Raw genomic sequence first — 72,089 nt, forward strand, 5'->3', positions numbered from 1 at the left:
CCCGGAGGGAGTGGCCCCAACGTGCGTTCTATTGTCTTAACAGTTAATGATCTGATACATGGAATACAGCAACATCCGCATAACACCATACTAGCGGCAAACACAGCGATAGAAATCAGTACTGATGCAATCAGGCTTTTATATTTACCAAAGATGTTTAACCAGTCAGAATACCAACTGGTGTCCACACCTGAGTGCTCCTTCATTTTGTTACTTAGCGTGCGCAGACCCTCCAATGCCTTGGTAAGGCGACCGTCAGGAGATGTATTGTTGGGAATCAGAGTACAACACTGATCCCCAAAAATACCACACACCCCTCCTCTTTCGGCTAACAACATATCTAAGCTTATTCTGTTCTGGAATGCCATAAGAGACGTAGCAGCCAATTGCTCATGCACTGCCTGGAGTGCTGAGGTGGTAAAATTCGCCAATCGTTGGACATTATAGTGGACATAATTAATCCGGTCCACATTTTTGTTTACTGTAACGAACAGGAAAAGGCTCTCCCATCCTGCCGCAATTTGATCCACCAATTTATACTCGTCAGGGATCCCTCTTGGAACTCCAATTGCATCTATATACGTGGGATCTCCTGCATTCAACCATTCTTGCATGTCCCTTCTCTTCCTGTTAAGGAAGGGGATTCTTCCCCATTGTCCAACACCTTCCCACTCCATTTTGGCCAGATCTAAGGCTGTCACACTAACTGGCATGATCAGCGTTACCAGGGCGCACTTACCTGAGGCATTGGTGGGACGCCTATCGTACAGCACTTTCTCTCCACACCACAGCCAAACATCATCACGAGCGAGAGGGATTCCTACTGGCAAAGACACATTTTCATTACACCATGACTCCTGGAGATCTCCAATCCCAGGACCCGTCCCATTTAACTTTTAGGCAGGTGAACTTTTGTTTTGCAACTTGGGTGTCAAAAATAGGCTCTTTCTTTTTTATTCCCACATCATTCCATGGGTGTGTCCAATTAAAATTGTCACCCAAGTGTTCACCTGTGTCGGTTGTTTACATTTCAGATTTAGCAGTAGTTGTTGTGTTTGTGTCAGCGTCTTACCATCATCTCGCTCTGCTCCATACCATACCATTCCATTACATGCTCCTTTCGCTCCATCACTTCTGTCATCCCGCATCCTATGTTCAAACGCAAACATCGTCCACACAAAGCACACGCCAGCAGGTAAAATAGTCAATAAGTTAAACATTTGCATCGTCATCGTCTTTGTTCAGACTCGAAAGTGTCTGACTTTGATCCAATTCATGCCATCTACACATTCCCTCTCTTGACCTGCCCGTCCGGGCGGTCAACCTCTAAGCTCAACCATGGCGGGCACAAATACTGGGGCCGGGCGCAACTGTGAGCTATGGTACCACTTTTGTCCTGTAGTTCCCAATTGGATGGCGTGTCAGGTTCTAGCCAGAACTCTAAACTGTCCTTATCAGCGAGATTGAGTCCACCTCCGGGAAAGCACCCGGAGGTTGATGTACGGAGCGATGTCCGACTCCAGTGATGCTGAGTTCACTGAGTTCAAATATCTAACTGTGTTCCGAGATTACAAATTAAGCCTCGAGCTAACGCTCCAATTTTGACTGTTAATTGACAAATTTTAAAGCAACACAAATGAAATAGTAACCATTTATGCTTAAAATAAAAAATCCCAAAACTATAATAACGCAGATACCGAATTAAACCTCTATTTTTTATTTTATTATTATTTTTTTTTTTTTATGGGAAGAAAAGGTGCTCTACAAGACATAGACAGCTCCAAGACCGCCGCAGTCTTCACCTCCTATTGTCTCATGATTGACTCAATCCACCTACAGGCTGTGCCCACACTGATTCTGTCAACTGGGGGAGGGGGTAGAGACAGTAAAAACATCGCGGAGCTGTGGAGCCGAGCCCCAACTCAGTCGGGCCCTGGGTCCACAACACCTCTAGCAGAGACACACACAGAACTACCATTTCCGAGCGACCCTTCCCTGGAAATTTTGAAATTTAGTAATGTTCCCAAAACCAAAGAATTTGTAGTCGGTGCTGATATATGATCTCCCGATTGTGCAACAACTATGGGGCTAGACCTCTAGTATGATGACGCTCATCAATATTCAATGCGATTTGTGGCTCGGCGAAAGTAAACAATTCATACCATTTCCGCTGCTCAGGGACAAGGCACGCGTGCGAGGCAACGCCAGTAGACATAACAAATATATAATTCTAACGCAAGATGCACTCATGACTAAATTTGGATGAGTGCATTTTTGATAAACCAAATCATGTTTGTGATCACATGTACAATGTGATATGTCAATTGGTGAATTGAAAGGGTGGCGGTTGCTAAACCACTCAGACCAGAGCAAGAACAGGGCATACCCACCGCGGGAGGATGGGAACCAGGTTTCAGAGCTGCCCTCAAATGTTTCAGTTCAGTTTAGCCACTGGGAAGGAAGAGAGCACGACATATGCTCCCTCCGACGGATGTGCAGAGTCAAGTTCAGTCCCATCCGGGAATGCCACTCGAATTCCAGTGTTCGTTCAGTCAATGGCAGTGACTCAGGCACTCTTGAGAGTCCACATGGCTCAGTGGGGGTTGCGGAAGGAGCTCATAGCTCGCCCCAATATCCAGCACCATCGAAAACTTGTCCATCCACCGTCCCCGGACTGCTAGGACCTGCTAGTCCTCGAATGCTGAAGCTCCGCTGCCCCCTGTCATGGAATGGGGTACGAGCGGGTTTGTGTCAAGTGCGTTGGGAGTGGGTAACGGTGGCGCCCCCTGCGCTGGTGGAGCTCTTTGTGACAGATATGGCACCGGAGGATGGCACATTCCAGAAAGTGGCTCGGCATGGACAGCTCATCACCCAGTGACCCCACACCCCGCAGCAAGAGCACACCCCACTCACAACCCCCGTCTGTAACCACCCATACCTCTGTTCCCGCGGTCCCGACCTCGTTGACCGGCCTGCTATGGACAGCAGCCAGTCTGCTGTGGCGCTGCGTCACCCGAACCTTGCCCAGAAGCAGCAGAAGTGGAAGGAGCAGCTGCCTCCTTTTTTCTTATCTCTCTTGGCCTTCTAAACCTGCAAGTACAACAATTTTAGTCACACTCCTTAATCCAATCCCATATTTTCCTTTTCTGATGTTGTGCAAAATTAGGTACAAAATGTGTTCTACTTAGGCCGATTGGCATTTTTTCATTCATGGACTATTTCGCCTGATGTCTGCCACTGGAAGGTGCACGCCCTTGTGGACGGCCAACTGGAACAGCTGTGTAGTAATGTCGACATTATTGGATGGGTCACTGCCGGAAGTCTCACTCCATTCATGTCTCGCCCTGGCCACATAGACCAGGCCTGTCTCCCCCTTCCCCACCTGAAAGACACAGCAACATCGACCCCAACGGGCCAGAAATATCTGATACACGGCACGGCCAATCTCACCTGAGGTGTCCCCATTTAGCTGGTGACCATCATGCTGGTCAGCAGATCTGGCCTCGGCCTCAAGTGAGGACAGTTCCTCTTAAATAAATTTTGTCCCGCTTGTAACTCTGTATAAACCTCTTAGTCTGGTGTCTCCTTTGTAGGAGATTTCAACCAACGTGACCTCTTTACAACGTGTGACCTCTTTACAACGTGTCGAATAAACCAATGTTGACCTTTCTGCTATCTTTACAGCTGTGAGAGCTGTTACTAACCCCTCCTTCCCCCTTGGGTAATTACAAATGTCTTATCTTCAAACTTCATACAAGCACCCAGTATCCTGGCTTTACTAGATTACTGCCCCTGCTGGGAGACAGAAAGATCCTTGTCACTCTAAATTTGCGCCTGTCTTTTGTTTTCCTAACACTTCTCACATATGGTCAGCTAAAGTTGCCTTAACAACTATTTCCCATTTGTTCTTAAATTTGAGGTATTCTATAAGTTCTTCCAAACAGTGTTTTACAATGTCTTAGTCCTAAATACAATGAAATACGTTACAATGGAAAATATCAGAATAAAATTTCATACATCCAACATGAGACACGTGCTTGTGACCACTTCAGGGTCATTTTTGTCTGAAATATCTCCTCTACAACAACTTACCCTTGCGTTAAGTGAGTAATTTTCCATAAAAACAGTGCCACTAATTCGACATTAATTTCAAGTATCACTGCTGAGGTGCTGTATTATATGGAAAGGTCTAAACAATCCAAGAAAATTTTGCCCTATCCTGGACTGGGTGTGTGTTATCTAGTCGCGCATCCAATGTGAATAATAATAACTCCTGTGGAGCACATGAGCAGGCTAAAGCAACAACTATATCTTAATCTGTACCGTGGACCCTAAATTAGAATATCTTATTTCTCCCTCCTTGTTGAGGAGAACCTCCGGGATGGGCGTGGTGAGGCGCTATTTGAAGCGTTCTCCGGCCTTCTGGTCACACTGGTCACATGTCACCTCAAACCTGTGGACAGAACTGGACGAGTGGCACTTGCCAGTGAGAATGAGAAGGGGTAAATTATCTTCCTTCCAAAACTTTCAGTTTTGCATAAATTTTGTGTAATAACGTCAATCAACCATTCACTTGATGTTTGAATTTAATTACTCCAATCTTTCTCCAATAACACTTTGAAAATCAATACTTGGGAGTGCAATAGGGATTCAGGGTGATCAGGCCTGTCCACCCATCGCATCCTAAGTACTGTAAGGGCTTGCCGGTGACCTCAAACAATTTTCTGTCCTGAGGCCCGTCCCTTAAACATTCACTCAAACCACAAATGCATCCAAACACTTTTTCTTTCACACTTTCATTCACCAAACGATACTTTCCAATTCCACACAGAGACCCCTCCCTTGGCGCGTCCGCCTTGGTTCCACTGTGATTTGTGCTGGCAGTTCCTTAATTTTGCCTCAATTTAGCCAGCGTATGCCAAAATTTACAACTGTGGGTCTCTGGATTTTCCCATTCACTCCCCGTGAAGTTGTTTCTCCTCTCCTGGACGCAGCTGACGAAACTGCACCTGTGACATCAAACAGCTCATAGATGCGAATGTTAGCAGTCTGGTATTTATGGAATGATGTCATGTCCTCTAAAATTGTCATGTCAGCGTTCGCGTCGTACAGTCAAAAAAACATCTGTCTTCCACCTTTGTCACATTTAATACACATCAGTTAATAAATCATCTACAAAACTATTTAGTCCAACTTTATATTTGGTAAACCAATCTCCAATGGCTAGATATTCCCCTTTCCAAAGATTTTCTTTCAACATGTTCATAGAATACTTCACTTAAAACTTATCCCAAAACCATAATCCCTTTGCTTAAAAATGTAAATTTTAATAAGATTGTCGCCGCCCTGCTGTTCCTCAGGTGTCCTCTGCATGTTTCAGTGTTCAACTTGCGTTCTAATTCCCTGCTAATTTATATTTATTGTTCAGTTGAATATATACTTTATCCCGTACCTTACTACACTAGCACTGCAAAAAATTGCTCCACAGTGCGACCCATGCTCGACCACATGAGAACACCTCAAGGAGAGGCAGATGCCTGAAGATTAGATCGTCTGCAACATCGAGGGGGGTGCCGAGACACACCTCTGAAACAAAAGGACTGTGACCTTCTTTCGAGAGCACCAAAAGGCATATCTTCCTTTTCAATCAGTTAACGACTGCCATTGATGCCTGTTTTTCCTCTTGTGTCTGAAATGTTTACATGTTCCTGCTGGTGCTTCCCCCCCGGGGCCAGCACGGGCGTCTCCACACTCCCCTGCTGTTCTCCGCGCACCCTCTCTCTCATTATTCACAGCCTGTTCGATCAATTGTATGGTCGCTGGTGCCATCCGTGAATCGTTATCTTTTGCATCTCAAACCATTCTGCCCCCCCAAGGTGACTACGGGGCCATTAATTGCGCCGTCGGAACGGGCGGCGGCTCAAACACATACTGTTGCGAGTCTGGCAACTGTGGATAAATGCCTCTCAGACATTCCGTCTTTTCTTCCACTTTTTCAATCACTTCCTCCCCCTACTTGGGAACGAGCATCTAACTTCAAAGAGCTGTTAACTCTTTGTTAGAGCACACTCATGATTTTACGATTACACCTATACTCATTGCCTTCTGTAAAATCTTTCTCACTCTTATTTTTTAACACCAATCTCTTCTTTTTCCTCGTGTCATTTCCATCTGTACATTTCATTCCAGTTGCTAATTACAGTTACCTTAATATAAAGACCATCAACTCGAGTATGAAACATAAAATATTTATTTCTTCAATTCCTCCTTACAGCAGACCCTAATTCTTATCCTTTTCATTTGTTCAAGTCACCCCTTCTTCAATACTGCCTGTTTCATCATCCTCCTTTCAATGGAACATTAATTGTTCCTTTCTCTTTTCTTATTGAACTTCCAATCTCTACACTGACACAATTTCTTCTCTTTACTCTAGCTTTCTTTCTTTCTCTTTTCTTATTTCATCCCTACTTCATGTTTTTCTTCTCTTTTTTATGTTTAATTTTTTTGAATTTATCCTTAATCTCCGTGCCACACCCGGGACCCGAGACCACTATCACCCTTGCAACTCTCCTTCGCCATCTTGAAATCAAAATCCACTCGTGTGTGTCCCAACCACTTCTTACGCAGAACAATTTTAGCCTTCATATTCACACAGCTTCCACACAGACACGTAAATCCCAGATTTTAAACCGTGTCCCGATACGTAAATCCCAGATTTTATACCGTATCTTAACCATGAATAGTTCCAAACTATTCTAGTAGGTAAATCCCAGATTTCAGACCCTACTAACGTCCACACTGTTACACTTTTTATTTTTTTTTAACTATACTACTTTACTTTTGCGCCATTAATTATGCTAGAAGGTAAATCCCAGATTTTACACCCTAATAGCGTCCAACACTTTTACGCTTACTACGTTCCGCTCCTCCTTCCTCTTATAATTTAGCGTTGCCAATGTACAGAATTTGAAAGGGTTCTGCTTACATTGTTTCACTGTGGGCCCAAGAGGAAAGATGGTCGGATGTGTGGCTCTTTTATACGTTATCCTTTCTCAGGTCGTCACCTGGTGTGGACGTGCGAGACCCAGTCTCATGTGGTTTTACTCGAAGTTCCAAACTTCTTTTACCTCTCATGCATCGCGTCGGCGTCACCATAAATTGTTGGAATTTATCTTTATATCAATGTTAGAATTTAACTTTAACCCAATGTAAACTCAAATAAGTAATCTGACTCCAATTTGCGACCTTACCCAACTCCCACACATCCAACAATATGCGCGCTCGTTCTGCAATAGAAAGGTATCAGGAAGCCGGCATTTTCACACACGAGTGGATTTATTCCTAACACACAAATCTACAACTTGAGTTTGGGTCCCTCTCAATACAGCTCTCTCTGTCTTCGCTGTTCAGCATTAATTTATAGACACAATATGCAAATGACACAGAGACAAAGGCATCCTGGCATGATTCTATTGGCTATGTGTATTGCAGTTAACTTTAGCTCGCTCTCATTGGTCTTTCTCCTCCCGCCGAATCCCGTGGCTCCTCCTGCGTGCGATCCCCCGATGGCCGCTCCTTCAGCCAATGCTCCCGGAGTCATCTCGTCTCGCTCAGCACCATCTGCTTCTAAAACATTCCATTCATGCACAACCCCCGCAACCAGTTTTGCGCCACCAGTCACACTCTCAGCATTTTACAATATCACATTTTCATACATTGGATGCACCAACATCTAATGAACTATGTTAAGCTCAAACTCTTATATTCCTTTAATAGTCAAAAGTATGAAATCCTTTAAGTGTAACCGAAGTTTAGACCATGCTAATGACCAGACACTCAGGAGAGGAATGCAGGAAGATTGGATCACAGCTGCACCACAGGAGGTGTGAACGAGACCCCTCTGAAACAATGGACTTCCATGCCAGGATCACAAAAGTGACTCCTAGCAGTCTACCCCTTGTTCTGTTTCAGGTTGACTGCCATTTACATTATCCTTTAGTATTTATTTAAATACTTTGACTTTTACCTGCTGGTACGCCGTCCGGTGTGCCCTGTGAATGTTATGATCCTCCAGCTCACGGGAAAAAAGGTGGTGATACAAAGATATTTATTATAATCACAATATAGTCAGTATCCATTTACAATCTAGGACTATGAGGCTATGATATATATAATACCAATCTATCGGCGGAAAGAACGTAAAGCGCTGGTGGAACACTCGCACCAGGAAAAGGGAATAACTGTAGAACGAAAAACGCTTGCAAAAGGCAAGGAATGACTGACGAAGATTGCTTACCACGGAAGGATAAGAGGAGACCAATCATCGACAGAAAAAGAGAACAGAAAACGAGCCGAGCTGTAGCTGATAACGAAATGAAAGAAAAACGCGACAACAAGAAACACTTGAACAAGATAACGATCGAAGTACGGGAGCATGAGCAAGTAGGATAACAATCCGACGCCAGGTAGTCAGTGTAGGTGGATTATATAGTGAGTGTAATCAGTGAGTGAATGGGAATCCGGTGCGGGGCTGGTGGGCGCGTCTCGCAGCAGCTGACGGCATGGCTCGGGACGATCGCTGCAGGAACGCCCACACAGCTGAAAAAACAAAAACACACGCTGCACGGATCATGACAGTGAAATGAAAGGTGGCATTCTTCATTTATTTATTTATTCATTCATAACTGACAGCCTCGCGCTCCGCTCGTGCCCGGGCGGAAGAGGTGCTCCTCTTCGGCTTAATTGTCACGCACGCCGGACCTGCTCCCCTGAAGCGTGTCTCCGTTCGGTTGAACTCGGTTTCATTTCGCCCCGCTCGTGCCCCGGGCGGAAGGTGCTCCTCTTCGGCGTAATTGCCACGCACGCCGGCCGGCCTCCTCCGGAGCTCTCGGAGCTCTCGTACGGTCCCGAACGGAGCGAAATGTCGCCCCGCTCGTGCCCAGGCGGAAGGTGCTCCTATTCGGCTTAACTGTGACGCACGCCCGCCCTCCTCCTCCGGAGCTTCCATTCGGTTAAACTTAGGGGCCGCTTGGCACCGCCCGTGCTCGGGGAAGGTGCTCCTCTACGGCTTAACTGCCACGCACGCCGGCCGGAGCTCTGGTACGGTCCGAACCTCGCGAAACGTCGCCCCAAATCGTGCCCGGGGGAACTTGCTCTTCTTCGTCCACTCTCTTCTTCGTCCACTCTCCTCTTCTGCGCACGCCGGCCGTCTAACCGCTCCAGCGCCCCCTCGTGCCGCTCGGCGAAACTACAATGCCCCCGAATATTTTTTAGACCCGCGAAGCACTGAACCCGCGAAAGGTGAACCGCAAAGTAGCGGGGTATTACTGTATTTGACAAAATGATAGTTTTTCCAAAGTGAGATTCTGCTTAGCAACAAACCCCAAACACTTGATAGAGCTCAACCTAGAAAGTGTTTTTAGCAAGTCAGAAATTTATTCAGAAAGTGAAATATTAAATGTATGTGAGGGGATATTTGAAGAGTTTGAGTTTTGTTCAATGGACCATACATATACGAGCCAGCCAAACACAGCGAGAAAATCAGCGCTGACTCCAGTCGCCAACTCCTGACATACCAAAACCTTTGAGAGAAACTGAGACTGCTTGCGTTTCTCTTTCTGGTTCTTTTTCGAGTTCATTTTCGAGTTCAGTTTTTCACCTTTTCACAGCGTAATGAAGGCCAGTTGAGCAAGTGGAACAAGTGATTTTATTGATGATTGTGGAAGGCACCGATTTCATAAGCACCGTTTCTTCTCACACCTTTTCCATTAAGTACGATTAAAAAGACAACTGAAAAGCATAACGTTAACAAATGTTGTTCTAGGCAAAGGCAATTAATTTAATTTATAATGTTTGATGTTGACGCACAAAAAAAACTCATCCTCACTCAGACACAATGGTTCTTCTGGCACTGATCACATTGGCTTTGTGTCAATAAAAGATCTTTGCAAAATTCAATTTTATCATATTTTATTGAATATCACATTCACATCTTACCACAAAGAGTCGGTTCCTTCAGTTTTTTTTGTCATTTTTTAAGCTTCAAGCATCGCTGCTTTTGTCACCAACACAATTGTGTCTCTCAGCACTATGTTTAGTGGAGAATGTTTTAGCACAAACGCTGCAACTGAATGGCTTGTCTCGACTGTGTGTTCTTGTATGGCTTGTTAAATTCGACTTTTGAGAGAAACTCTTGCCACAAACTGAGCATGAAAAAGGTTTTTCTCCACTGTGTGTTCTTGTGTGCATTTGTAAATGTGACTTTACAGAGAAGCGTCTACCACAAACTGAGCAGGAAAAAGGTTTTTCTCCAGTGTGCTTTCTTGTGTGGCTTATTAAACTTGCCTTTATAGAAAAGCTTTCACCACAAACCAAGCAGGAAAAGGGTTTTTCTCCAGTATGTGTTGTTGTGTGTTTTGTTAAACTTGACTTATCAGAGAAACTTTTGCCACAAACTGAGCACGAAAAGGGTTTTTCTCCACTGTGTGTTTTTGTGTGGCTTGTTAACGTTGACTTGACAGAGAAGCATTGTCCACAAACTGAGCAGGAAAAAGGTTTTTCTCCACTGTGTGTTCTTGTGTGGCTTGTTAACGTTGAGTTTTGAGAGAAGCTTTTACCACAAACTGAGCAGGAAAAAGGTTTTTCTCCACTGTGAGTTCTTGTGTGGCTTGTTAACGTTGACTTTACAGAGAAGCATTTTCCACAAACTGAGCAGGAAAAAGGTTTTTCTCCACTGTGTATTCTTCTATGTTTTGTTAAAGTTGATTTTAGAGAGAATCCTTTGCCACAAACTGAGCAGGCGAAGGTTTTTTCTCCACAGTGCGTTCTTATATGTTCTTTTAAACTTGACTTTTGAGAGAAACTCTTGCCACAAACTGAGCATGAAAAAGGTTTTTCTCCAGTGTGTGTTTTTATGTGACTTGTTAAATTTGACTTTAAAGAAAATCTTTTGCCACAAACTGAGCAGGAAACGTTTTTTTCTCCAGTGTGTGTTTTTATGTGACTTGTTAAATTTGACTTTAAAGAAAAGCTTTTGCCACAAACTGAGCAGGAAAAGTTTTTTTCTCCACTGTGTGTTTTTATGTGACTTGTAACATTTGACTTTCCAGAAAAGCTTTTGCCACAAACTGAGCAGGAGAAAGGTTTTTCGCCACTGTGTGTTCTTGTGTGTTCTGTTAAACTTGCCTTTTGAGAGAAGCATTTTCCACAAACTGAGCATGAAAAAGGTTTTTCTCCAGTGTGTAATCGTGTATGTGTTTTTAAATTTGACTTTAAAGAAAAGCTTTTGCCACAAACTGAGCAGCAAAAAGATGTTTCTCCACTGTGTGTTCTTGTGTGAATTGTCAAATGAAACTTTCGAGAGAAAATTTTGCAACAAATTGAGCAAAAAATAGTTTTTTCTTGACCGTGGTTTCTTGTGTGTCGTTTTAAAGACAACTTTGAGGTTAATGAGTCAGTGTGACATGCCCTTTCAGTTTTGGCTTGCCCATCATCATCATCATCATCATCGTCATGAGCATCTGATAATGTGTCCTCATTTTGTGCTTGTGATGGCCCCCAGTGGTCTTCATCACCTTCTGTTGTCACGTGATGTCTTGAGCTGCTGCTTGGAGGCTCCGCCCCTCTGTTGTCCTCACTCTCATCCTTGTTTTCATCTTCAGTCTTGATAGGGACAACGTTCACTGGTGACTTGTTGATCTCCTCCTCCTCCTCCTCCTTTTTGATATGAGTCAAGTCTGGCTCCTCTTTCACAGAACGGAGATCGTTTTCACTGACGTCTGTAGGACACAAAAAGACAAATTTGGTTTGGTCAAGTCAAAGCTCAGGCAACGACTTTGTCTTATTTTCTACCGTGCTACCTTGACTTGTGCCTGCCGCATACGGAGCAATGTGTGGACCCCAACTTGGACTGGACCATGGGGGCATTTCACAGAATTACGTCCTACGATGTAAACCTCCCTTTAGCAGCACAACAGTGATAAACGAGCATCTAAAAAGGAAGCACGTTGCGGCTGATGCTCGATTTCATTCCGGACAAAGTCACAGGCGTTTCTGGAAGCGATCTGAAGGCTATTGTGTGCGTCTGATGGAACACCTGTTGTGGTACCTTAACATATTGATGCAGACCACTGGGGGCCATCGCAACATAATGTCATTGATAAAATAGGAATCCTTCAAGCGAAATATGTTTTCAAGTATTTCATTTTGCATTTATAGATAATTTCATCGTGGGTACTTTTTGCTTCCATTATAATCTGGATCCCTAAAAGAATTAAAGGGGCCCTGGAATCAGAGTGGCTATTTATTGCATGATTTACGTTTGTTTTGTTTTTTTACCCAAAATGACATTTAGCCTGCTAGTACGTTCCGACATTCCCCTTTTTATATTTATAAAATTTCTGTTTCTAAATAAATTTTAAAACAAGATTATGTTTGAAGAGTAAAAGTTCTTACACATAATCATTAAGCAAAAACACTTTCACTCTGACTTTCGTGTTGACATATTTGAATAATGACTGTATATTTTAAAGTTATCCAATATGTATTCAAATTCGACGAAGATACACCAAAATATTTTAAAGGTTCACTGAATTATTTTGGAACTGCAATGATGCTTAACAGCCAAAGGGTGTCAGTAATGAGTAACAAAGTAACACCTCCCATTGTTCCGTCATCATTGTCATTTGCAAAAATTACCAGGAACTATGAGATGCAAACCACCTGGGCCACAGGAACTTTATTACCAGGAACTAAATGTTCCTGGACTTGTAGGTAGAAAAGGGGGTTGTGACGTTCTCCCTTTTTAAGCCCATAGTAAGCCAAAGATGCAGATGCATTCCTTGCAGCATGCGCTTGATCACTGATGAGATCCATGCAACCCTGGATGGATGCATTCAATGTATTTTAAATGTTTGGATGAGGTGAAACTATGCACACGTGCACAAAACTGTGCAGGGCCACCCGAGGTTCATTGACCGAGGCAGTACAAAGTTAATAAATAAGACCAATACGTACTTGATTTAAAAAAAAAAAAAAACAACTTTGTGTTTTATCGACTAAAATTCATCAACCGCCATTGATATTTTTGCCGCAGTGTGCAGTTTTTAGATTCAGGTTGAATCATTCCATAAGGAATTGCTTGAACTAGTTATGTCAGATAAGTTATAGTAAAAAACGAGACAAGCCTTCATAAATGAATCACCCAGCCAAGATTGTCTTTGTCACTTGCGAGGAGTCTGCCAAAGAGAAAAGCTTTCCCGCTCCTGTGCGGCGTTTTATTGAAGCACAGCAAAGCAATTTGAATATGCAAACTCATAAAGAATGGAAAAACACGAACACTTTGACTTTATCACACCCGTCCACACGCTTCCTGTTGTTCGAACGGTTTCAGCTTACAAGACATGTTAGGGTCACACTTCTGTTCAATGCGAGCTAAACGGTTTCCTGTCAAACACAGTTCAAGACGTGCATCTGTTTTTGTGGCTTCCTGCTAAACTGCCAGCATAGACACAACTCTGTTACCACTGAACTCACGTTTTCCTGTTTAAGAGGTCCATGTTTTTGTGACCTTCTATTAACCTGTAAGCATAGTTTTGAAACATGATGACATGACAAACTTAATTTCTTTCACAATAAAATAAAAACTTTCGCAGATATAGCAAAAACAAATTGGAGAAGCTGTGGAGCAGAGCACAACATCAGTCAGACCCCGGGTCCACGACCTCTCTGACAGAGACGCAAACAGAGCTTTCGCTTCAGAGTGACCCATTCACTGTCTACCATAGTGTCGAAATTCGGAAAATGTTCCAGAACAGAGGAATTCGTAATGGGTGATGAAACACCACACCCTTCTTGTGACGGAGTATTCGACATCTGAAATTTACTCTGCCAACCGTCTTCACCAATGGGCCGAAATCTTTAGTATGATGATGCGCACCGATAGTTAATGTGATTTGTGGCTCCGCGAACAGAGACAATTCATACCGTTTCCTCTGCTCTGGGGCAAGGCACACATGCGAGGCAGCACCGGTAGACATCACAAATACATAATCCTAATGCAAGATGCACTTCTGACCCTCGGAATTGGGTGAATGCATCCTGACAAACCAAATCATCATAACTCAGTGTTCAATGCAAAGGACCAATTGGTGGTTTGAATGGGTGGAGGCGGCTACACCGCGCAGACCAGAGCAGGAACAGGACGTACCAGCTGCGGGAAGATGGAGACCCTGGTCTCAGAGCTGCCCAGTCTACCGGAACGGAGGACAACATATGCTTCCCCCGGCGGAAGCGCACAGTCATATTCAGTCCCTTCTGGAAATTCAGTCCCACTCGAATTCCAGTGTTTGTTTCACAGGTGCGGGTTCTGTCCACGGCAGTGACTCGGCCAATCTCAAGTGTCCCACAAGGGTGACAGTGTTGTTGCTCACTGGGATATGCAGAAGGAGCTTGCAAAGCGTGGAATATCTTGTTCCACCATCAAAAACTGTTGTCCATCAATCATCACCGGAATGCCAAGACCTGCCGGTCCTTGAATGCTGAGGCTCCACGGGCACCCCTATCGTGGAATGGGGTCCCAATCGGGTTGAGGCATCAACTGTGCGTTTGGAAGCCATAGAAGCGTTGTCAGAGGAGGGGGTAGCGATGGCGCCCCGTGCTAGTGGAGCTCTTTGTGACTGGCAAGGCGCTGGACCACAGGATGGCACATTTCAGGAAGTGGCTCGGTTTGGACCGCTCATCACCCAGTGACCCCACAACCCACAGCAAGAGCACGTCCCACTCACAACCCATGTCTATAACCACCCCTACTTCTGTTACGTGACCTTGTTGACCGGCAGGTGCGGACAACAAGCCTGCTGTGGGCACTGCGTCACCAGAACCTGGCCCAGGAGCAGCGGAAACGGAAAGAGCAGACGCAATGGGAGCTGCATGCGTCGGCTGCTGCATTAGCTGCTTCCCCCCGGTTTTATTTGATTTTTTTTCCCCAAAATCATTTTTCCTTTCCCGGTGAATTAGCACTCTTGGCCCCCTGAACCCGCAACTGTAACAATTCTTTTTCTACATCCAATACAATATTTTCTTTCATCGATGCAAAAACGGGGGTTCTACTCATTCTGATTAGCAGTTTCTCATGGACGGACTGTTTCGCTTGATGTCAGTAACTGGGAGGCGCACGCCCTTGAGGACGGCCACCCGGCACAGCTGAGTGGTGGTGACACTATTGGACGGGTCACTGGCGGAAGCTTCAATCCATTCGTGTCTCGCCCCGTCTCCCATAAGAGCTCACCAACTTAATCCCTCATCATATTTTACAAATGCCAATGCCAATTGGTTTTGTCTTCTGTTTATGATTCATTTTCAATCCCCATGAACACGTCAATTATAATTTAGCTATTCTTTTTTAACTAACTAATATAACCCCGTTTTCCTCAACCCATGAGTCAGTATTCTTTGAAGTGGATTATCCGCAGACTAAAAATTTCTAATTTAATTTATATCAATTAACTGTAAATCAAAAGTCCCCTCATAACATGATAATTCATGACATTCCTGTCATTTCCATCTCAAAATGTCGTTCCATTAATTGAATTACCGTAGTACATCGGTCGCAAAACTGAAGTATGGAACATTAGATGGGGTTTTTTTTGTTTTGCATGACCTTTAACCTTGCATGTTCTGTTTCAACAAAATTGTATCTCTTATCTGTGTTAACGATTTCATCACTCAGGGCTTTTCCGTGTTGACAAATCCCATTCCACGGAACATGCATTCATTCTTTTATGATCTTATATTTCTGTATTTAATTCACCGCTTCTTGCAATGAAGATTAATTTCACCCCAATGATTATGTAGCCAATTATCTTTCTCATTCTAATTTTGCTTTAGTTATAATCCAAAATTTTAAACATTTTTTATGCTGCATCTTTCAATGCACACTAGGACGCACACGCGTTCGTTGAACTGATAAAACGGAATATTAATGCAATCACATACGGCTTTTAGAAGGGGCAATTCGGCACTGGTTTATAACTATCACCCCTTATCTCCTGCGTGGGGGCTGCCTGACTTCTTGGTCCCACAGTAGATGGTAGCCAGGTTTTTGATTTTGCGTGGCCTTGACCAGAACACGAGTAATCACAGGGTACATATCTGAACAGCGGAGTCGAACCGGCCCAGACTTAATGCATTATTCTTGCTACGTACCAGCGAAACTGTCGGCTCAGCCCCAGGCTCTCCACACAACGGTACGTCTCGATCCTTACTGTGTTCCATGCCACAAAGTGCCCAATACGATACGTGGAAGCACGCTTCTCTTCATTATTTCTATTTTCAGCTCATAATTTTCCTGCTAAAATTTACACCCTGGCCAGGGTCTGTGCTCAAACTGAGCTTATTCACGACTATGTTGTCTATAGCTATAGTTTTACACTTATTTCTCATCTCTTTAAGCACTAGACCTTTCTTTTCTTTATCTTCTGCACATTTCTCCCGCACTAGTCCCCATTTACTTAGTTCCTATTATATTTTTTTCATTTATTTATTTTTTCTAAATACTTTTTCTAATGTTCTTTCATAGTGTGGTTACTTTGACACAGTTTAATGTCTTAATCAATCATTATAGAGGCCTCTTGTTTAACAAGGACATTTTCCATGACCAATCAGCCAGCAGACCCACACGCACAAGCTCTCTTTCACGACCCCAAAAGCCCCGACCGCTTGGACACAGGCGCACAACACCCATTGTGAGTAAAAGCATCTCACCGAAAGTTCAGCCGGCCGGCTGTTGAACGCCTGCGCCCCAGCACCCTGAGACCCTCAATGGAGCAAAATGCCAAAACGGTGGTATATTTTGTTGTTGATGTGTGGGTCTGTCTCAGCTTCCCTCTGAATAGGTGGCGGAGCATGGCAGAATTGGTGATGGAAAAAAATTCTCTGACACAGCCAATTTGGTTAGAAAGAGATTTTATTCTCGTCACATGCTGATGTCAAAAGAAGTCTCCCCAAAAAGAAAAAAGGGAAAGGTGTCCCCTCTCTCCGGCCTTCCCTTCTTATAGGGAGTGGCCACACCGGACATGAATATTGAAGGTTTGTACAGTGAAACCCCGCTACTTCGCGGTTCACCTTTCGCGGGTTCAGTGCTTCGCGGGTCTAAAAATATTCGGGGGCATTGTAGTTTCACCGAGCGGCACGACGGGGCGCTGGAGCGGTTAGACGGCCGGCGTGCGCCGAAGAAGAGCGTGGGAGAAGAAGAGAGTGGACAGAGAAGAGCGACATTTCGCCTCGCTCGGGGCCTTGCGAGAGTTCCGGAGGAGACCGGCCGGCGTGCGTGCGTGGCAGTCAAGCCGTAGAGGAACAACCTCCGCCCGTTTCGTTCGGGACCGGTGTCGTGCCAAAGTACTTATTACCCCTGCCAAAATCTGCATCCCCTGTCGCGGGAGCGCGCACGCATTGACTGAAGGCGGCGCGATGTTACTACGTTTGTTTTCATTGAAAGGCACGAAGAATGTATGAGTTTGTGTTTTTGATTTGCTTTCATTTAAACTAGGGTTTCCATCAGTGGTAGTCTTAGTCGGTGCGGTTTTCAGCACACCATTCGCTACAATTCAACACGTCAAGTAAGCGTTAGACTGCGCCAAAATCGGGTGGGGGGGGGGGATTCCCTCCATTTGCATTCGTTAGACCAAAGAAATTTCGCAATCAATGAAGCTACCATACGGGAATTTCAGTGATTAAAACACGATGAAAAGGGGAGAGGATTAGTGACGTGGGCTATATCGTGATTCCAGCGAGATCAAATTAAGTGTCAACATACACATAGGTGGTATCCTGTTAGAGAACACGTAATTGTATTCCAATTGACTGATTTGTTTATTTTTTATAACCACCGATAGCTGCGTCAAGAGTAGCAAAAGAATAAAAAAATAAAGTCACTCGCGTTCTGCGTCGGACTCGAGGTGCATTCACTGACCACTTACGCAGTAGGAAAGTTACCAGGGGTGACTGATTCTGGCACCCCCCCCCCCCCCTGATAACTTTGCCTAGAAAAGAGGGATCCTGCTCAAATTTGCCACACATACTCAAAATGACCCAATAGGTACACAGAATAAGTCACTTGATGGTTGGGGTCAATTTTTGTGATTAGAGGGGGGGTACTTATTGTGGCAGAGGCTGCCAGAATCAGTCCCCCCCGGTAACTTTCCTACTGCGTAAGTGGTCAATGAATGCACCTCGAGTCCGACGCAGAACGCGAGTGACTTTATTTATTTTTTTATTCTTTTGCTACTCTTGACGCGGCTATCGGTGGTTATAAAAAATAAACAAATCAGTCAATTGAAATACAATTACATGTTCTCTAACAGGATACCACCTATGTGTATGTTGACACTTAATTTGATCTCGCTGGAAACACGATCGCCCACTTAACTCATCCTCTCCCCTATTCATCGTGTTTTGATCACTGAAATTCCTTTATGGTAGCTTCATTGATTGCGAAATTTCTTTGGATTAACTAATGCAAATGCAGGTAATTCCCCCCGAGCCAAACGCTTACTCTACGTGTTGAATTGTAGCGAATGGTGTGCTGAAAACCGCACCGACTAAGACTACCACTGATGGAAACCCTAGTTTAAATGACAGCAAATCAAAAACACAAACTCATACATTCTTCGTGCCTTTCAATGAAAACAAACGTAGTAACATCGCGCCGCCTTCAGTCAATGCGTGCGCGCTCCCGCGACAGGGGATACAGATTTTGGCAGGGGGTAAGTACTTTGGCACGACACCGGCGTGCGTGAGCGGAGCGCGAGGCTGTCAGTTATGAATGAATAAATGAATAAATAAATAAATGAAAAATGCCACCTTTCATTTCACAGGGCACACCGGACTGCGTACCAGCAGGTAAAAGTCGAAGTAATTAAATAAATACAAAAAGAAGTAATTGAATAAATACAAAAATAATGGCTGGGGAATAAAAAAATAATACGTTTTAATAATATTTTTTTGTTATAACATGAATTTCACTCTCTCTCTCTTTCTCTCTACCCGTGTATATGTATGTATATATATATATATATATATATATATATATATATATATATATATATATAACCGGGGGTTCACTGTATTTCGATTGCTGGCATTATTTTAAACACTTACGGGACAGAAGGTCAATTATTTAATTTAGCAGGTTCATATTTACTGAATATGTTCAACATTGATTAAACAAAAAGCATTTATCAAATGAAAGTAGAAGTACAGTGCATCGATAAGATTGACTGGGATTGTAGTCATGGTGTTTACTGATGCATTCATATGCTAAATTTATATGACTAAGTTTAAATGTAAGACCTCAAACTTGCACACATAGTATTTTCACGACCCACACTCTCATTCAGAACAAACAGATTCAGTCTGCTCAGGTCAAACTGATGACAAACCAGATAGCACTTCATGGACAAATACGACAAAACACATTCTCCACATAGGCCATAGAAGATACAAACATATCAAGTTGGGCCGGGGAGGACGTCACAGGGATGCTATCAAGAAGACCCAAAAATATAATCTGATCTGGGAAAACATACACCACACAATCTGTACACTGACGAGATTACAGGGGAATGTGAGCAGGAGAGACGGAGAGACTGCCGCCTGCCCGAGAAGGTCAGCCTTGGACGTGGACCGGGGGAGGGAGCAAGGACGACCGATTCAACCTACATGACCCTTGACATAGAAAACCTATAAAATGTGAGGCTGGGCTGAGATCAGCGCAACATTTTTCGATTGGGCTCGTCCGAGTACAGTTTCTCGTCAGATTAAGAAAAAAACGCCCAGATATCTGTATTTGTACGATTCCCTGAACTCCAGAAATCGAAGAAACTAAAATATCGCAACCCTAATCAGCTGTTGTTGAGTCTTTATTTGGCCCTTTTCTTCTTGAGTACAAAAAACGAACACGCATTGGAGTAAGTTTGGCTTTGAAGATTCATTTTCTAAATGTTTCTCATTTTCTCGGTGGCTCAACTCCAACAGTGGATATAAAATTACATTACATCTGTCAGCATAGTTTTGAAACATAATGACATGACAAACTTAATTTCTTTAGCAACATATAAATACCGGAATATGTAAAATGTTAAATAATCAGTTCGAATTTTAAAATGGGGAAAAACATGGAGTTTACCCCCCACAAATGGTTATTCTTTGGCATATATTTTTGGCACTGATTTCATTTGGCAGAAACAAATGTTAAGCAGACCTGCAAGTAAACGGCAATATTCAAAAATAAAACGGCAATAACCTTGAACGATTTCCCCAAACAACTTAATGTTGTGATGCATATTTTTAACGATCGAAAGTCGTTCTTTACAAAGCAAATGAGAGTAAAACGTGTACAAACCTGCTTCGTTCTCTTCTTTTATTCCACAAAGTTCCACTTTGTACTTGGGTGTCGTTCTTTCACACATTTTCAAACGTCAATCTCAACAAATCCGCACTTAGTCTCTGCTTGGCGGTAACTCGTGTGCTTCTCTTCGTTCGATGAGATGAAAGAAAGATGGCATCGTTTTTCAAAGTCCCACTGAAAGGATTTCCTGTTCGTCACGAAAGTGGAAGAACAGGACACACCCCGCTGTGATATGATTGGCTGCTGGCTGTGTGGAGCACTGTCACCAACTCACCGACAGATGTCGCCATTTGCGATGCAAATCATTGTTATCTTCTTCTAAACATAGAGAAAAACCTAAGATGCACATGAACAAACATTTTAGTTCCCAAATATGAACTTGCGAGATGTATTGAATTTTACTTTTGTTGCTGGTTTTGTTTTCACATCTGACACCATGTTGTTGGTTGGATAGTATTCCAAATGCATTTCTCTATTATTAACAGTTGACATGATAAAGTGAAACTTTATGTCAACATATTTGCCTTTTTACAGGGTTTTTCGCCAGCGACGTGGTTGCGAATTTTAAATTAAAATACATCACTGTTTTATTCTCGAAATGTTAGAGTCTTAAAAAATGGTTTCAGTGTTTATAACTTAACTAACTTAAATATTTCATTATTCGTTTCAGTATTCATTAAACTACGGTGATTCATTATTTATTTCAAGATTCATTAAACTGTTTTAGTAATAATTTAGTATTCAATGTTTACTCGTTACTGTAGTTACTTTTTCAATATTTGTGTCACTATTTTGTTCAATCTTAATATTAATATTAATAAGGCTTTGGCCTTACAGCAAGCAAACCAACTTGGTGTAAGGCCTCAACCGCAGAGAGAAGAAAAATGGTCGTGGGGGAGGTGCGCCGCCAGGAAGAGGCTGAAAGGTCTGCAAAGGCTGTCTCGCTTGCCAAGCAGGGACAGTGGATGAGGTGGGAAGGCCTGGAGAAAAGAAAGCTTGGCTGGAGGGATCTCTGGGAGATGGAAGCTAGCAACATCAGCTTCATCATCAGAGCTACCAATGACGTGCTCCCATCCCCAAAAAACCTCCACCAGTGGTATGGCGAAGATCCAACCTGTGCCCTCTGCCCAACACCAGCAACTCTCAAACACATCCTGACTGGTTGTAAGACCAGCCTCACACAAGGCCGCTATACCTGGAGGCACAACCAGGTTCTCAAGAGCTTGGCAGCAGTGCTTGAAAGCAAGAGAATTACCATCAACTCCTTGCCCTTAAGAGCCACCACTACCATTACAGCACCAAAATTTGTCAGAGAGGGACAGAAAAAGCCCCACCATCCTTTTCTCAAGCCAGAAGTTGGTCAGCTAACCAAAGGCCCGGGATTGGAAGATGCTGGTCGACATAGGTCAGCAACTAATCTTCCCAGCAGAGATTGCAGCCACCACCCTAAGGCCAGACTTAGTGCCGTGGTCCCCTTCACTGAAGGCTGTCTACATTGCAGAGCTGACAGTCCCGTGGGAAAATGCAGTTGAAGAGGCCTATGAGCGTAAGAAGTTGCGCTACACTGAACTGGCGGCGGACGCACAACAACGAGGGTGGAAAGCCAAGGTCTATCCCGTCGAAGTTGGATGCAGAGGGTTTGTGGCCTCATCAACCATCAAGCTGCTGAAAGACCTGGGCATCCATGGACAGGCTCTGCGGCACACAGTCAGATCACTCTCGAAAGCGGCTGAAAGAGGCAGCCAGTGGATCTGGATGAAGAGGAAGGACCCCTCATGGGCTCATAGATCAGCAAAATAAACAATAAACAAAGTAGTCCTATGACGTAGCACTGACGCTTGCGAGACCGGAAAAAAAACATCAAGCATGCGAAATTTAGGACACGCCTGCATGGGCTTGCTGTGGGGATTTTTCGCCGGTTTATAGAACTAAAAGCATCATGGCGATTGGTAAAAATGACGCAAATTCAATTCTGAACGGCAATTTTTTTTTTAACTTACCTCATGGTGTCATTGATAAGAGCAAAGTCATTTGTGTGTATTGCCATCGTGAACTGAACTCCTATCGCAGCACGTCCAGTTTAAAATACCATTTGATTGCCGAGTACACCGCTGATGCCAATTCTCCAGCCCCTTGTCAAACCCAGGCATCCATGGATAATTTGCAACTGAAACCGATGGATGGATCAACTAAATTGAGACTCACCAAAGCCATAGCGAAGTCGGTGGCCACTGCGTGTAAGCATCGTGGAGGACGAAGGTCTGGCTGAAATACTTGGCATTGCGTCTATAGATATCTTCATTGTAACCCTCATTCAAGATTTGCAGGAAGCGGGGAAGGCGGAAGCGGTCGCGCTCATCGTCAGGAGAACGTGATGATGTGACCTCATTATGTGCTTGTGATGACCCCCAGTGGTCTTCATCACCCTGTGATAACTTCAGCTGCTGCTTGGAGGCTCCGCCCCTTTGTTGTCCTCACTCTCACCCTTGTTTTCATCTTCAGTCTTTATAGGGACACAATTCAGTGGTGACTTGTTGATCTCCTCCTCCTCCTTTTTTATGTGAGTCAAGTCTGGCTCCTCTTTCACAGAACAGAGATAGTAGGATAGTAGGACACAAAAAGACAAAACACACATTTGGTTTGGTCAAGTCAAACCTCAGGCGGTGACTTAATTGTTTCTACACTGCTACCTTGACTTGTGCCTGCCTCACATAGAGCAATGCGTGCCACCCGGATTTGGACCGGTCCATGGGGTAGGGGGGAATTTCACCAAATTTAACCTCCCTTTCATAGCAGCACGGCAGTGATAATCGAGCATTTAAATACATAAACACCCAAAAAAGGCCAAAAAATGGACAAAGCTGCATAAGGGTGATTTTATTTTATTTTTTTACATATGCTTTAGGAATGTTTGTATTTGAGAACGCTGTTTTTTTTGTGTCCACTGTGTGAAGGTTCATTTGTTCTGACATACCTTATGATCCTAGGATCTGGTTTTTAGGAGATGTTGATATGATTCATGTGGATTGTCACAAATATAATTTGTTAGCCAGCACTGTTGGGAAAAAAATAGTACTCGTCAATTGGAAGTGTGAGAAGTCACCATCACAGAGTCACAGGTTGAATGAACTTTCTTCTTATTGTACGGCAGAAAATATTTTGTTTGGAGTTCGGAGGAAGCCCACAATCTTTGAAAAAATCTGGGGAAATTTCCTTTACATTATGCCAATGTTGTCTCCTACCGGGTAGCATTTCTGTACTTGACAGGGGTTGTTCAAATATTTTTGGTTTAGCGGTAATGTAGCATAATATTTATTTATTTATATTTTTCATCTTGACCCTTAGTTGGATTTTTATACTTGCAAAAAAGATGTTTGATTGGTTTGTGTGTATGCTGTTTTGATGTTAATAAAAGCGAAAGAAAAAAAAGGCAAAAACCTTGAACGCATTTTCCTCTAACAAATGGATGTGTTGATGCATATAGTTAACAATAGAAAGTTGTTCTTTACAAGCAACCAAACCTTGACCCAGAGAGTCTCAACAACTATAGCCCGGTTTCAAATCTTCCGTTTATTGCAAAAATTCTTGAAAAGGTCATAGCGCAACAACTTAATGAATATATGACTGCTAATAATCAATTTGAACCTTTCCAATCGGGTTTTAGAGCCGACCACTCTACTGAGACGGCCCTTGCTAAAGTTACTAATGATCTTCTCATAGCTATGGACGCCGACACCTCATCAATATTACTCTTACTCGATCTTAGTGCCGCTTTTGATACCGTTGATCATAACATATTATTAAAACGCCTTGAAACGTGTGTTGGCATTTCAGGTTCAGCGCTTTCTTGGTTTAATTCGTATCTGTCGGAGAGGACGCACCGTGTAATTCATGGCAATACGACTTTGGATCTTTGTAAGATCACATGTGGAGTTCCGCAGGGATCGGTACTTGGACCTCTATTGTTTAGCATCTATATGCTACCGCTTGGTGATATTATACGGAAATATAACATTAGTTTTCATTGTTATGCTGATGATACGCAATTATCCATGCCGTTGGATATAACGAATCCGCGTGATTGCGATAAATTAGAGGAATGTCTTTCCGAAATTAAACAATGGATGTCTCTCAATTTTTTTGCGTCTTAACTCAGATAAAACCGAGATGCTTATCAATGGACCAGCGCGTCATCTGTACCTTTTCAAAGACACCACTCTGAGTATCGATAAATATAATATTGCCCAAAAGGATTCAACAAAAAATCTTGGTGTTATATTTGACGCAACTATGTCGTTTCAAATGCACAGAAAAAATATTACTCGAACTGTGTTTTTTCATCTGCGTAACATTGCTAAAATTCGCCCAATTCTATCAACTTGTGATGCAGAAATCTTAATCCATGCGTTTGTTACGTCTCGCCTCGACTATTGTAACATTTTGCTCTCGGGTCTCCCCATGTCTAGAAATAGAATAGAATAGAATAGAAATCCCTTTATTGTCATTGTACTCAAGTGTGCCACGAGATTAGAGGGCTCCCCTCTCCAGTGCAATACAACAATAATACAGACAAATATATAAATTAGATAAATAAATAAGACAGTGCACTGGAATTCAGTACTGAATCGGGCATATAGAAACACATCACAATGCTGTTTTGCAAGGTTAGGGTGGTCTCGTGTATTAAAAGACTAGGACGAGAAAGTTTGATCATATTACCCCGATACTAGCCAATTTGCATTGGCTTCCGGTCCACTTGAGAGGTGATTTTAAAGTTCTGCTAAACCTTCGCTCACAAAATGCTGGTCTTTTAGTGATCCCGCGAGCCAAAAAGAAGTCTGCAGGTTCTCGAGCGTTCTCTATTCGGGCACCAATGCTTTGGAATGCACTACCCTCAGATATTAGAGGCGCCACCTCAGTAGAAATGTTCAAAACACTATTAAAGACGCATTTATACTCTTGTGCATTTAGCTGAAATATTTGTTGGCCTGTTTACTGCCGCCTTTTTCTCTTTTCTGCCCCCTTTTCCCGCGGCTGGGGGATGAGGTGAAGGTGACCCACTATGAAATTTAAAGCATTGACTAACTGGGCATGCACCTGTTCCAGTGATGTCGTCTTCCTGCAGCACATCATTTGATCAATTTATTTATATACTTTAGCATCTCATTTAATTATTTGTTGGCCTGTTTACTGCCGCTTCTTCTCTTTTCTGCCCCCTCTTCCCCTGCTTGGGAATTAGGTGATGGGGACATGCTTTGAAGATTACGGCACTGACGAACCGGGAAGGGACCTGCTCTGCCGAAGTCGTCTTCATGCAGCGCCTCTTCTGATTTCCTTATATTTCAGCACTTCGTTGAACTACTTGTTGGCCTGTTTACTACTTCTGTTCTTTCTTTATGTTCCCAATTCCCCGACTTGGGAATTAGATGATGGTGATTCACTTGGAAGTGGCTGTTCTGAATTTACACCAACTGACCGGTACAAGATCGAAGGCTCATCCTCGGATATGCTGCCATGGAGATTACAGCCCTGGATGAGGACCCAGTCCACTGAAGTCATCTTCCTGCAGCACTTCTTTTGATTGACTCTCACATTATCTCATCTAACATTGAATAGCATCATTTTATGTGTCAAATGTTGCCCAGTTGGCATCCATTGCAGCCTGGAAGGGGGATTCCCCCATCTGTGGTCCCTTCTCAAGGTTTCTCACCTTTCCCCTAATGGGGTTTTGAGTTTTTCCTTGCCCTTCTGGGGGTTAAGATCGGGGATGTCGATTGTGGTTATGTAAAGCCCTTTGAGACTGTCTGTGATTAAGAGCTATGCAAATAAAATTGACTTGACTTGACTTGTTGCATATGCATTCCCATCACGCTAGTCTTCGGGATTTCCCTCCAAAAGTCCCCCAGAGGGAGAGCAGACGCGTCTCCCCTTTGATACGACCAGTCTACTCGTGAACACCTTAAATTACTTCCATACCCTGGAAGGTCACTGACCTGGCGAGAGAATTGCCCCCACCATAAACAATGCTCAGGCCTATTTTCTCTCAGGGCAGTATCTGGTTACATCGGAACTTCAGAACCAAGACTGGTCACTTCTGTGAGCTCCAGTCCCTTCATAGTTTCATAAAGAGAATTACTTCCTATATCTATATTAGGCCATTTAAAAATACACTACTTTTTAAAAAAAATATATTTCAATGTATATTTAAGCTTGCTTATGTAATAATACAATATTTATTCAATTATTTTAATATGAAATTATATCAATATTAATTTAAACCTTTTTATTTCACACTTGAATATTTCTTAACATATTTGTTCATTTGAATATGTATGTAATTTAAATTATTTTCTGCCGCTCATCCGGGGTCGGGTTATTGAAATAATTTAAAACATTAGTCATTTTTATATTTCAATATTTATTTCAAGATTAGGACTCTTCTCAATGATCTCAATATTTATAAAATGTTTCCACATTTCTTATTAATTGAATTAGGTCTGTATGTGGTTGCCAATTTTAATATTTCCCTATATAAATAATCCAACGTATAAAAAATTTAATTGGGTATATTTGACAAAATGATAGTTTTTCTCAAGTGAGATTCTGCTTAGCAACAAACCCCAAACGCTTGATAGAGCTCAACCTAGAAAGTGTATTTAGCCAGTCAGAAATTTATTCAGAAAGTGAAATATTAAATGTATGAGAGGGGATATTTGAAGAGTTTGAGTTTTGTTCAATGGACCATACATATACGAGCCAGCCAAACACAGCGAGAAAACCAGCGCTGACTCCAGTCGCCATCCGATTGCCAAGTCCTGACATTCCAAAACCTTTGAGAGAAACTGAGACTGCTTGCGTTTCTTTCTTGTTCTTTTTATAGTTCAACTTCTAGTTACGTTTTTCACCTTTTCACACAGCGTAATGAAAGCCAGTTGAGCAAGTGGAACGAGTGATTTAATTGATGATTGTGGAAGGCAACGATTTCATAAGCACAGTTTCTTCTCACACCTTTTCCATTAAGTACGTTTAAAAAGACAACTGAAAAGCATAATGTTACAAATGTTGTTCTAGGCAAAGGCAATTAATTTCATTTACATGTTTGATGTCAACACAAAAAAAAAATCATCACTCAGACACAATGGTTCTTCTGGCAATGATCACATTGGCTTAGTGTCAATAAAAAAGCTTTGCAAAATTCAATACATCATATTTTATTCATAATAACATTTACATCTTACCACAAAGTGTCAGTTCCTTCAGTTTTTTGTTTTCTTTTTTTTAAGCTTCAAGGATCGCTGCTCTTCTCACCATCACAATCGTGTCTCTCAGCACTACGTTTAGTGAAGAATTTTTTAGCACAAACGCTGCAACTGAATGGCTTGTCTCCATTGTGTGTTCTTGTGTGGCTTTGTAAACTTGACTTTACAGAGAAGCTTTTGCCACAAACTGAGCAGGAAAAAGGTTTTTCTCCACTGTGCGTTCTTGTGTGATATGTTAAACTTGAATTTTGAGAGAAGCTTTTACCACAAACTGAGCAAGAAAAAGGGTTTTCTCCAGTGTGTGTTCTTGTGTGACAAGTTAAATTTGACTTTACAGAGAAGCGTCTACCACACACTGAGCAGGAAAAAGGTTTTTCTCCACTGTGCGTTCTTGTGTGATATGTTAAATCAAACTTTTGAGAGAAGCATTTTCCACAAACTGAGCATGAATAAGGTTTTTCACCACTGTGTGTTCTTGCGTGTTCTGTTATATGTGCCTTTTGAGAGAAGCATTTTCCACAAACTGAGCATGAATAAGGTTTTTCTCCACTGTGCGTTCTTGTGTGGATCGTTAAATCAAACTTTCGAGAGAAGCTTTTGCCACAAACCGAGCAAGAAAAAGGTTTTTCTCCACTGTGGGTTCTTGTGTGCCTTACTAAATGAGACTTTCGAGAGAAGCATTTGCCACAAACTGAGCATGAAAAGGGTTTTTCTCCACTGTGTGTTCTTGTGTGCCTTACTAAATGAGTCTTTTGAGAGAAGCATTTACCACAAACTGAGCAGGAAAAAGGTTTTTCTCCACTGTGTGTTCTTGTGTGGATTTGTAAATGTGACTTTTCAGAGAAGCATTTTCCACAAACTGAGCATGAAAAAGGTTTTACTCCGTGTGTTCTTGTGTGCCGTTTCAAAGACAACTTTGAAGTTGTTGATTTCCCACACTGAGAACATACCCAACTGTCAGTGTGACATGCCCTTTCACCTTTGGCTTGCCCATCATCATCATCATCATCATCATCGTTGTCATGAGCGTCTGATAATGTGTCCTCATTTTGTGCTTGTGATGGCCCCCAGTGGTCTTCATCACCTTCTGTTGTCACGTGATGACTTGAGTTGCTGCTTGTAGGCTCCGCCCCTCTGTTGTCCTCACGCTCACCCATGTTTTCATCTTCAGTCTTTATAGGGACAACGTTCAGTGGTGACTTGTTGATCTCCTCCTCCTCCTCCTCCTTTTTGATGTGAGTCAAGGCTGGCTCCTCTTTCACAGAACGGAGATCATTTTGTCTGACGTCTGCAGGACACAAAAAGACAAATTTGGTTTGGTCAAGTCAAAGCTCAGGCGGCGACTTCGACTTATATTGTTTCTACCATGCTACCTTGACTTGTGCTCGCCGCACACGGAGCAATGCGTGCAACCCCGATTTGGACCGGACCATGGGGGCATTTCACAAAATTACGTCCTACGATGTAAACCTCCCTTTTGATGCCCGATTTCATTCCTGACATGGTCACAGACGTTTCTGGAGTATGTATTCAAATTCAACTAAGATGCACCATAATTTTTTTTTTTTAAATTTATTTCAATGTATATTTAAGATTGCTTATTTAAGACAACAATATTTATACAATTACTTTAATATGTAAAATTCTATCAATATTAATTTAAACCTTTTTATTTCACTCTTGAATATTTCTTAACATATTTGTTCATTTGAATTTGGATGCAATTTAAATTATTCCATCCATCCAGCCATTTTCTGCCGCTCATCCGGGGTCGGCTTATTGGATTAATTTAATATGTAGGTATTTTTATATTTCAATACTTATTTCAAGATCAGGACTCTTCTCAATTAGTTCAATATTTATAAAATGTTTCTATATTTATCATTAATTGAATTAAGTCTGTAAGTGGTTGCCAATTTTAATATTACCCTATACAGTGGAACCTCGGTTCTCGACCATAATCCGTTCCTGAACCCTGTTCGAAAAGCGAATTGTTCAAACACCGAAACCATTCCTTTGCTGCTTGCACTGACTTTCTTTGGAGGCATGATTAGGGGCTAAAACACTTCGTACACCTATATAAAATGCGAGAGCAAAACGCAGCACGTCCGCACGCGACAACAGTTTGTCATAAAGAGAGCAAGAGAGCGATCTTCACCCATACGCCGCTCAGCCCCCACCCTCGCGTGCGCACTCACGCGTCGTACCGGCGTTCGAACTCCGATGTTTGTTCGAACTGCGAAGCAAGAATTTCTCTTTTTTTTTGCACGAACTCCGATTTGTTCGACCTCAGAGTCGTTCGAGAACCGAGGTTCCACTGTATCATTATAAAAATAACCCAATATATAAAAAATATAATATAGCATGAACAAAAATATTTGGTATATTTGACATAATGATAGTTTTTTCGAAGTGAGATTCTGCTTAGCAACAAACCCCAAACACTTGATAGAGCTCAACCTAGAAAGTGGTTTTAGCCAGTCAGAAATTTATTCAGAAAGCGAAATATTAAATGTATGTGAGGGGATATTTGAAGAGTTTGAGTTTTGTTCAATGGACCATACATATACGAGCCAGCCTAACACAGCGAGAAAACCAGCGCTGACTCCAGTCGCTATCAGGTTGCCAACTCCTGACATACCAAAACCTTTGAGAGAAACTTTTTCCGTAAACAGAGCTGGAAAAAAAATTTTCTCCACTGTGTATTGTTGTGTGTTTTATTAAGTATGACTTTACAGAAAAGCTTTTGTCACAAACTGAGCAGGAAATTTCCCTTTTCAGAGAAGCATTTTCCACAAACCGAGCAAGAAAATGTTTTTTCTCCACTGTGTGTTCTTGTGTGCGGTTTTAAAGACAACTTTGAAGTTAATGAGTCAGTGTGACATGCCCTTTCACCTTTAGCTTGCCCATCATCATCATCATCATCATCATGAGCGTCTGATGTGTCCTCATTATGTACTTGTGATGGCGCCCAGTGGTCTTCGTCACCTTCTGTTGTCATGTGATTACTTGAGCGGCTGCTTGGAGGCTCCGCCCCTCTGTTGTCCTCACTCTCATCCTTGTTTTCATTTTCAGTCTTTATAGGGACAACGTTCAGTGGTGACTTGTTGATCTCCTCCTCCTCCTCCTCCTTTTTGATGTGAGTCAAGTCTGGCTCCTCTTTCACAGAACGGAGATCGTTTTCACTGACGTCTGTAGGACACAAAAAGACAAACACACATTTGGTTTGGTCAAGTCAAAGCTCAGGCGGCGACTTTGTCTTATATTGTTTCTACCGTGCTACCTTGACTTGTGCCTGCCGCACACGGAGCAATGCGTGCGACCCCAAGTTGGACCGGACCATGGGGACACTTCACAAAATTCCGTCCTACGATGTAAACCTCCCTTTCGCAGCACAACGGTGATAAACGAGCATTTAAAAAGGAAGCACGTTGCGGCTGATGCCCGATTTCATTCCGGACATAGTCACAGACGTTTTTGGAAGCGAGCTGAAGTTAGCACACACAGGCTATTGTGTGCGTCTGATGGAAGACCTGTTGTGGGACCCTAACTTATTGATGCAGACCACTGGGGGCCATCGCAACAAAATGACATTGATAAAATAGGAATCCTTCAAGTGAAATATGTTTACAATTATTTCATTTGCATTTAGAGATAGTTTCATCGTGGGTACTTTTTGCTTCCATTATAATCTGGATCCCTAAAAGAATTAAAGGGGCCCTGGAATCAGAGTGGCTATTTATTGCATGATTTACGTTTGTTTTTGTTTTTTTTTACCCAAAATGACATTTATCCTGCTCGTACATTCCGACATTCCCCTTTTTTTAAATAAAATTTCTGTTTCTAAATCAAATTTAAAACAAAATTATGTTTGAAGAGACAAAATCCCTACACATAAGCATTAAGCAACAACACTTTCACTCTGACTTTTATGTTGACATATTTGAATAATGACTGTATATTTTAAAGTTATCCAATATGTATTCAAATTTGACTAAGATACACCAAAATATTTTAAGAGTTCACTGAATTATTTTGGAACTGCAATGATGCTTAACAGCCATAGGGTGTCAGTAATGAGTAACAAAGTAACACAACACCTCCCATTGTTATGTCATCAGTCATTTGCAAAAATTACCAGGAACTATGAGTTGTGGGGGTGATGCAAACCACCTGGGCCACAGGAACTTTATTACCAGGAACTAAATGTTCCTGGGCTTGTTGGTAGAAAAGGGGGTTGTGACGTTCTCCCCTTTTAAGCCCATAGTAAGCCAAAAATGCAGATGCATTCCTTGCAGCATGCGCTTTTTCACTGATGAGATCCGTGCAACCTTGGATGGATGCATTCAATGTATTTTAAATGTTTGGATGAGGTGAAACTATGCACATGTGCACAAAACAGTGCAGAGCCACCGGAGGTTCATTGACCGAGCCAGTAAAAATTTCATAAATAAGACCAATACGTACTTGATTTAAAAAAAAACGTAATCATTTGTGTTTTATTCACGAACATTGATCAACCTCCATTGATCTTATTGCCGCAGTGTGCACAGTTTTTAGAGTCAGGTTGAATCATTCCATAAGGAATTGCTTGAACTAGATATGTCAGAGAGGTTGTCAAAAACGAGACAAGCCTGCACAAATGAATAACCCAGCCAAGATTGTCTTTGTCACTTGCAAGGAGCAGTCCGCCAAAGAGAAAAGCTTTCCCGCTCCTGTGCGACGTTTTATTGAAGCACAGCAAAGCAATTTGAAGATGCAAACTCATAAAGAATGGAAAAAGATGAACACTTTGACTTTATCACACCCGTCCACACTCTTCCTGTTGTTCAAACGGTTTCAGCTTACAAGACATGTTTGGGTCACACTTCTGTTAAATGCGAGCTAAACGGTTTCCTGTCAAACACGGTTCAAGACGTGCATCGGTTTTTGTGCCTTCCTGCTAAACTGCCAGCATAGACACAACTCTGTTACCACTGAACTCACGTTTTCCTGTTTAAGAAGTCCATGTTTTTGTGACCTTCTATTAACCCGTAAGCATAGTTTTGAAACATGATGACATGACAAACTTAATTTCTTTCACAATAATATAAAAACATTTGCAGATATAGCAAAAACAAATTGTAGAAGCTGTGGAACAGAGCACAACATCAGTCAGACCCCGGGTCCACAAGCCCTCTGGCAGAGACGCAAACAGAGCTTTCGCTTCAGAGTGACCCATTCACTGTCTACCATACTGTCGAGAAATTCGGAAAATGTTTCATAACAGAGGAATTCGGATTGGGTGCTGAAACACCACACCCTGCTAGTGACATGGAGTATTCTGAAATTAACTCTGCCAAAAGTCTTCACCAATGGGCCTAAATCTTTAGTATGATGATGCGCACCGATAGTTAATGTGATTTGTGGCTCAGCAAACAGAGACAATTCCTACCGTTTCCTCTGCTCTGGGGCAAGGCACACATGCGAGGCAGCACCGGTAGACATCACAAATACATAATCCTAATGCAAGATGCACTTCTGACCCTCGAAATTGGGTGAATGCATCCTGACAAACCAAATCATCAGAACTCAGTGTTCAATGCAAAGGACCAATTGGTGGTTTGAATGGGTGGAGGCGGCTTCACCGGGCAAACCAGAGCAGGAACAAGACGTACCAGCAGCGGGAGGATGGAGACCCTGGTCTCAGAGCTGCCCAGTCTACTGGAACGGAGGACAACATATGCTTCCCCCGGCGGATGTGCACAGTCAAATTCAGTCCCTTCTTGAAATTCAGTCCCACTCGAATTCCAGTGTTTGTTTCACAGGTGCGGGTTCGGTCCATGGCAGTGACTCGGCCAATCTCAAGAGTCCTACAAGCGTAACAGTGTTGTTGCTCACTGGGATATGCAGAAGGAACTTGCAAAGCGTGGAATATCTTGTTCCACCATCTAAAACTGTTGTCCATCAATCGTCACCGGAATGCCAAGACTTGCCGGTCCTTGAATGCTGAGGCTCCGTGGGCACCCCTATCGTGGAATGTGGTCCCAATCGGGTTGAGGCGTCAACTGTGCGTTTGGAAGCCATAGAAGCATTGTCGGAGGAGGGGGTAGCGATGGCGCCCCCGTGCTAGTGGAGCTCTTTGTGACTGGCGTGGCGCTGGACCACAGGATGGCACATTTCAGGAAGTGGCTCGGTTTGGACCGCTCATCACCCAGTGACCCAACACCCCACAGCAAGAGCACGTCCCACTCACAACCCATGTCTATAACCACCCCTACTTCTGTTATGTGACCTTGTTGACTGGCCGGTGCGGACAACAAGTCTGCTGTGGCGCTGCGTCACTAGAACCTGGCCAAGGAGCAGCGGAAACGGAAAGAGCAGACGCAATGGGAGCTGCATGCGTCGGCTGCTGCATGAGCTGCTTCCGCCCCGTTTTATTTAATTTTTTCCCCCCCATATTCTTTTTTCCTTTCCCGGTGAATTAGCACTCTTGGCCCTCTGAACCCGCGAGTGTAACAATTCGTTTTCTACATCCAATACAATATTTTCTTTCATCGATGCAAAAACGGGGGTTCTACTCATACTGATTCGCAGTTTCTCATTGACGGACTGTTCTGCATGATGTCAGTAACTGGGAGGCGCACGCCCTCGAGGACGGCCACCCGACACAGCTGAGTGGTGGTGACACTATTGGATGGGTCACTGGCGGAAGCTTCAATCCATTCGCGTCTCGCCCCGTCTCCCAGAGAGCTCACGAACTTAATCCCTCATCATATTTTACAAATGCCAATGCCAATTGGTTTTGTCTTCTGTTTATGATTCATATTCAATCCCCATGAACACGTCAATTATAATTTAGCTATTTTTTAACTAACTAATATAACCCCGTTTTCCTCAACCCATGAGTCAGTATTCTTTGAAGTGGATTATCCGCAGACTAAAAAATTCTAATTTAATTTAAATCAATTTACTGTATCTCAAAAGTCCGCTCATAACATGATAATTCATCATATTACTGTCATTTCCATCTCAAAATGTCGTTCCATTAATTGAATTACCGTAGTACATCGGTCGCAAAACTGAAGTATGGAACATTAGATGGGGTTTTTTTTGTTTTGCATGACCTTTAACCTTGCATGTTCTGTTTCAACAAAATTGTATCTCTTATCAGTTTCCCTGTTTCATGAGTTCCTGCCGAGCCAAAAAGGAGGGGTTCAGAGAGGAATTTCACCCTCAGGGGCAATCCCAAACTTTTGTTTCCAGGACATTGTAACACTCTGGGCTGGTTTATTGTTCTTCTTATTGCAATTTTACTGCATTCAGTCTTCCTCGAGACTGAATACGTTCTAGTGTTTGCCAAATAGTTAATCCTAGTTTCTCACTTTAGCTTTTCACAGTCAAGATATGAACTTTTTCAACTGCACAATCACTTCATTGAGGTCTAATTATCAATTGTTTACCGTAGTCAGACTTTTGCCGTCAAAGAGACCTGTTCCTTAACCATATGTTCACGTTTTCATCACTCAGGGCTTTTCCGTGTTGACAAATCACATTCCACGGAACATAAATTCATCCTTTTATGATCTTGGATTTCTCTATTTAAATCACCGCTTCTTGCAATGAAGATTAATTTCACCCCAATTATTATGTAGCCAATTAACTTTCTCATTCTAATTTTGCTTTAGTTATTATGCAAATATTTTAACATTTTTTATGCTGCATCTTTCAATGCACACTAGGACGCACACGCGTTAGTTGAACTGATAAAACTGAATATTAATGCAATCACATATGGCTTTTAGAAGGGGCATTTCTTTCTACAAAGGAGGGACTGGCACTGGTTTATAACTATCCTATGCAAAAAACAATTATGAAAACAAAATACTGCACCTATCTCCCCCCTTTGACACATGCCCCACATGTGTCAACACAAATAACAATAAAAACAAACGAAGCAGCAACCCCCCTAATTAGGCCGAACTTCCACGTACTTTCATCTCATCTCTTCACAAACCCCTGCGTACATCCTGTGCCAATACGGGGCGGACCGCAGCCAGGTTTTTGATTTTTGCGTGGCCTTGACCAGAACACGAGTAATCACAGGGTACGTATCTGAACAGCGGAGTCGAACCGGCCCAGACTTAATGCATTATTCTTGCTACGTAGCAGCGAAACCGTCGGGCCCTCCACACAACGGTACGCCTCGATCCTTACTGTGTTCCATGCCACAAAGTGCCCAATACGATACGTGGAAGCGCGCTTCTCTTCATTATTTCTATTTTCAGCTCATAGTTTTCCTGCTAAAATTTACACCCTGGCCAGGGTCTGTGCTCAAACTGAGCTTATTCACGACTATGTTGTCTATAGCTATAGTTTTAAACTTCTTATTTCTCATCTCTTTAACCACTAGACCTTTCTTTTCTTTATCTTCTGCACATTTCTCTCGCACTAGTCCCCATTTACTTAGTTCCTATCATCATTTTTTTTCATTTATTTATTTATTTTTTTATACTTTTTCTAATGTTCTTTTATAGTGCAGTTACTTTGACATCTTTTAATGTCTTAATCATTTATAGAGGCCTCTTGTTTAAACAATAATTGAAACTAACACAGGGACATTTTCCATGACCAATCAGCCAGCAGACCCACACGCACAAGCTCTCTTTAACGACCCCAAAAGCCCCGACCGCTTGGACACAGGCGCACAACACCCATTGTGAGTAAAAGCATCTCACCTAAAGTTCAGCCGGCCGGCTGTTGAACGCCTGCGCCCCAGCACCCTGAGACCCTCAATGGAGCAAGAATCCTGTTTGTGACGCCAAAAATGTGGTATATTTTGTTGTTGATGTGTGGGTCTGGCTCTGCTTCCCTCCGGACAGGTCGCGGAGCATGACAGAATTGGTGATGGAAAAAAATTCTCTGACACAGCCATTTTGGTTCGAAAGAGATTTTATTCTCGTCACATGTTGATGTCAAAAGAAGTCTCCCCAAAATGCAAAAAGGGAAAGGTGTCCCCTCTCTCCGGCCTTCCCTTCTTATAGGGAATGGCCACACCGGACATGAATATTGAAGGTATTGTATTACGGTTGCTGGCATTATTTTAAACACTTCCGGGACAGAAGGTCAATTATTTAATTTAGCAGGTTCATATTTACTGAATATGTTAAACATTGATTAAACAAAAAGCATTTATCAAATGAATGTAGAAGTACAGTGCATCGATAAGATTGACTGGGATTGTAGTCATGGTGTTTACTGATGCATTCATATGCTACATTTATACGACTTAGTTTAAATGTAAGACCTCAAAATTGCACACATAGTATTTTCATGACCCACACTCTCATTCAGAACAAACAGATTCAGTCTGCTCAGGTCAAACTGATGACAAACCAGATAGCACTTCATGGACAAATACAACAAAACACATTCTCCACATAGGCCATGGAAGATACAAACATATCAAGTTGGGCCGGGGAGGACGTCACCGGGACGCTATCAAGAACACCAAAAATACATAATTTGATCTGTGAAAACATACACCACACAATCTGTACACTGACGAGATGACAGGGGAATGTGAGCAGGAGAGACGGAGAGATTGCCGCCTGCCTGAGAAGGTCAGCCTTGGACGTGGAACGTGGACCGGGCCGGGGGAAGAAGAAAGGACGACCGATTCAACCTACATGACCCTTGACATAGAAAACCTCCAAGAAAATGTGAGGCTGGGCTGAGATCAGCGCGACATTTTTCGATTGTACTCGTCTGAGTACAGTTTCTCCTCAGATTAAGAAAAAGCCGCCCAGATATCTGTATTTGTACTATTTCCTGAACTCCAGAAATCGAAGAAACTAAAATATCGGAACTCTAATCAGTTGTTGTTGAGTGTTTATTTGACCCTTTTCTTCTTGAGTACAAAAAACAAACACGCATTGGAGTAAGTTTGGCTTTGAAGATTCATTTACTAAATGTTTTTCATTTTCTCATTTTTGGCTCAACTCCAACAGTGGATTTAAATATATATATACAGTGAACCCCCGCTACTTCGCGGTTCACCTTTCGCGGGTTCAGTGCTTCGCGGGTCTAAAAAATATTCGGGGGCATTGTAGTTTCGCCGAGAGGCACAAGGGGGCGCTGAAGCGGTTAGACGGCCGGCGTGCGCCAAAGAGGAGAGTGGACGAAGAAAAGAGTGGACGAAGAAGAGCAGGTTCCCCCGGACACGATTGGTGGCGACGGACACGATCGGGGGCGACGTTTCGGACCGTACCCGAGCTGCGGCCGGCGTGCGTGGCAGTTAAGCCGAAGAGAAACAACTTCCGCCCGGGCACTCGCGCGGCGACATTTTGCTTCGTTCGGGACCGTGCGTGAGCTCCGAAGGAGACCGGCCGGCGTGTGTGGTAGTTAAGCCGAAGAGAAACAACTTCCGCCCGGGCACCGGCGGAGGGCGAGGCTGTCAGTTATGAATGAATAAATGAATAAATAAATAAATGAAGAATGCCACCTTTCATTTCACTGTCATGCCGCGTGTGTTTTTGTTTTTTCAGCTGTGTGGGCGTTCCTCCAGCGATCGTCTCGCGCCATGCCGTCAGCTGCTGTGAGACGCGCTGATTACACTGACTATATTGTGATTATAATAAATATCTTTGTATCACCACCTTTTTTCCCGGGTCTGCGTTTGGAGAGTCCTGTTCAATCCTCCAGTTCTGCTGGAGGATCATAACATTCACAGGGCACAACGGACGGCGCAGGTAAAAGTCGAAGTAATTAAATAAATACAAAAAGAAGTAATTGAATAAATACAAAAATAATGGCTGGGGAATAAAAAAATAATAAGTTTTAATTATAATTTGTTTTTTTGTTATAACATGAATTTCACTCTCTCTCTCTACCAGTATATATATATATATATATATATATATATATATATAATTTTTTTAAGCATTTTTGAAGGTGTGCCGCTACTTTGCACACATATACATATATATATATATATATATATATATATATATATATACATACGGTGTTTTTTTGTTTTTTTTTTAAGGTGCGACGCTACTTCGCGGATTTTCAGTTTTCGCGGGTGGTCTCGGTCCCCATTAACCGCGATAACCGGGGGTTCACTGTACACTACATCTGTCAGCATAATTTTGAAACCTGACATGACAAACTTAATTTCTTTCACAACGTATAAAAACCGGAATATGTAAAATGTTAAATAATCAGTTCAAATTTTAAACTGGGAAAAAAACACGGAGTTTCCCCCCCACTTATGGTTATTCTTTGGCATTTATTTTCTGCACTGATTTCATTTGGCATAAACAAATGTTCAGCAAACCGGCAAGTAAAAGGCAATATTTAAAAATAAAACGGCAATAACCTTGAACGATTTCCCCAAACAACTTAATGTTGTGATGCATATTTCTCACGATAGAAAGTCGTTCTTTACAAAGCAGATGAGAGTAAAACGTGTACAAACCTGCTTTGAGTGGCACAACACGAGGCTGCTTGCAAACTTCGTCCAGCAGTTGAAGATGTTGCTCGTTCTCTTCTTTTATTCCACAAAGTTCCTCTTTGTACTTGGGTGTCGTTCTTTCACACATTTTCAAACGCCAATCTCAACAAATCCGCACTTGGTCTTTGCTTGGCGATAACTCGTGAGCTTCTCTTTGTTCGACGAGACGAAGGAAAGATGGCGTCGTTTTTTTCCTTCGAGAAAATGGTAGCGCTGAATGGATCCCCTGCTTGAAAACGGCAGTCTGTTCGGCACGAAAGCGGAAGAACAGGACACACCCCTGCTGTGATATGATTGGCTGCTGGCTATGTGGAGCACTGTCACCAACTCACCGACAGATGTCACCATTTGCGATGCAAATCATTGTTATCTTCTTCTAAACATTGGAAAAACGTAAGATTTAAACCGTATGCACATGAACAAACATTTTAGTTCCCAAATATGAACTTGAGAGATGTATTGAATTTTACTTTTGTTGCTGGTTTTGTTTTCACATCTGACACCATGTTGTTGGTTGGATAATATCAAATGTATTTCCCTATTATTAACAGTTGACATAATAAAGTGATACTTTATGTCAACATATTTGCCTTTTTACAGGGTTTTTCCCCAGATTGCGATATGGTTGCGAATTTTAAATTAAAATATGTCACTGTTTTATTACTTAACTGTTATTGTGTTCGAAAATGATTTCGGTATTTCTTTAAGTACTTTAATATTTCATTATTTGTTTTAGTATTCATTAAACTACAATAATTTACTATTAATTTCAAGATTCATTGAACTGTTTTAGGAATAATTTAGTATTCAATGTTTAATTGTTACAGAATTTACTTTTTAAATTTTTTTTCACCATTTTATTTATCTCTTGGAAAATTATTTAACAAGCACCAACACAAGATTTTTAAAGATAAAGATAAAGATGTCCTTCAATAGTCCCACAATGGGTAAATTTGAGGTGTTACAGCAGCATAGGTACAGATCACACAGAGGCGGTGGCGTAATGTAGCCGTTAATGTATAACATTAGCAGCAGACATTCAGAAAAAGCATGCAAATATATACTGTATGTACGTAAATGTGGGACTAATAAACACAATCTTGGCTGCCAGGTTGGCCGAGTGGTCTAAGGCGCCGCGTTCAGACCCAGATTCCCGAGGAGGCCGGGGTTCAAAACTCGAATTTCCACATTGTGGGACTAATAAAGGGATTCTTAAATACACAAATCCCCCTCAATATACACACTTACCTCTGTTTTAATATACATTTTATATAATATTTTAATTCGGTCGATGAAAAAATTAACAAAATAACTAAAATAACGCCACATTGGCGAGTCCGTTCTTACGTCACTTCCGCCTTTGCCCGGAGAAGCCGCTGCTGCTCCAGCAGTGGGACGTTTCCGTTTCTCCTCCCGAACTTGCAACAATGCTGTGGTTCACTCGGGCTGCGAGATTGAATGAATATAATGTCTGCATATACTAGCAGTGCTTCTCAATTATTTCAAGCCCGCCCCTACCAAGAAGAAAAAGATTCGCGCCACCCCACCACCATTTTTTTCTGTCTTTGTATGTTGATCTTAGATTGTCAATAAAATATCCATTAACTAAGCTAAATTAATAATAAATATAATTTTGAGAATTATTATTGTGAGGATCTCGAAACTCAGTACTCTGTTGTGCAAATATTGATGAGAGGACAAATATTTGTCATGTTATTGTTGGAGTTGGGTCACCGTGGAAATGAGAAGTAGTTAATAAATCCACTTTTAAAAGCCAAACTTCCTCCAATGCGTGTTCGTTTTTTGTACTCAAGAAGAAAAGGGTCGAATAAAGACTCTGTCATGCACGGTCGGGCTCAAACAGGGGTCCATGTGGCGTCTCGACCACAAGTCGGATGTGGATGCAAAACGCTTGACATGTCTCCGCTCCCGTCCCGATGTTGTCCATATCGGGAAGTACGGTTTGCAACAAATATTTTCGTACCTCTTGTCGACTACTTTTATGAGGCGTTTAAATCTTGTGCGCTCCACTGTCGCTCGAGGAGCTACATCTTTAGCAATGTGCTAGGCCAGTGTTTTTCAACCTTTTTTGAGCCAAGGCACATTTTTTTCATTGAAAAAATCCCGCGGCACACTACCAGCTGAAAATGTGAAAAAAAGTGTTTTTTAACATTGAAAAATGACCTATTAAAAGTCTTGAATATGAATCAAATCAACAAAGAATAAAGTATCGTAAAATCTTTCACATTATTCTCAGTGTGAAACCTGTGCCTGTTTGGATGAACACAGAGCTGATATATTGGCAGGAATCAAAGTATTAATTCCTTTTTTTGATTTAGCCACAAGTTCAGCGACGTGGTAGCTAGCTTTAAGGGCTCTCTCGCTTACCTTTGCGGTTTTTCTCATGAAAGTTGCTTGTTTCTCCGTGTGTTCACTCAGGCGAACAAAATACGCCACATTTTTGTTTTGAAGTAAAGGGCGTTTCGTTTGGAGATGGCGTTTAAGCGTGCTTGGGACCAGAGCGCCGTTGGAGAGCTTTTCACCACATACCAAGCACAACGGAGTCGGTGTCGTTGCATCTCCGGTAAAAGTAAATCCAGATGAAAGATAGCTTTCGCTGTATTGCCTCACGGCAGAAACTTTGCAGGTCGCCTTTGCTTTTTTTTTTATTTACCTCCACTCATACTAGGGCCTTCATCTAGGTCTGGGTTTTGTCCAGGGTCCAGTTCAGAGTCAGCATTTTTTTCTCTTCAAAAACATATCCATTACTTTCACCGTCGTTCTGTTATCCACTTTTTTTATTCTGCTATCCACTTCTCGCTTGTCTCCAAGCACAAGGCAATTCACTACCTGCTGCCGCCACCTACTGGTTTGGAAGAGTACTACATTTTACTACTTAACTCTGCAGGCGCTAGACCGCAAAGGTACACAAATTGAATAATTTCCCACGGCACACCTGACAATATCTCACGGCACACTGGTGTGCCGCGGCACAGTGGTTGAAAAACACCGTACTAGGCTATCGCGTCCACCTCTTAGACGTTCTCTCGTATGGTGTCGCCTCCGTTATGGGCTGTTGTCACTTGTCCAACCTTGCTTCTCACTTTGAACTTTTAGCACAAGCTCCAAGTCAACAGCATGGTTGTGTTGTGGGTGGTGAAAAAGAAAAGGTTGGACGCGCTGTTTCAGGTGCTTACGACGCACTTTGTAGTTCGTGTTCTTTTGCTCAAACATCGTCTTTTTGGAACCCAAAACATTTCTTAACGACAGAAGTCGGAATTTCTTTTCGGGACAAGCAAGACAGGAACAATTTCAACGAACATTACGTCGTCTTCAGCCGTGTCAGCTGCTTCTAGATTTGAATCGACAGCTACGACCGCGTCGTCAGTTTTCTTTCTTGTTCAGCTGGGTGGAGTCACGTGACTACAGCCGCTCAAGCCGTCTTACAGGGGCATGAACATAGCTGCAGACTAAAATGACTTCTTTTTTTTTTTAAACACCGAATTAACCGACATGGGCAAAATGATTTTATTAAATTTCGATCACGGTAAATTTTCGGTTTATTGCCCAGCCCTACGAGAATAGCAGCGATCCTTGAAGCTTAAAAAAAGACAAAAAAAAAAAACCTGAAGGAACTGACTCTTTGTGGTAAGATGTAAATGTGTTTTAGAAAATATGATATATTGAATTTTCAAAGCTTTTTTATTGACATTAAGCCAATGTGATCAGTGCCAGAAGAACCATTGTGTCTGAGTGATGATGATTTTTTTTTGTGTGTGTTTACATCGAACATGTAAATGAAATTAATTACCTTTGCCTGGAACAACATTTGTTAACATTATGCTTTTCAGTCGTCTTTTTAATCGTATTTAATGGAAAAGGTGTGAGAAGAAACTGTTCTTATGAAATCGGTATCTTCCACAATCATCAATAAAATGACTTGTTCCACTTGCTCAACTGGCCTTCATTACGCTGTGTGAAAAGGTGAAAAACTGATCGAGAAGTTGAACGATAAAAAGAACAAGAAAGACAAACGCAAGTAGTTTCAGTTTCTCTCAAAGGTTTTGGAATGTCAGGAGTTGGCAACTTGATGGCGACTGGAGTCATCACGGAGGAGATGATCCACATCACGCAGTTTGTTGCTGCTGCTGTCTTAATTGAACCCCGCAGGCCACCCGCCAGCGTCCCTGAATTTCACCGTCGGATCGTCAGCTATCCCACGTCTGACCCCAGATTGTTGTGGAATTTTCAGCAGTTAGGGAAGATCAATGAGATAGTCTGGAAAATAAATTGTTTTTTGGGTCAGTCTGCAGAGTAATCTCAGTGGGAGAAGTGCGTGGGAAGATACTGATGCACACAGGAAGATGAAGATTTATTTGACAGTGGAATCTTAAAACAAAAAGATACTTTTTCTGCGTTGAGCCTACTTATCAGTCAAGGTCGTGTTGTTTTGGCTTCACAAAGAATCCTCGAGTACAAGAAGCGAAAGGCACTTCCTTCAAAAGCAGGTGGCCACAATAAATAACAAAAACCTTACTTGCAAAATAATTGTCCATAATATTAAAATTGAACAAAGTAGTGACACAAATATTGAAAAAGTAAATAATGTCACGATTAAACATTGAATACTAAATTATTACTAAAACAGTTCAATGAATCTTGAAATAAATAATGAATCACCGTAGTTGAATGAATACTGAAACGAATGATGAAATATTTAAGTTAGTTGTTATAAACACTGAAATCATTTTTTAAGACTAACATTTAGAGAATAAAACAGTGATGTATTTTAATTTAAAATTCACAACCACGTCGCTGGCGAAAAACCCTGTAAAAAGGCAAACATGTTGACATAAAGTATCACTTTATCATGTCAACTGTTAGAGAAATAGAGAAATACATTTGGAATACTATCCAACCAACAACATGGTGTCAGATGTGAAAAGAAAACCAGCAACAAAAGTAAAATTCAATACATCTCTCAAGTTCATATTTGGGAACTAAAATGTTTGTTCATGTGCATCTTAGGTTTTTCTCTATGTTTAGAAGAAGATAACAATGCTTTACATCGCAAATGGCGACATCTGTCGGTGGGTCGGTGAGAGTGCTCCACACAGCCAGCAGCCAATCATATCACAGCGGGGTGTGTCCTGTTCTTCCGCTTTGGTGACGACCATTTTCTCGAAGGGAAAAAAACGACGCCATCTTTCATTCGTCTCGTCGAACAAAGAGAAGCTCACGAGTTATCTCCAAGCAGAGATCAAGTGCCTATTTGTTGGAATCATCATTTGAAAATGTGTGCTAGAACGACACCCAAGTACAAAGAGGAATTTTGTGGAATAAAAGAAGAGAACGAGCAACATCTTCAACTGCTTGACGAAGTTTGCAAGCAGCCTCGTGTTGTGCTACACAAAGCAGGTTTGTACACGTCTTACTCTCATTTGCTTTGTAAATAACGACTTTCTATCGTTAAAAATATGCATCACAACATTAAGTTGTTTGGGGAAATGCGTTCAAGGTTATTGCCGTTTTATCTTTTAATATTGGGGGGCTAGCAGAGAGAGGGTGCACAGAGCTGAAGGAAGCAGGACGGCTGTAAAAATGAACAACAATGCCTGCTTTTTCCCTGGTGTCAGTCACCTTTATCTGGTGCAGTAAGCTATTTCAGTCAGCAGCTAATTAAGCTCTCCCAAAGGCCTCAGGGCATTTCAACCTGACACCTCATGTTTCAAAACTATGCTTACAGGTTAATAAAAGGTCACAAAAACATGGACCTCTTAAACAGGAAAACGTGAGTTCAGTGGTAACAGAGTTGTGTCTATGCTGGCAGTTTAGCCGGAAGCCACAAAAACAGATGCACGTCTTGAACCGTGTTTGACAGGAAACCGTTTTTGCTCGCATTGAACAGAAGTGTGACCCAAACATGTCTTGTAAGCTGAAACCGTTCGAACAACAGGAAGCGTGTGGACGGGTGTGATGAAGTCAAAGTGTTCATGTTTTTCCATTATTTATGAGTTTGCATCTTCAAATTGCTTTGCTGTGCTTCAATAAAACGTCGCACAGGAGCGGGAAAGCTTTTCTCTTTGGCGGACTGCTCCTTGCAAGTCAAGTCAAGTCAATTTTATTTGTATAGCCCTTAATCACAGACAGTCTCAAAGGGCTTTACATAGCCACAATCGACATCCCCGATCTTAACCCCCAGGACAAAGACAATCTTGGCTGAGTGATTCACTTGTACAGGCTTGTCTCGTTTTTGACAAAAACTCTGACAGATCTTGTTCAAGCAATTCCTTACGGAAGGAATTCTGCCTGACTCTAAAAAATGTGCACACTGCGGCGAAAACGTCTATGGCGGGTAATCAATTTTAGTGGATAAAACACAAAATATTCAGTTTTTTTTTTAAAAATCAAGTACATATTGGTCTTATTTATGAACTTTGTACTGGCTTGGTCGTGTGAGAGTCAATGAACCTCGGGTGGCCCTGCACAGTTTTGTGCACGTGCGTAGTTTCACCTCATCCAAACATTTAAAATACATTGAATGCATCCATCCAGGGTTGCACGGATCTCATCAGTGAACAAGCGCATGCTGCAAGGAATGCATCTGCATCTTTGTCTTACTATGGTCTCAAAAAGGCTGAACGTCACAACCCCCTTTTCTACCTACAAGTCCAGGAACATTTAGTTCTGTCTCTTAATGCAAAAAGAAATACTTTTATTTTACTTGAAGGATTTCTATTCTATCCATGACATTATGTTGCGATGGCCCCCAGTGGTCTGCATCAATATGTTAGGGTCCCACAACAGGTGTTCCATCAGACGCACACAATAGCCTGTGTGTGCTAACTTCAGCTCGCTTCCAGAAACTTCTGTGACTATGTCAGGAATGAAATCGGGCATCGGCCGCAACGTGCTTCCTTTTTAAATGCTCGTTTATCACAGTTGTGCTGCTCGGAAAGGGAGGTTTACATCGTAGGACGTAATTTTGTGAAATGTCCCCATGGTCCGGTCCAAATCGGGGTCGCACGCATTAATCCGTGTGCAGCAGGCTCAAGTCAAGTTAGCACTGTAGAAAATAGGACAAAGTCGCCGCATGAGCTTTGACTTGACCAAACCAAATTTGTCTTTCTGTGTCCTGCAGACGTCAGTGAATATGATCTCTGTTCTGTGAAAGAGAAGCCAGACTGGACTCACATCAAAAAGGAGGAGGAAGAAGAGGAGATCAACAAGTCACCAGTGAACGTTGTCCCTATAAAGACTGAAGATGAAAACAAGGACAACAGAGGGGCGAAGCCTACAAGCAGCAGTTCAAGTCGTCACGTGACAACAGAAGATGACGAAGACCACTGGGCGCCATCACAAGCACATAATGAGGACACATTATCAGACGCTCATGATGATAATGATACGAATGATGATGATGCTGATGATGGGCAAGCCAAAGGTGAAAGGGCATGTCACACTGACAGTTGGGTATGTACTCACTGTGGGAAATCATTAACTTCAAAATTCTCTTTAAAACAGCACATAAGAACACATAGTGGAGAAAAACCTTTTTCCTGCTCAATTTGTGGCAAAAGCTTTTCTGTAAAGTCACATTTAACAAGCCACACAAGAACACACAGTGGTGAAAAACCTTTTTCCTGCTCAGTTTGTGGCATGAGTTTTGTTCATAAGTCAAATGTAAAAAGGCACACAAGAACACACACTGGAGAAAACCCTTTTTCCTGCTCAGTTTGTGGCAAGAGTTTCTCTCAAAGGTCTAATTTAATAATTCACACAAGAACACACAGTGGTGAAAAACCTTTTTCCTGCTTAGTTTGTGGCATGAGTTTTGTTAATCAGTCAAATGTAAAAAGGCACACAAGAACACACACTGGAGAAAACCCTTTTTCCTTCTCAGTTTGTGACAAGCGTTTCTCTCGAAAGTCAATTTTAACATGTCACACAAAAGCACACATTGGTGAAACACCTTTTGCTTGCTCGGTTTGTGGAAAATTCTTCTCTGAGAAGTCTCAGGTAACAAGACACACAAGAACTCACAGTGGAGAAAAGCCTTTTTCCTGCTCAGTTTGTGGCAAGAGTTTCTCTCAAAAGTCAAATTTAACAAAACATAGAAGAACACACACTGGAGAAAAACCTTTTTCCTGCTCAGTTTGTGGCAAAAGCTTTTCTGTAAAGTCAACTTTAAAATATCACACAAGAACGCACAGTGGAGAAAAGCCTTTTTCCTGCTCAGTTTGTGGCAAGAGTTTCTCTCAAAAGTCAAATTTAACAAAACATAGAAGAACTCACTCTGGAGAAAAACTTTTTTTCTGCTCAGTTTGTGGCAAAAGCTTTTCTGTAAAGTCAACTTTAACATATCACACAAGAACGCACAGTGGAGAAAAGCCTTTTTCCTGCTTAGTTTGTGGCAAGAGTTTCTCTCAAAAGTCAAATTTAACAAAACATAGAAGAACACACTCTGGAGAAAAGCCTTTTTCCTGCTCAGTTTGTGGCAAAAGCTTCCTCCGTAAGTCAACGTTAACAATCCACACAAGAACACACAGTGGTGAAAAACCTTTTTCCTGCTCAGTTTGTGGCAAGAGTTTCTCTCTCAAGTCACAATTAACAGCGCACTCAAGAACACACCGTGGTGAAAAACCTTTTTCCTGCTCAGTTTGTGGTGAAAGCTTTTCTATAAAGTCAAGTTTAACAAGCCACACAAGAAAGCACGCTGTAGTAAAACCCTTTTCCTGCTCAGTTTGTGGCAAGAGTTTCTCTCAAAATTCACAGTTAACAAGCCACACAAGAACGCACAGTGGAGACAAGCCATTCAGTTGCAGCGTTTGCGCTAAAAAATTCTTCACTAAACGTAGTGCTGAGAGACACGATTGTGCTGGTGAGAAAAGCAGCGATCCTTGAAGATTAAAAAAATGAAAGAACCGACTCTTTGTGGTAAGATGTAAATGTGATTTTGAATAAAATGTCAATTTAATTTTGCAAACCTCTTTTATTGACACTAAGCCAATGTGATCAGTGTCAGAAGAAGCAATGTGTCTGAGTGATGATGATTTGTTTTGGTGTTTACATCAAACATTATGAATATGATTGCCTTTGCCTGGAACAACATTTTTTAACATTATGCTTTTCAGTTGTCTTTTTAATCGTACTTAATGGAAAAGGTGTGAGAAGAAATGGTGCTTATGAAATCGTTGCCTTCCACAATCATCAATAAAATCACTTGTTCCACTTGCTCAACTGGCCTTCATTATGCTGTGTAAAAAGGTGAAAAACTGAACGAGAAGTTGAACTATAAAAAGAACCAGACAGAGAAACGCAAATCGTCTCAGTTTCTCTCAACGGCAGTTAAGTTGAATACGTTTTTCAAGTTCGTATTTGGGAACTGTCAGAGAAGTTTCTGCAAAACAACCGGACAAGCCTTCTGACTGTACAACTGAATCAACCAGCCAAGATTGTCTTTGTCACTTGTGAGGAGCGGTCCGCCAAACCTCTCAGTGAGAAGGCCGAGAGAAAAGTTTTCCCACTCCTGTGCGGCGTTTTATTGTAGCACAGCAAAGTGTGACCCACGAAATATGTGGTCACAGTTTGGTTCATTTGGGATGGTTGATGTGAAGGGAAATCCATTTTCCAGGTTGATTTGAAACATGTGCGTGTTTCGACAGCAGAGGGCAGTAAAGGAACAGCACAGTACCAGCGATGTGATTGTATCTTCACAACAAGCTGCAGTAAAGTGGCGTTGTGTCGTAGTTTCTATGAGTTCGCGATTCTACGGAGCCCCTTAGGGGACACGGAAGAGAAAAAAAAAACTTTGCGTTCCCTCGCAAAATCTTTGCGTTCCCTCGCAAAGTTTGCGGGAATGCAAAGTTGTTTAGTTTTTTCTTCGAGTGAATGTTTTTTTTTTTAATGCGCGTTTATGTACTTCCGGGTCATCTTCCGTGTAAACAAACGCAGCAAAGATGGCGTGTGTTCACCCATGGGCGAGTTTAATTGAATTTTACTTTGAAATTGGCTTGAAATACAAAGAAATAAAATCAGTTCTGGATATTAAGCACGGTTTTCAAATAAGTGAAAGACATCTGAAGCGAGTGCTAAACAAAAAAGGATTATTTCGTCGTAAAACGTTCACTGACTTGTACGGAGCCCCTTAGGGGACACGGAAGAGAGAAAAAAAACTTTGCGTTCCCTGCAAAGATTGCGTTCCCTCGCAAAGTTTGCGTTCCCTGGCAGACTTTGCGAGGGAACGCAAAGTTGTTTAGTTTTTTCTTAGAGTGAATGTTTTTTTTTTTTTTTTAATGCGCGTTTATGTACTTCCGGGTCAGTTTGCCTACCCTTGCCTTGAATGCGCGACTGTTCAAGAGACGACAGTACGTTGGAGGCGGCACTAATCATGGAGGAGGGCTTGGAACGTTTCTTGCGGTCAAGAGATGTCCCTCACGGTGACATTATGCGCATGAAAAGCGACAAGCAACATACAATTCACTCTAACATAATTCCTTAATAATAGCAATATGGGTCCCTACTGTTAACTTTCTGTTTTGCATAATACTAGCGTGCAAACTGTTTACCTCTTGAGTGGCAAGAAAAGCATAAATTTGATTGACTATTATTTTAGTAACTATTTTTTAGTAACATAGAGGTAAAAATACAGTGTGAACTTAACTGGGGGAGGGGTGAAGCCAGCATTTCTATCTAGTCTAGCTGCACTGTTAATGCTCTTATAGTATTGAAGATATTTAACACAAATTAAAAACTACGTTACAAAAATAGTAAATGTACTGCCACTTCCAGATGTTTAATATTGAATACATTTAATTATGACTGCTGTGTGCCATTACTCATGTGAATATATACAAAATACGTTATTAAGTAAGTAAACATTGCAAGTATTTATTCTCATATTTCATATTTGCAGGTTGACATGGCAGTAATTTCGCTTTTGACTGACGAGCAATTGGGCAAATATATCACTTCCTACGGTGATCGAGTAGCTGTCCTTTGCTTTTGTCGACAGAAAATGCCCAGTGCTGATAATGAAACTCTCATACAGACATTAAGGGACAAAATAAGATCAAGGAAAAAAGGTGTACTGAGTGGAACTCCAGGTGTGCTCCAAAACCACGACAGGGGAATGGCAAGAGAAAAAAAAATTTCTGCGGAAACGAGTTGCAGGAAGATTGACATAGGATGGCTCCATTTTTATGGCAATGAATACCATCAAGTTAGGACAACCAATGGTGGAGGAACAAGGCATGCCATTATGGAAAAAACAGCAACTGTTGCTCAGATTTTGGAATTGGGAAAAGAGTTATTTTTCCCAGATGGAAGCTCAACCAAAGGATCAGTTGGTGACTTTACTTTTGAGGTATGTGACTTTAAAAGAAATCAGATTACTTTAGATGAAACGGTTGGCAGACTCTATGAAAAAAAACAAACTGAAGCTGCTGAGATTTTACATTTGCACAAAAGAAGTTCCTTCCACATGTCAAGTGGATGAACACAGTGAAGATACTTTATCTGTCACCAACATGAAGGGAGGACTTTCACAGTTGAATGAAGATGGATCTCACCTTGACGGAGGTGATCTGTATAGAAATGTACTGGATCACGGACACTCATCTGACAGTGACGTAGGCGAACAGGTTTGTGCCAGTTGATGCATTATTTGTTATGCTCGATTTAAGTAAAACAGAAGTGAAGTCTTTTTGCTACTCAAAAAAACAAAAACATGTGTGCCAACAATGAACATGTTTGCTAAAAAATGCATCACAAAGACTGAGGGAAAATTCACAGCTATTTAATACTATTTCTAAAGTGTTTTATCCTAATCTGTAGTGTTTGCCCAGCATTTAATCAGAATAAAGTGCTTACCATTAGATGATTTTAAATTGTTGCAGACAATTGTTTTAGAGTTCACTGTATTTGTTGCAGAGTTTGCAATTACAAGCAAGGTGTGGCGGTTCGGTGAACCGAGTGGAGTGAAAACAGGACCCAAAAGCAAGCGTGGAGAGGAGAGGAGGTTTTATTGGTATGATAGGAGGGGAAGCAGCGAGATCGGGAGCCGGGGAAGGGTGGCTGGTGGACGAGCGACGCGACAGGGCAGACGAGCCTGCAGCAGCGGGAGAAGGCGGGCCGGTGACGGCGCAGCGGGAGCGGTGAGCGGGAGGCAGACAGGCGCTGTGGCGGGAGGAGCGCGGGCGAGGAGATCGGCGAGGCGGGGAAGATGCCGGCGAGGAGGCGGAAGCGGTGAACGGCAGGCAGGCAGCGTAGGGGCGGCCAAGGTGCAGGCGGCGGTCAGGAACTCGACGGTAGGCAGCAGAGGAGCGGGCTCGGACGGGCGCTGGGCGGCTGGAGGGAGAACGAGGACATTCAGAGGTTAACGACGAACGCATGTCACGGCAACCAGGCGAGAGCAAGGTGAACGACGACATGAGCCAGGTGCCACGGTTGGTCACGGGATAATCCGGCGTCTGGCTCCTGGCAGCGCTGAGCTTTAACCCTGCGGTGATTGCTGTTGATGAGCTGCAGGTGCGCAGGAGCCGACGCCCTCTCAAGCCGGAGGCGTGCCTGGCTGGAAACTGCCGGAGACCTGAAAACAACAATAACCTCGCCAGGCCCCACAAACCCGAACCCCCACACAAGGTTAAACAAACAACGACGACTTTCTGAGAGTGGGATAGCAGAAGAGGCAGGAAAATCCCAACCATCTTCTTCAACCTCAACAGCAAATAATGAAACAAACATTGGCCAGGGGAAGGAGTCAGACATCAACACAAACGGACAGGATGCAGTTTGGATTAATCTCCCAAATTCTAAAGACTTCCCCTGATGCTTGCTTTGAAATTATGGACATGACCAGAGCAGTTCCGAATGGATTCTCACAAACAGAGATGGAGTACAGCTCCCCCGACACTTTTGAAGAAGCAGATACAGTTGAATGGGATCCACAGGACAGCCTTGGGAGAATATATCAAGATGAGTCTGTAGTAATTGTTGGGGTAAGGTAGAAATACTAATGCAGGTTTTAAATCATTTGAAAGAGTGGATTAATCTGCTAATTAAAGTCTGTACATTTCATACTGTCATACTTTTCTTTTTCTGAAATATATTGAGATTTTGGGGGCGTTATAAAAATATGTAAAATTCCATTTTAGAAAGACTCAGTATACAGTAAATAACAGCGTAATAAATTGTTTGACAAGGCCATTAACTTGAGGTTTAACGAATAATACGTTTGTCATTTAATACATTGTGTTCAATTAATTCTTCAGAGTTCTGGGATGTAGGTGGGACCGAACAGGCTTCACAACCTCCTCTCCCTCCTGCTGCTAATGACCTGCCTTCGCAAGTTGGACAGTCCACTCAACAAGAGGTGACTGCACAGGTAGGCTCCATTGCAAGTTACCCCAAACACACTCTCTAAACTACTGACTTATTTTACACAACTGTTAAGTAATATAATATCGTATTTTGTCATTTAATGGTCCTACAGTTTACATTTACAGTTTCAGGGATTGAGGGGAACATTATCATGGAGAAGCAGCATTCAGTTTTTGTGCGACGTCACATATATAAAACATACTTCCAGAGAATTGCAAGAATGCTTAAGGTGTGAATTTCTTGAAAACAAAAATATAATTTCGGAAATGTTTGTTGTTAAATAATCTGAAGCAACACTTTAATTTGAATCCTTAACATAAATTTTAAATTGACTATTTATAGTAGTTCTGTTGGTTTTTGGGAGGTAGGGGCCAGGTCAGAGGTACAACCATTCGATTCCCACTCCATCCAATCATGTGTCCTCCACAGCCACTCACATTAATGTATGGCTTGGTGTGAATGTTTGGTGGTGGTCGGGAGGGGTCGTAGGCGCACACTCGCAGCTACGCTTCTGTCAACCTGCCCAGGGCAGTTGTGGCAAATACGTAGTTTAACACCACCATCGTGTGAATGCATGAGTGCATGAATAATGTATTCATTGTGAGCACTTTGAGTGTCTGGTAATTGTCCAGAAAAGCGCTATATAAATATGATGCATTATTATTATTGTTAGGTTTTTACTTGCATTATAGGACACATAGGATCAGGCATTATTTTGATACTCACACAATTATCGTCAAAGTTCATTTCACATTTCACCTTTGCTTTGTTGACTAAACAGTATTTTTGTTGTTTGAATGTTTATTCTTTCAGGACAGTGGACCAAATCAAACGCAAGACGTGCTCTCAATTTCAAGCAGTCTCCTGTCCCCGACAACCTCACCTGACAACCATAGCGATCCAAGGACTACATGGCATGCATCGATTTGTAGGATAAAGATTGTTGATGATCTTTTGTCAGTGTTTATGGACAGTAGTATAATGGAATTCAATTTAAAGATTAAGTTTGTAAATGAAAAAGCTATTGATGATGCTGGCGTGTCAAGGGAAGGTTACACTGCATTCTGGGAAAAATTTCTTGAACAGTGTGAGGGGGAAACAGAGCGGGTTCCAAGGCTGAGGCCAGATTTTTGTGAGGCTGAATGGCAAGCGGTTGGCCGGATCTGGGTGAAAGGGTTATTAGACCATGGTGTCATGCCAGTGAGGCTATCAAAAGCTTTCATGTTAGCCTGCATCCATGGCATTGACTCAGTTGATGTAGACATCCTTACATCATCATTCCTTAACTACCTTCCTCCCATTGAGAGATCAGCAGTTGAGAAGGGCCTCCAAGGGCACAATAGAGGAAAGTGATGAAGAGGACTTGCTTGATGTATTTACAAGAATGGGTTCCCATTTCCTCCCACCAAAGACTAGCTTACAGCCTGCCATTCAAACAATGGCTCATAAAGCCCTTCTACAAGAGCCCAAGTTTATACTTGATTGTTTCGCCACAATAATGATACCTGTGCATCACAAATTACCAGATAAGCGAAGTGTGTTGTCCCTGTATGACTCCAAGAAGGCCACAGGCAAAAAAGTGTTGCAACTGCTTAAAACAACAAAGATGGTGATGTCTCAAGGAGAGCAAGCAACCTTTAACTATCTCCAACGTTATGTAAAAAATGCTGATCAAACCAAAGCTGAAAAAATCCTGCGTTTCTGGACTGGTTCCTCTGTCATCTGTGTTGACAACATTCTGGTATGCTTCAATAGTGAAAGTGGACTGAACAGAAGGCCTGTTGCCCATACCTGTGGAGCCACACTTGAAGTACCATGCACATACAGCTCTTACCCTGAATTCCGCACAGAGTTTGACAACATTCTGTCCAGTAACTACTTAGAAATGGACATTCTTTAAATCTGACACCATGCAGAGAGTAGGCTTTTCTGTTTGTACATTAATACACTGCCATAGTTTCCACATTTTCTGCTCCACTTATTTTTATGATGGTTCCATGTTAGATGGAGCACTATCTTATTTTTGTGTGAGAAGCGGGGTTCATCGTGGATTGTTCACCAGACCAGGACCAGGAATGTGGGAGAAAGTTGGAGCACATGGAGAAAACCCACATGGTGCCAAATGCCACGCAGAAGGCTGAAGACTGGATTTGAGCATGCAACTTTTTAGGTGGATGTGATAACTTCTCATCCTGTGCTGCAGTTATATACATTTGATTTGATTAATTTAGCTTTGAAAAAGGCATGTTGTACGAGTGATCATCACGTTCCACAATTTTGAGGTCCTTTTGTGTGTGAAGTTGGCTTGTTCTTCCGATGATTGCATGGCTGTTCTACAGGTACTCCGGCTTCCCTCCAAATTCCCAAAAGTTCCCTAATTAAGGTCCGTTGAAGTTTCTAAATAATAATTAAAAATAATAATTGGGGAAAAAAGATGTCCCAAGACTCACAACACTTTTTTTAAGACCCAGAGTTGCCCATCAAGGGTCGAATGGTTAATTGCTGTTGATATGTAGTGTTCATACATTCTAAATTGTTAAAAAAATATTTGCTCTGTTACGAGAGTTTTTCCAGTTGCCATTCCATTTGCATCCAAAGGCTGTTCGTGAACAGATATCCTAACGTTGCCTTTCTGTCAGGTAAATTGATGTTTGTAAGAATTTGTGATTGCTAATAAAATTTGTTCTATTTCAGTGTAACATATTGCATTTTTTAAACACATGACACCACCTGCTGACCAAAGCAAGGAGTGACAATTATGTCATCATCTTTAACAGGCAAGTTTCTAAAATCTCAATTAGGATAATACAATACTACTTTATTTAAATAGCGCATTCCACAACAGCTGTCTGCAGAAATATTATTTAACATGCAGTTAGGTTCAGAAATTGTGGCTGAAGTCAGTGACCAAGACAGAAAGTGTATGTCATATTTTAATTTGAATGTAAAAGAAAATATGGATACCATACTCGCATGATTGGTGAAAGGAAGGAAAAATAGTTTCACCAACAATGAATCTTTATGGCCAATGAAAACGTAATGCTTGTGAATTACAGAATTGCGGTGATGGCCTCTTTGAGGTACAAATACATGTTCACAGCCTGATATGGATCTCTTGGTAGAGTCATATCAGACTGGGCCATTAACACAGCACACAATACAAATGCATCCGGATCACAAGGCATGGTCTTACGAAAAACACACTGGTTTTTGCACAGTTGAACTTTGTCAGGTATCGCTCGCCGGTCGGCGAGGAGGAGGTGGACCCAGAAAGCGAGGAAGCAGGGGAAAGGGTAACTTAAAGGGAATTTATTAACTGAATCAAACAACGAGGACAAACAACGTGGCGTGGACAAACTAAACGTGACTAAATAGAACGAAAGAAGACAAGTGACGAGGATCGTGACAAAACACAAGGGACCGTGGGCATGAGCATGGGGCAAGAGCATGGAGCAGGAGCGGGGGCATGAACGAGGGCATGAGCGAGGGCATGAGCGAGGGCATGAGCGAGGGCATGAGCGAGGGCATGAGCGTGGGCATGAGCGAGAAGGAGGGTGGTCGTGAAGTCCATAAAATGGCGTAGCAGGAGAAATGTTCCGACGCAGAGCTGTCGGCCAGGGGTGGATAAATAGTCCGGTAATTAGGGGGAGCAGATTGACAACTGCATAATGAATGTTAGCTGCTAAAATCGAGCTACCCAGGAAGCTTGGGTGAAAACCGTCTGGTTGGTAAAAGGAAGGACGGTTCCAAAATAGGTTAAAATTGTCAATAAAAGCAAAACCGAAATGTCCGCAAGTGCGTATGAACCATGTGTTCAGGCTTAAAAGACGACTGAAGCGCTCGCTGCCGGGGGATAGCGGCGATAAAGTGCCACTTGCCCAGACCGACAGACCACATGTTTTTAGCAGGTCGAAGAGGACATTAAAATCTCGCTTGGTTTGTTCCGATTGTCGGCGCACTGTTTCATTCGTCCCCACGTGGACAACGAGCCGGGATACGGATGGTGGAAGAGAGAGAAGAACATCTGGCAGGATGTTAGCTATGTCCGTGACGTTGGCTCCGGGATAACAGCGGGTGATAGTACCAATGTAGCGCGTGTGTTTAATGATGCTGTCGCCAACAATGACGGTGGTTGGTGAGTGCAGAGGATGTGAAGAATGAGTGCCAGGGGAACCGTGAACTCTGTGGACTCTGTGAAGAGAATCCCGACCTCGTTGTCCTAAATCGTGCTCCTCAGGCCGGGTGGCAACTGAGGACGGGACTGGTGAGTGGTGCCGATGTTGTGGCCCACTCGTGTGCCGGGACACTGCGTCCCTGAGCAGCCCCACTCGAGAACGGCCGACCGGGCCACGCGTGGACTTACCCACTCCGGCCGAATTTTGCATGAGCGGCAGAGAATTCAAAGGAGCACGTTTTTCCTCCCTGGCAGCGGGAGAATCCTCTGCCAGGGAGGAAAAACGATTCCTCATGACCAATCGAGGGCGGGGAGATGGTTCTCTGCTCCTCTCGCTGCGGGATGCCACCTCGACCCAGGTGGTACCATGGAGTGGTGTTGAACAGGATGGGCCTGGGCAGGTAGCTGGATCCCATCTCACCGTGTCCGTCAGTGGAGCCTCTGTCATACTCACCGCTGTGATTTCGCTGGATTGCCTATCCATAATGACGGCGGAGAGTTGTGGGAAACGGGTCGTGAAAGACGCGACGAGGGACTCTTTTTGACGGAGTTCTTCCGTCAGACGACGGTCTTCCTCTCTCAGGTCAGAGATTGTTTTATTTGTTTCATCCTGCACCATTATGAACCGGGTCCGGTGACCGGGGCTAGCACGGCAGGCTAGCAGCGGCTAGTCTGAGGCGGAAGTATGCTAGCTGTTTGACAGTTGTTTGACAGTTGGCCGGTTCACCGGTGGGAGCGTGCCCGCAGGTTAAAAATTTAAAACAGTCACTGTTTACAAAAAATAATAAAAAGTATAAAAAGTATGTCCAAGCAGTAAAGGTTGCGCAAGCTTATTACGATGAGCACTCCTACGGAGGCGAACAACTTCCGCGTCCTGTCAAGCCAAAAGAAATAGGAATCTAGGAAGTTTGTGTTAAAAAAATAAATAAATAACGTGAGCATTCTTAAATTAGATTTATTACTCAATATACGGTGGGTCAAGCTTCCCTCACACTTGATCTTTCAGTAGACCGTGTCTTCATCTTCACTCTTTATAGCCGTGATTCTCAAATAGTGGGTCGCGGTGCGATGCTGAGGCGGGCGCGTGGGACCCTGGGGAACATGCTTTTTTTCCGCCGTAGTCCAGCTGTACGATGCATAGTTTTGGGACAGAAAAAGGCGATCTCAGACAACGCGAGTTTGAGCTAGTCAAAGCTGTTTGTGCGCCTAGTTCACGCGGTACTGAATAAAAAAAAGAAAAAAAAAGCGTCGCCCTGTCGCTCGTTGTCCCGGAGGTGATTTCTTTCCGCTACTTAAATGCCCTGCGCTAAGCTATCTTCCGCCGCAGCAGAACGGACTTTGTTTGAACTATATGTAAGACTATGCACAGCAGCAGCAACAAGCTACGTGATGGAAAATAAACGACTCCACTAACAAGTAGCGTGCTAAACGAGGAGGCGAGGAGGTGATAAGCGCGCTAATCGCTAAAATGAATTGTTTCGATGTACGCACGAGCAGCAGCTATGAACAGAAATGTTGTATTGCAACCATTAAGTATCTAAACATAAAATAAAAGGAACACGTAAATGTCTGACGTCATCACGACGAAGTGGTTTGATGTCAAACGTAAAGTAACTGTAATGATAGCAGTTATATCATTAGTCACTAGTTGGCAGTATTGCCTGATGTGTGTTTAGTTACCAGACGAACAAGTGTGAATGCACAAAGACGAGAATGCAAGTCAGTAAATAAAGAGACACAAGCTTGCAGCATCACATTACCTGCGTGACTTCTTAAAATAGAAGACAGAACATTACATGGTAGCAGGTCGAGGGTCAAGAAAAGGACTGACGCGAGATGGAGTCCGTAAGGCCACCAGAAGCGCTGAAAATGACGGGAAATGTGGACGCGAGTTGGCGGGCTTTCAAGCAACAATTCCAGCTCTACCTTGCCGCTGTGGGAGTCGGTAACAGAGCGGACGAAAGAAAAATAGCCCTTTTGCGAACCAATGCCGGAGACGAGGCCATTGAGGTATTCAACACCTTTGTTTATGATGAACCCGAAGATAAAGACAAGTTTGAAAAGGTCCTACAAAAATCTGATGAACACTGTCTAGCTAAGAAAAACGAAACTTATGAGAGATACGTGTTTCGTTCAAGACTCTAACAGCCCGGTGTGTCCTTTGACAATTTCCCCCCTGATCTCAAAATTAAAGCTAAGTCTAACTTTGGTGATCTGAAAAACTCAATGATAAGGGATCAGATTGTGTTCGGGACTAAAGGATAATGTATATGGCAGTCAATTTAAAACTGAACAAAGGTTATACTGCTCGGAGCCACTTTTGTGATCCTGGCATGGAAGTCCATTGTTTCAGAGGGGTCTCGTTCACACCTCCTGTGGTGCAGCTGTGATCTAATCTTCCTGCATTCCTCTGAGTGTCTGGTCATTAGCATGGTCTAAACTTCAGTTACACTTAAAGGATTTCATACTTTTGACTATTAAAGGAATATAAGAGTTTGAGCTTAACATAGTTCATTAGATGTTGGTGCATCCAATGTATGAAAATGTGATATTGTAAAATGCTGAGAGTGTGACTGGTGGCGCGAAACTGGTTGCGGGGGTTGTGCAAGAATGGAATGTTTTAGAAACAAGGTGCTGAGCGAGACGAGATGACTCCGGGAAGGAGCGGCCATCGGGGAATCGCACGCAGGAGGAGCCACGGGATTCGGCGGGAGGAGAAAGACCAATGAGAGCGAGCTAAAGTTAACTGCAATACACATAGCCAATAGAATCATGCCAGGATGCCTTTGTCTGTGCCATTTTGCATGTTGTATAGTATGAATCAGTACTGGGCAACTCGGGGGTAGAACACATTCGCTGGTGGCAAGAGAGGTGTAGACTTGTATTGAGAGGGATTCGAGATCCAGGTGCCATGTAGGAAATCTGTATTGGGAATAAATCCACTTCGTGTGTGAAAATGCCGGCTTCCTGATACCTTTCTATTGCAGAACGAGCGCGCATATTGTTGGATGAGTGAGTGTTGGGGAAGGTCGCAAATTGGAGTCAGATTACTAATTTGAGTTTACACTGGGTTAAAGTTAAATTCTAACATTGATATAAAGATAAATTCCAACAGGACGAACGAAAAGAAACTAAGAGAGAGGCTGTTGAGGGAAGCCGACCCAACATTGGAAAGTGCAATAAAGACTTGCCAAGCTAACGAGCTAGCAAAGCAGCACGTGCTAACTTTCCAAGCAGCGCCATCTTATGAAAAAACAGAGTCTGTGAAGGCAGTGACGAGGAAAGGTAAACTGCAATTCAAGAAAAAGACCAAAAACAATGAAAATGATCAAGCTCCATTCAGCTGGAAAAAGTGTGGAGAAATGCACGAGCCAAAACGGTGTCCTGCATTTGGGAGAACATGTGCTAAGTGTAAAAAGCAAAATCACTATGCTAAGATGTGCAACACCAAAAAGAAAGTGCACAACGTGCAGGAAGACACAGATGATAGTGATGACTTAAGTGACACGTTTTTCATCAAAATCGTGTCATATGACGAAAGCGATGTGCAACAACAAACTAGAGGAGACCCAGAGCAAGCTGTTAATGCAGTAAAAGAAGATAAAAGGATTGCACCACTGCTTGTCAATGGGACACTTGTTACTTTTAAAATTGACACAGGAGCAAAAGCAAACATAATAAACGAAAAAGACTTGAAATCACTTGAAGAGAAGGCCGTGAAATTGAAAACCGACAACAATCAGCCAAAAAAAACAAAGGGATGTTGTAGGCTAAAAGTGACAGCAAAGGGAAGACAACACAAGTTAACGTTCACAATTGTGCCAAGTGGACTGGAGTCAATCCTTGGAGACAAGACATCTGAAGATCTTGGATTGGTAAAAAGAATTTACCAAATCAACAGCAAGGATGTCAATAAGAACAACAAAGTGTTGCAGAGTGAAGGTAGTAAGAGTATAGTGAACAAATACTTTTCTGTCTTCAAAGGACAAGGGACGCTACCTTACACTTACAAAATACAGCTCAAGGAAGATGCTAAACCTGTAGTACATGCCCCGAGAAGAGTCCCAGCCCCTCTCAAAGAGAGATTAAAAAAGGAACTGAGCAGAATGACACCGATCAGAGTCAGAGAAAGTGGAAGAACCCACCGACTGGGTAAATTCCATCACATGTGTTAAAAAGAGAAACTCCCCAGAGTTACGTGTTTGCCTCGACCCCAAAGATCTGAATGAAAACATGATAAGAGAACATTATCAGATTCTCAAGCGTGAAGAAATCCTGAGTGACATGGCAGGTGCTAAGTACTTCAGCAAATTAGATGTATCGCATGGATTTTGGCAGCTGAAGCTGGACACCGAAAGCAGCAGGTACACCACCTTCAACACACCATTTGGGCGTTTCTGTTTTCTGAGACTGCCATTTGGCATAAGGTCTGCGCCTGAGTTCTTTCACAGAGCTATGGAGTCAATCATAGAAGGTCTGGAAGGAACCCGTGTGTACATTGATGATTTGGTTGTTTGGGGAAACACGGAACAAGAACACAATGAGAGACTCGAGGAACTGCTACAAAGAGTTAAAATTAATGGACTTAAACTAAAACGAGAGAAATCTCTAATCTCGTTGCACACTTGAGTACAATGTCAATAAAGGGATGTCTGATTTCTGAAATGTCTGTTTGGAGTTACAGAATAGACATTCTTGGGAGACAAGCTCACAGCAGATGGAGTGGTGCCTGACGGGACCAAAGTGCAAGCAATACTGGACATGCCAGTTCCAACTGAGAAAAAAGGACTTCTGCGAGCAATGGGGATGATAAACTTCCGGGGCAAGTTCATTCCAAACCTCTCTTCAAGTCAAAGTCCCTAAGTTTGCTGCTGCATCACAACGTAGTCTTTGAGTGGACAACAAAACATGACGAAGAATGGCAAGATCTAAAGAGAACTGTGACAGCTGAGCCAGTCCTTGCCTACTTTGATCCATCAAAACCAACCAAAATTTCCACGGATGCGTCGAAAGATGGGCTAGGTGCCGTACGGCTGCAAAAGGCGAGAGACACATGGCAACCTGTAGCCTATGCATCCAGGTCAATGTCAGAGACTGAAAAACGCTATGCTCAGATCGAAAAGGAGTCACTGGGTTTAGTGTTTGGATGTGGCAAATTGCACACGTATGTTTATGGACTGCCCACATTCATAGCAGAGACGGATCATAAGCCACTGATTTCAATTAGGAAGAAAAATCTCAATGACATGACGCCCAGAATTCAACGCATGATGATGACATTGCAGCGCTATGATTTTGAGCTAATATACACGCCTGGAAAATACATAGTGCTTGCTGATGCGTTATCCCGAGCGCCGCACCATAACAGTGACATCAAGGACTGCGTTACGGCGGAGGAGGCTGAGGCTCACATCATCACTTCAAGCCCTTTATACCCACAGGCAAATGGGCAGGCTGAGAAGGGAGTGCAAATCATCAAGAGACTGCTAAGGAAGGCCAAGGATGATGCATCTGATCCTTACCTTGCCCTATTGAGTTACAGAGCTGCACTTCTGGAGTGGGGAGCTTCGCCTGCTGACCTACTCATGTGCCGTAAGCTTCGCACCACGCTTCCACAAATACCACAAAAACATGACCACAACATTTGGATTGAAAATAAGAGAATGCTCAAACTCAAACAGAAAATTGCATATGACAGAGCTCCAAAACATCTGGAACCTCTTTCTGAGAAAGACACTGTAAGGATCGATGGACCTAATTGTTGGGACAGAAAAAGTGACTGTCCTCAGCGAAGCCGAACCGAGATCTTACATTGTGGAAACAAAGCATGGACAAAGAGTGAGGAGGAACAGGAGGAGTCTTCTGAAGGTTCCCGAGGACTGTGAGAAATCTTCTGATAAGGCTGAGGCTGCAAAGCAGGCGGATACATCGAAGGAGCACAGACCTCAACCACCAGCAATTTCTGGGATTACTGAACCTCTTCGAAGATCAACAAGAGTTAGACGACAACCGGACAGGCTGATTGAAAATGTTTAATGTTGTGTTATTGTTGCTAAAATTGTTGTAGAGCTGCTTGTTGTCATAAAAAATGGATAGATATTGTTAAGAAGTGAAAATAATTGATAACAAAACAAAATTATTATAATAATAATAAAAAATAATAAGAATGAAAAAAAAGCTTAGGCATTGTTTAACGTTTGAAAGGGAGATGTAATGATAGCCGTTATATCATTAGTCACTAGTTGGCAGTATTACCTGATGTGTGTGTGGTCACCAGACGAACTCGTGTGTCTGCACATAGACGAGAATGCAAGTCAATAAATAAAGAGACACAAGCCTGCAGCATCACTGTACCAGCGTGACTTCTTAAGATAGAAGACGGAACATTACAGTAACCATAAAAAAAAAACGTATAGTAACCATAAAATTGTTTTTTTAAAAAACGTATCGTAAACATACTAAAGCTGTTGCTTTATGTTATTTACAAAGAATTTTTGTTTAAAATCCCCCTGGCTCTTCTTTTTGTCTTTTCTATATTATGTACGTATTAATAACTGTGTTTGGTTTGCAAATGTCAATAAAGTTGATACAAAAACTATGAGTAAATATTTATCATCTCATCAATATTTGCAAAACAGAGTACCGAGTTTCGAGATCCTCACAATAATAGTTCTCAAAATTATATTTCTTATCAATTTAGCTTAGTTTATGGATATTTTATTGACAATCTAACATCAATATACAAAGACAGAAAAAAATTGGTGGTGGTGGGGCGCGAATCTTTTTCTTCTTGGAAGGGGCGGGCGTGAAATAACTGAGAGGCACTGCTAGTATATGCCGACATTATATTCATACAATCTTGCAGCCCGAGTGAACCACAGCATTGTTGCTTCGTTCGGAAGGAGAAACGTAAACGTCCCACTGCTGTTGCAGCAGCGGCTTCTCTAGGCATCGGCGGAAGTGACGTAGGAGCCGACTCGCCAATGTGGCGTTAATTTAGTTATTTTGTTTGTTTTTTTTATCAACCGATTTAAAATATTATATAAAATATATATTGAAATAGAACAGCCAGGGGTAAAAACAAACACAGAGGCAAAGAAATATATTTGAAAAATACGTGCTTAAAGCATGACGTCATTAGCAAGCGCGCAGCTTCCGAAGGACCTCGACCACATCCACCGACCCGTCCACACCGGAACAAAAACACCCACCGCTAAATTCTTCTGATTTAGTGTGGAACTGACTGTAATTTTCTCACAGAATGTCCAGTGCTACTCTAAAGTACCACGGCATAATTCATTAAGTCTTTGTGTGCCGATAACCTCATCTTCGCGCGTTGATGCTTTTCGGCGTAGTTAGCTTAGCTTGTTAGCTAGCTAGCCGCTAACGAAAAGAGGCACATGACTCATCGCCAAGCAGAGATCAAGGGCGGATTTTTTGGAATTATCATTTGAAAATGTGTGAAAGAACGACACCCAAGTACAAAGAGGAACTTTGTGGAATAAAAGAAGAGAACGAGCAACATCTTCAACTTCTGGGCAAAGGTTGCGAGCAGCCTCGTGTTGTGCTACACAAAGCAGGTTTGTACACGTTTTACTCTCATTTGCTTTGTAAAGAACGACTTTCTATCGTTCGGAATATGCATCACAACATTAAGTTGTTTGGGGAAATGCGTTCAAGGTTATTGCCGTTTTATTTTTAAATATTGCCTTTTACTTGCAGGTCTGCTGAACATTTGTTGATGCCAAATGAAATCAGTGCAGGAAATAAATGCCAAAGAAAAACCATTAGTGGGGGGTAAACTCACTAAAATGTTTTTCCCAGTATCAAATTTGAACTGATTATTTAACATTTTACATTTTCTGGTTTTTATATCTTGTTGAAGCAATTCCTTACGGAAAGAATTCTGCCTGACTCTAAACAATGTGCACACTGCGGCGAAAACATCAATGGCAGTTGATCAATTTTAGTGAATAAAACACAAAATATTAAGTTTAAAAAAAAAAAATGTACGTATCGGTCTTTTTTTTATTTATGAACCTTGTACTGTCTTGGTCGGGTGAGAGTCAATGAACCTCGGGTGGCCCTGCACTGTTTTGTGCACGTGTGCGTAGTTTCACCCCATCCAAACATTTAAAATACATTGAATGCATCCATCCAGGGTTGCACGGATCTCATCAGTGAACAAGCGCATGCTGCAAGGAATGCATCTGCATCTTTGGCTTACTATGGGCTTCAAAAGGGAGAACGTCACAACCCCCTTTTCTACCAACAAGCCCAGGAACATTTAGTTCCTGGTCATAAAGTTCCTGTGGCCCAGGTGGTTTGCATCTCCCCCGCAACACATAGTTCCTGGTAATTTATGCAAATGAAATGTTGTGTTACTTTGTTACTCATTACTGACACCCTATGGCTGTTAAGCATCATTGCAGTTCCAAAATAATTCAGTGAACTCTTAAAATATTATGGTGTATCATAGTTGAATTTGAATACATATTCCAGAAACGTCTGTGACTATGTCAGGAATGAAATCGGGTATCAGCCGCAACGTGCTTCCTTTTTAAATGCTCGTTTATCACAGCTGTGCTGCTAAAGGGAGGTTTACATCGTAGGACGTAATTTTGTGAAATGTCCCCATGGTCCGGTCCAAATCGGGGTCGCACGCATTGCTCCGTATGCGGCAGGCACAAGTCAAGGTAGCACGTTAGAAAATAAGACAAAGTCGCCGCCTGAGGTTTGACTTGACCAAACCAAATGTGTGTTTATCTTTCTGTGTCCTACAGATGTCAGTGAAAACGATCTCCGTTCTGTGAAAGAGGACCCAGACTTGACTCACATCAAAAAGGAGGAGGAGGAGGAGGAGCAGATCAACAAGTCACCACTGAACGTTGTCCCTATAAAGACTGAAGTTGAAAACAAGGATGAGAGTGAGGAAAACAGAGGGGCGGAGCCTACAAGCAGCAGTTCAAGTCATCACATGACAACAGAAGGTGATGAAGACCACTGGGGACCATCACAAGCACATAATGAGGACACATTATCAGACACTCATGACAATGATGATGATGATGGGCAAGCTAAAGGTGAAAGGGCATGTCACACTGACTCATTAACTTCAAAGCTGTCTTTAAAAGGGCACACAAGAACACACAGTGGAGAAAAAACATTTTCATGCTCATTTTGTCGCAAAAGCTTCTCTCGAAAGTCACAATTAACAAGGCACGCAAGAACACACGGCGAAGAGAAGCCTTTTTCCTGCTCAGTTTGTGGCAAAAGCTTTTTTTTAAAGTCATATTTAATAAAACACACAACAATACACAGTGGAGGAAAACATTTTTCCTGCTCAGTTTGCGGAAAAAGTTTCTCTCAAAAGTCACATTTAACAGAACACACAAGAACACACAGTGGAGAAAAGCCTTTTTCTTGTTCAATTTGTGGCAAGAGTTTCTCTCAAAAGTCGCATTTAACAATCCACACAAGAACACACAATGGAGAAAAACCCTTTTCCTGCTCAGTTTGTGGAAAATGCTTCTCTCATAAGGCAAATTTAACAAGCCACACAAGAACACACAGTGGAGAAAAGCCTTATTCTTGCTCATTTTGTGGCAAGAGTTTCTCTCAAAAGTCGCATTTAACAATCCACACAAGAACACACAGTGGAGAAAAACCCTTTTCCTGCTCAGTTTGTGGAAAATGCTTCTCGAAAAAGTTTAATTTAATAAAACACACAACAACACATAGTGGAGAAAAACCCCTTTCCTGCTCAGTTTGTGGCAAGAGTTTCTCTCGAAAGTCACATTTAACAATCCACACAAGAACACACAGTGGAGAAAAGCCTTTTTCTTGCTCAGTTTGTGGCAAAATCTCTCAAAATGCAACGTTAACAAGTCACTCAACAACACATAGTGGAGAAAAACCCTTTTCCTGCTCAGTTTGTGGCAAAGGATTCTCTCAAAATGCACATTTAACAAGGCACACAAGAACACTCAGTGGAGAAAACCCTTTTTCCTGCTCAATTTGTGGCAAGAGTTTCTCTCGAAAGTTGCATTTAACAATCCACACAAGAACACACAGTGGTGAAAAACCTTTTTCCTGCTCAGTTTGTGGAAAATGCTTCTCGAGAAAGTTTAATTTAATAAAACACACAACAACACATAGTGGAGAAAAACCCTTTTCCTGCTCAGTTTGTGGCAAAGGATTCTCTCAAAAGGCACATTTAACAAGGCACACAAGAACACATAGTGGAGAAAATGCTTTTTCCTGCTCAATTTGTGGCAAAGGATTCTCTCAAAAGGCACATTTAACAAGTCACACAAGAACACATAGTGGAGAAAACCCTTTTTTCTGCTCAATTTGTGGCAAGAGTTTCTCTCGAAAGTTGCATTTACGGATCCACTCAAGAACACACAGTGGAGAAAAACCCTTTTCCTGCTCAGTTTGTGGCAAAAGCTTCTCTGCAAAGTCAAATTTACGAATCCACACAAGAACGCACAGTGGAGACAAGCCATTCAGTTGCAGCGTTTGTGCTAAAAAATTCTCCACTAAACAGGGTGCTGAGAGTCACAATTGTGCTGGTGAGAATAGCAGCGATCCTTGAAGCTTAAAAAAAATAAAACAAAAAACTGATGGAACTGACTCTTTGTGGTAAGATGTAAATGTGATTTTGAATTAAATGTGAATAAATTCAATTTTGCAAAGCTTTTTTATGAACATTTAGCCAATGTGATCAGTGCCAGAAGAACCAATGTGTCTGAGTGATGATGATTTGTTTTGGTGTTTACATCAAACATGTAAATAAAATTAATTGCCTTTGCCTGGAATAACATTTGTTAACGTTATGCTTTTCAGTTGTCTGTTTAATCGTACTTAATGGAAAAGGTGTGAGAAGAAACGGTGCTTATGAAATCGCTGCTTTCCACAATCATCAATAAAATCACTTGTTCCACTTGCTCAACTGGCCTTCATTACGCTGTGTGAAAAGGTGAAAAACTGAACTAGAAGTTGAACTCGAAAAATAACAAGAAAGAGAAGCGTGAATAGTCTCAGTTTCCCTGAAAGGTTTTGGTATGTCAGGAGTTGGCAACTTGATGGCGACTGGAGTCAGCGCTGGTTTTCTCGCTGTGTTTGGCTGGCTTGTATATGTATGGTCCATTGAACAAAACTCAAACTCTTCAAATATCCCCTCACATACATTTAATATTACGCTTTCTGAATAAATTTCTTCTTTCTAGGTTGAGGTCTATCAAGCGGTTTGTTGCTAAGCAAAATTTCACTTCGGAAAAAAACTGTCATTTTGTCAAATATACCAAATATTTTTTTTCATGCTTAATTATATTTTTTTACATTGGATTACAGTAGAACCTCGGTTCTCGAACGACTCTTAGTTCAAACAAATTGGAGTCCGAACAAAAAAATAGAGAAATTCTTGCTTCGCAGTTCGAACAAACATCGGAGTTTGAACGCCGGTATGACGCGTGAGTGCGTACGCGAGGGTGGGATGCTGAGCAGCGTACGGGTGTAGATCGCTCTCTTGCTCTCTTCGTGACCAACTGTTGTCGCGTGTGGACGTGCTGCGTTTTGCTCTCGCGTTTTATATAGGTGTACGAAGTGTTTTAGCCCCTAATCATGCCTCCAAAGAAAGTCAGTGCAAGCAGCAAAGGAATGGTTTCGGTGTTCGAACAATTCGCTTTTCGAACAGGGTTCAGGAACGGATTACGGTGGAGAACCGAGGTTGCACTGTATTTATATAATGAAATAGGAAAATATTAAAATGTAAAATTGGAAACCACATACAGACTTAATTCAATTAATAACAAATATAGAAACATTTTATAAATATTGAACTAATTGAGAAGAGTCCTGATCTTGAAATAAATATTGAATTATAAAAAATACTTAAAAAATTAATTCAATAACCCGACCCTGGATGAGTGGCAGAAAATGGCTGGATGGATTTATTTAAATTTAAATTGCACACATATTCAAAAGAACAAATATGTTAAGAAATATTCAAGTGTGAAATAAAAAGGTTTAAATTGTTGATAATTTTACATATTAAAAAAATTGAATAAATATTGTATTATTACATAAGCAAGCTTAAATATAAATTGAAATAAATGAAAAAAAAAGTAGTGTATTTTTAAATGGCCTAATTTAGATATAGGAAGTAATTCTCTTTATGAAACTATGAAGGGACTGGAGCTCACAGAAGTGACCAGTCTTGGTTCTGAAGTTCCGATGTAACCAGATACTGCCCTGAGAGAAAATAGGCCTGAGCATTGTTTATGGTGGGGACAATTCTCTCGCCAGGTCAGTGACCTTCCAGGGTATGAGAGTAATTTAAGGTGGTCACGAGTAGACTGGTCGTATCAACGGGGAGACGCACGCATCTGCTCTCCCTCTGGGGGACTTTTGGAGGGAAATCCCGAAGACTAGTGGGATGGGAATGCATATGCAACAAGGGAAAATTAGATATTCATGTCCTATTTGGGCATTCCCTATAAGGAGGGAATGTCTGAGAGGGGGCTCGCATGTTTTTGGGGAGACTTCTTTTGACATCAGCATGTGACGAGAATAAAATCTTTCTTCTTTCTTTCGTTCTTTTCCATCACCAATCCAGCCTTGCTTGGCTGCCTCTCCGGAAGGCAGCAAGGACCCACACTTCAAAGACAAAATATACGACATATTGAAAGAAAAACAACACTCAAATATTGAAACAAGTCTAGAATTGAATGAATAAACAACAAAGAAATAAATACCTCCTGGAAAATATCATTACTTATCGACATTTGTCAAAGCACAACATTTCGATCAGATTGAGTTCTTTCTTGCACATTCTTAAGCAATCATAATTTTTTTTTTTTTACTTTTACTTTTTTAGTTATTTCAGTGCATTTCACACCTTTGCCTTCAGTGAAGTCCTACTTTGTCCTACTTGAGTAAATCCCCATCAAAATATCATCATTTATGACACCACGGCTGGACAAATAATATCCAGAAACACACTTACGCACCACTGAGTGAGTGTTGGACGATATAGCTTCTCTTGAAAGGTCTGACTTGAAAATGTCCTTGCAAGTGTATCTAACATTAAATTCACACTTTTCCCTCCTTCGGCCATTGTGGTTTAAAAAAAGCAAGAATATATTTCAGATTTTCGAACGGCCGCCAATTACGACTTTCGGGTGTGTTGATTCGGCATAGCGCCGCCCCCTTACGAGTGAGTATCCAATCACAAAACGCGTTCATCACCCTCAGCATAAGGCCAGCGAAAAGGCTCACTGTAACCAACTCGTGATCTGATTGGCTATCGCAACCGTCTAACAAATATGAAAGCTCATTGACTTTGACAGAAGAGATGCCCGCAGAATTGCGTCTTAAGGCCTCGGAACGAATAATGCCCGCTCCCCGTATTGTGAAACCTGCCCAGCAACACAAGCGAACGGAATTCTGATTGGATTCAAAACTCTCACCTAAAAATACAACGCTCAGCTATAATATAACATCAATGTGACGATTATTATCATTTTTTTATTGATTATGTTCGGCCAACAGAGAAGGCATTGAAGGCCCACCACTGAGTTACTTAATAGCCTAAATTAAACTTTACTTTCATCAATCGAGTTAAAGTTATGCTTTATTGTAGGATTTATGTAATTAATAGTGAAGGATTGTATTACGATTGCTGGCATTATTTTAAACATTTACGGGACAAAAGGTCAATTATGTTATGGTCCGTTTCCGTCATGTCTTGTTTTTGTTTACGTTTGCTCAACGGGCGTGGGGGCGTTTCTTTCCAGCGCATGTCCTGTCATGTCGTCATGGCTGGAGAGACGCGCCCACCAGCCACGCACCTGTCTCTCGTCAACCCACTAATTACGTCACTATTTAAGCCTCCTACGCTGACTACTCGGCATTGGTTCATTGCCCTTTCTTGGATGTCACTGTTGCCCTTGTTCATTGTCCATGCTCATTGTTCATTTTTCATTGTCACGGTCGCTTATCCCTGGTTCCTGTCCCTGCGTCCTAGTCCAGTTTAGTTCTGCCCAGCCGTGTTTTGTTAGTCGTCGTTGTTTTGCACTTTATTTCGTTTGTTTGTGCCTAGTACCTTGTTTGCCCTATTTTGTTAATTAAATTCCCTTTAAGTTACCCTTGCCTGACATCCCTTCATTTTGGGTCCTCCTCTACCTCCACCTTCCGATTCCTAACAAATTATTTAATTTAGCAGGTTCATGTTTACTGAATATGTTAAAATAATTGATCAAATGAAAGTAGAAGTACAGTGCATAGATAAGACTGGGATTGTAGTCATGGTGTTTACTGATTCATTATATTATTGTTATCCGTTCCTGCTCGGTTTCCTCCTGACCGTGGTCGGGGGGGACGCAGGGGAGATCCGTCTCCAAGGCCGGAGTTGCCCTGGGATCGTGATCGGCGCACGTCGTCGAAATGCGGAGCCCTCCCAATCAATAATAACACGCCAGCAGGGAGACAGTGTACCTGTAGCCTCACTTTATTGTTTTCATGCTCTCCCCTCTTCCATCTTTTTCTTCCACTTTGTTTTCATACAACACTCGACAAAAACATCCGCCCCCTCCCTCCTCCACGCATGCGCACACCCACACGTCACGCAAGCTTGTCACCATGGTCGCAACACTACCCCCACTCTGGATGGTAATTAAACAATTCCACTCCAGCACAGAAACACGAGCTGACCTACAACATCTATAAGAGGCTTGGTGCCCAAAAGACAGTTGTGATTATCATTCTCTTATACAAGCGAGGTATGGTAAATGACAGCTTGGTTACAATAATCGGTTCATATAAGGAAATGCATATTAACCACGGTGAAAATAAACGCCACGAGGAAGGAACTGAAATCCACTCCTAAGTAATCAATTTAAGGCGACCGGCGGAATTCCTGAGATAAAGCAATTTACAATGACAGGTCAGAAGCGTAGCAGTGACAGTTTTTTTTGTTTTTTTTAACAGCAAAAAAACATTGAAAAATCGCATTTGTAAACAACTTCCATTAAAACATGGACGAAGTAGGAAAATTGTATAAAATTTAGATAAGGCCCTGAGAACTGCCTTGAACATTCAAGTGCTCCTCACACCATTTAAGTCAACCAGGCACCATAACGGTCAGCTGCCCTGCGGGGACGTCCTGGTCGTTGGACTGGCAGGCCCAGCTGGAGTGACTCACCGACCGCGCCCCCACCATTTTCATGGTCTCCATGGGAAGGGGAGGATGGAATGAGCACAACCGGTGTGGGGTCAGATGCAGATGGTGAAATGGTGCCAGGATCGTCAGTCACGCTTGAGAACAAATCACGCAGGCCTAGATCATGGTGTGCTGGGCCATCCTCCACAGCTGGC

At 42.2% G+C, this 72,089-nt stretch overlaps 3 protein-coding genes and 2 pseudogenes across 3 annotated transcripts; 3 read left to right on the top strand and 2 right to left on the bottom strand.

The window, feature by feature from the left end:
• Positions 1 to 10,032: 10,032 nt before the first annotated feature.
• On the bottom strand, positions 10,033 to 22,685 carry LOC148342422 (uncharacterized). The gene is made up of 2 exons (XM_088288176.1): positions 22,679 to 22,685; positions 10,033 to 11,231 (listed from the first exon to the last, which is right to left on the bottom strand). The coding sequence occupies exons 1-2, from the start codon at positions 22,683 to 22,685 to the stop codon at positions 10,042 to 10,044; spliced, it is 1,197 nt and encodes a 398-aa protein (XP_088144302.1). The 3' UTR covers positions 10,033 to 10,041.
• Positions 22,686 to 27,485: 4,800 nt separating this feature from the next.
• Positions 27,486 to 29,825, bottom strand: LOC148342423 (uncharacterized). The gene is made up of 2 exons (XM_088288177.1): positions 29,822 to 29,825; positions 27,486 to 28,951 (listed from the first exon to the last, which is right to left on the bottom strand). The coding sequence occupies exons 1-2, from the start codon at positions 29,823 to 29,825 to the stop codon at positions 27,690 to 27,692; spliced, it is 1,266 nt and encodes a 421-aa protein (XP_088144303.1). The 3' UTR covers positions 27,486 to 27,689.
• Positions 29,826 to 44,403: 14,578 nt separating this feature from the next.
• LOC148342424 (uncharacterized) lies at positions 44,404 to 48,392 on the top strand. Its single transcript, XM_088288809.1, has 2 exons — positions 44,404 to 44,575; positions 46,299 to 48,392. Exons 1-2 carry the CDS (start codon positions 44,452 to 44,454, stop codon positions 48,059 to 48,061), a joined length of 1,887 nt encoding a protein of 628 aa, XP_088144935.1. The 5' UTR covers positions 44,404 to 44,451; the 3' UTR covers positions 48,062 to 48,392.
• A 1,148-nt stretch (positions 48,393 to 49,540) lies between these two features.
• LOC148342425 (uncharacterized) lies at positions 49,541 to 50,814 on the top strand (annotated as a pseudogene).
• Positions 50,815 to 52,008: 1,194 nt separating this feature from the next.
• Positions 52,009 to 55,206, top strand: LOC148342426 (uncharacterized; annotated as a pseudogene).
• The last annotated feature ends 16,883 nt before the right edge of the window (positions 55,207 to 72,089 follow it).

This window comes from Idiotropiscis lumnitzeri, chromosome 2 (assembly GCF_059441095.1).
Source record: "Idiotropiscis lumnitzeri isolate Australia: NSW breed Sydney's pygmy pipehorse chromosome 2, RoL_Ilum_1.0, whole genome shotgun sequence".
NCBI classification, from domain to species: Eukaryota; Metazoa; Chordata; class Actinopteri; order Syngnathiformes; family Syngnathidae; genus Idiotropiscis; species Idiotropiscis lumnitzeri.

Bases quoted from the DNA above. Each gene is read 5' to 3' on its own strand.
- LOC148342424 (XM_088288809.1), top strand. From the start codon at position 44,452: ATGTGTGCTAGAACGACACCCAAGTACAAAGAGGAATTTTGTGGAATA. The intron at 44,576-46,298 runs GTTTGTACACGT...TGTGTCCTGCAG, and splicing joins TGTTGTGCTACACAAAGCAG to ACGTCAGTGAATATGATCTC.